General features: G+C 39.5%; 4 protein-coding genes and 1 long non-coding RNA gene across 16 annotated transcripts in view; 3 read left to right on the top strand and 2 right to left on the bottom strand.

Annotated features, from left to right (window-relative positions):
• The window catches only part of LOC112171127 (phosphatidylinositol 3,4,5-trisphosphate 3-phosphatase and protein-tyrosine-phosphatase PTEN1), a 3161-nt gene extending 2719 nt beyond the window's left edge, over positions 1 to 442 (top strand). The window contains exon 8 of one of the 2 annotated variants that reach the window (XM_040509790.1): positions 1 to 442. This exon is cut by the window's left edge and continues 13 nt beyond it. In XM_040509790.1, the coding sequence (XP_040365724.1) occupies positions 1 to 143 (143 nt within the window). In that variant the 3' untranslated portion in view covers positions 144 to 442. The other variant, XM_024308356.2, reaches the window with a different exon arrangement.
• Positions 443 to 943: 501 nt separating this feature from the next.
• Positions 944 to 5931, bottom strand: LOC112172639. 11 transcript variants are annotated; one of them, XM_024310044.2, is made up of 6 exons: positions 5659 to 5931; positions 5404 to 5566; positions 4631 to 4689; positions 4346 to 4465; positions 4116 to 4159; positions 944 to 1822 (listed from the first exon to the last, which is right to left on the bottom strand). In XM_024310044.2, exon 6 carries the CDS (start codon positions 1811 to 1813, stop codon positions 1094 to 1096), a length of 720 nt encoding a protein of 239 aa, XP_024165812.1. In that variant the 5' UTR covers positions 1814 to 1822; positions 4116 to 4159; positions 4346 to 4465; positions 4631 to 4689; positions 5404 to 5566; positions 5659 to 5931; the 3' UTR covers positions 944 to 1093. The 11 variants fall into 11 exon arrangements, with proteins under 11 accessions (XP_024165812.1, XP_040364769.1, XP_040364767.1 ...); XM_040508835.1 differs by lacking the exon at positions 4116 to 4159 and adding an exon at positions 2352 to 2559 and having other exon boundaries at positions 4346 to 4475; positions 5659 to 5930; XM_040508833.1 differs by lacking the exon at positions 4116 to 4159 and adding an exon at positions 2352 to 2617 and having other exon boundaries at positions 5659 to 5930.
• Positions 5932 to 29593: 23662 nt separating this feature from the next.
• On the top strand, positions 29594 to 30335 carry LOC112169805 (auxin-induced protein 15A). The gene has a single exon (XM_024306865.2). It carries the CDS (start codon positions 29708 to 29710, stop codon positions 29990 to 29992), a length of 285 nt encoding a protein of 94 aa, XP_024162633.1. The 5' UTR covers positions 29594 to 29707; the 3' UTR covers positions 29993 to 30335.
• Positions 30336 to 42964: 12629 nt separating this feature from the next.
• LOC112169808 lies at positions 42965 to 43635 on the top strand. Its single transcript, XR_002924890.2, has 3 exons — positions 42965 to 43051; positions 43138 to 43209; positions 43560 to 43635. It is a non-coding gene; the product is annotated as an uncharacterized LOC112169808 (long non-coding RNA).
• Positions 43636 to 49907: 6272 nt separating this feature from the next.
• On the bottom strand, positions 49908 to 51003 carry LOC112169804 (auxin-induced protein X15). The gene has a single exon (XM_024306864.2). The coding sequence runs from the start codon at positions 50555 to 50557 to the stop codon at positions 50273 to 50275; it is 285 nt and encodes a 94-aa protein (XP_024162632.1). The 5' UTR covers positions 50558 to 51003; the 3' UTR covers positions 49908 to 50272.
• Between the last annotated feature and the right edge of the window lie 21086 nt (positions 51004 to 72089).

The following is a 72089-nucleotide window of genomic DNA, read 5'->3' as shown; positions in this document are numbered from 1 at the left end:
ATTTGGATAAAATTGGGAAGAAAGGAAGATCAATATGTGGCCCTAACTTCTGCTTGGAGTTGCTATTCGGTCCTGCCAATGCGAAACACTCACCCTCAACTCCACATGAGAATCATGATCATGACAATCATGATGTGTTATGAAGGCTTAGAATGGATGTGTTCAAGGAGATTAGTCTAATGGTGGTTTTATGACTCGTTAAAAATTTCACCTCTGTAATTTTCTCAAGAATTGATCCACGTCGCTTGACAAAAGGCTGAAAACCCTGCAGTGTTACAGCTTAACCGTATATATATAATGCATACCAACTCATTTTCCCTGCTTTCGTGCCATTTTATTTTTCCTTGGCAGAAAGTAGTAGGAATAACAAGAAGTTTTGTATCATAGTACTTGTCATAGTACTCGGAAAGTAATTTGAAGATGTAGTTCATTTTTGGTTTTCTTCCCTTTTTATGCCAAGTGGTGAAATCTGCATTTCAATTACTTGTGTTCCTACAATGTTCCCATTACATTTATCCAGTGCTTAGAGCTTAGAATGTAAGGACTTGCTGCACAGTCAATAAGATCAAAACCTCGAACATTAAATTCTTCAATTACTTTTATTAATATGAAGAAATCATCCAATATCATAACAAAGTCGAGTATAGATTTTGCACGCAGCTAGATCAATTACAATTATCTAGAGTTTTGTCGTATTTTCTAGAATGCAAATGGCAAACTCTACCCCGCATGAATGACATTGGAATCCCTGGATTCTAACTCTTTTCAAATAATCATGGGTAAATCTAGAAAGTTTCTTTATCACTAGTTGATTTGCAGAGTAGTTTGGTCTGCATACCTACAACATCATCGAGTTATATTATTATTGGCAGGTGTATAACAGCAGCCAGGTCTGTAATTTTAATTTCATTTGCATTAAAGGTCGTTATATAGAGGAACTGGGTGAAAGGTGTGTCTCAGTCTTCATCTTCCTACCTAAAGATACACAGTGACACGAATTAAAAGTACCACCATGATAAATATACATGTCATTAGAAACATCAAAAGGCATGTGAAATCTCAGTCTTCGTCTTCCTACCCAAGGATACACGTACTAAGTGACACGAATTAAAAGTACCACCATAATGAATATACACGTCATTAGAAACATCAAAAGCCATGTGAAACATGAAGTCTTGGAGGTCTTTGAGTATATATCGGATGCCCGTGCAGTGGCATGACCAGTGCTAGCCAAGCTCCTTTCTACAGCCTCCTCTGTAGAGTCAAGTAGTTTTTCAGTGTTTTGCACGGAGTGGCTCATCATGAGACTAGTCTCTTTGAGTTGCCTTGCCAACCCAACCATTTCATCAGTCAAATCCTCCTGAAGTCTTCTATGCTTTTCAATGTGCGCTTGAGCTGCAGCGTCAAGTTTGACAGGTGACAGAGAATCTGCACTAGGAGTCTCACGAGTTCCATCTTGGATGTTTGAGTTGGGCACAAATCTTCTTCTCAGACCTGGAGAGTGGGGACTCTGATTGTCTCCTGTTTCAGAAGACTTTGCTTTAACCGAAATTCTTGCAAGGGACTCCTGTGGTTCTTGTAAATCAGGCAATGGAGCAGCTAATTTCGAAGCAATGGCTTCGATCTTCTCTGAATAGTCACTTAAGACAGCCTTTGAAACTCTAGGTAAGCCTTCCGGTGTTCTCTCTTCAGCTAGCTGTTCTACCTGTTCTCGTAAAGTAGCAACATAATGCGAAAGTTTTGCCTGGTTTTGTTGCTGAGGAGCAGCTGCAAGCAGCCTCCTCAAGTTCACCTCTGTTTTACTGATTTTCATCCCAAAACCCTGTCAAGTATGAAACAGCAACTTAGGCAGTATAGTAGGCTTCCAAATTACAATGCAAATGGAATCCGGCGAATGATGTAGGAGCATGGAAACATAGAACTTAGGTATAGAGAAGAAAGAATAATAGAAGAACTTGGAAGAGAACAAAGAGATATAGGAGGTTTATAGTCTTATCAATCAAGTCTATCTGTCCACTAAAACAGATTGGATAATTCCGAATACTTCTAGGCTGCCTAAGAATTCTAGGGTAAGTAAATAATGCTTCAGTTTAAATTCCTAAAACAACAGTGAAACATAAAACATTCATAGAAATAATGCTTATAGTTCCAGAATCTATCCAATTCAGAAGCAGGTCTTAAAACACAAAAACTTCAGAATTGATTTATCCAAGTCTGACAGTATGCTGACATGCAAGGCAGACAACTGTGACATGAAAACTTAGCTCTGGGAAAAATCAAATCAAAATGTAAAGAACATAACCAATTAAGAAACTAGCTTGACCAGTACGAATCTTGCAAGTGTTTAATACCTTGCAGGAAGATTTGTGTTTTTGATATAATCCAATTTGATGACAGTTTCTTTTAACCGTGCAGCAGACATGTAGACGATTCACGACAACATTTGTTATTTCTTACAGTCTATGATTTTGAAAACAGCTGTTTTTCATTCCTTTAACTAGTGCTTAAACCCGCGAGATGCTGCAGGGATTTTTTTTTTTTTTTTTTTCTCATGAAAGCCTGTAAAAGAGCAGACAGAGGACAGAGAAGGCTATAGATCCGATATACTCCAAAAAAACTGCAAACTCAAAAGTCAAAATAAGACGGGTTACAAATAAATCACATACACATAGCATATATGTGTTTCAAATCAGCAAAAGAGAGTATAACATTCAGTTTGGAGCATAAAGTTTATGCACTCCACTGGTACAATGAGATTTCTTAAAAGATATTATTTCACACACCTTATTCTACCAATTTCTATGGTATGATGTTATCAAAAACATGACTTCATCAAATTGGCAATGTCATTGAGCACAATAAACTACAAACACCCATTATGTAATTCCTTATTGGGTTGAAAATGAAATATGTTTCTTGGTTCTACTTTCAAAAACAATACCAGACATAAACCATTTTGAATAATTATAAACTGACTTTGGAACAATGAAGTAAACTTTTGACACCCATATTCCTGTTCTGAACACCCCACATAGAACAGAAATGTAGAGTTTAGCTCTGAGTTAGACATAGATAAGTGCCAAAGTGATTTCAGAAGATAAAAAGAATTGAAGAGGATATATTAGAAAGTACTGAAGCTGAACCTAAATTATGAAATGATAGTATGTGCTGCTGGTTGTATTCAATATATGATACATTTGCAGGTCAAATGGCTCATAGACATACCATGGAAATGAAAACAAATATGCATTAGGCATTTCTTCAATTTCAGTCACAAATTTAACCTAAAGATCACCAAGGTTTTGCACCAATTACCAGAAGACACCATATGAAGGGCTATCTTTGGTAATAACAGCTGGAAACAGATTCTTTCCATACACCCAAAAATTTAAACAATCTTGATTACTTCCGTATTCATTATTTTACCCAAAAGCAATCAACCATTTAATTTTTTTTTTTTGTTCTGAAATTGAGTCAGGTTTTTAAGTAATATATGTCAGATATTATATATCATTTTAATGATACTCCAGCAGACTAAGCTATGTTGAAGCTACTGTATTTCCAGGAATGCCTTCATACTATGGACAAAGGATAATACATCAGTCCATATACAATAGGCATTGTATAAAATCACTATTTCCCACCTAGAAACTTGATCAGAGGTATCTGCAGCTATAGGCTTGTATAAAATCATTTGTATATTGAACATGTATTTTTGCCACACAGATAAATAGTCAACATAATCAGAAAGTTTAATCAAAATGTTAAAACTCTTTCTCAGACTTGCATGTACAAACCAAAACATTTATCCTAAAGATTTGTTTAACAGATGAGAGAGAAGATTTTTTTTTTTTTTTTTTCATAATTAGAAGCTGTAGGAATCACAACAAACCTAATTCCTGGATATCCACTTTATCAAGAACAAAGTTATAAATCCCACATCAATTAATATAACCTTCGACTCAACCTTTGGACATTATTATCTCCATCAATCCAGCATGTGAGAGTTCAAACAGAAGATTAAGAGACTATCAAAGTATCAATCATCAGTACAAACATAAATCTTGAGTTTTCATGTCATTGAAGTCAAATTTTGAAGACTAAAGCTGTACTACCTGAGGCTGTTGCGAATATTTTCACTCATCCAATACCCCAAGCCCCACAGGAAAGAAACAAAATAAAAAGACTCTTGAAGCTTAAAACTGTAAATCCAACTATATTTTTATATTTAATCAGGAAAGAGGTAATTGTATTACCTAAAAATTAACAGTGTGTGTGAAGGCAGCACAAATATATAGAATTTACAGAATGAACAAACAGGGACATTCAAGTTTGAATTACTGACCTGAATTTAGATAAATTGAAAATCCTGACAACTGATGAGAAGATTACAATTTGTATTCCTTTTGAATAAGAAGCAGCTCAGACTGTTGGAATATTGTTTAGCCTGCCTTCATATTCTTCACTGGAATATACTCCAAGCAGAACATCATGCAAATAAACATATTAATATATAGGAAACTAACCCAGAAACAAAAAACATGATGAAAACCCCCCAAAAAAATAAAAACAAATGCCACAAAATTGCATGCAATCCGACAATAAACATAAATGTATAATTTAAACTAACCATATTGCACAAATAATCTCATTTGAACTAAGGAGCAGCAACAATATTTATTCAAATACCTGAAATTGAACGGACACAAAAACAATTAATTAACCAACCCCGAAGGCAAGCCATAAGCCAATTACAGAAAACGCTAGCCAATGACAGAAAACGCATAGCAAGTGGAAGAGTTCTTGGTCAGTTCTATCTTGAATCTGAGCTCTGATGAACTTTCAACAGACGATGAACAGATTAGTGTTTAAAGTAGTTGCTCTGCAATGCTGGTGAAGGATTACACAACGATAGTGGAGGGAAGTGGTGGAGGTTAGGTGATATATACACCGCAGCTAATCTCTACACCTAGAAAGAGTTTGTTACGTGTAAGGAAACTGTTTTTTCCTCTCCTTAGGGGGCAACTAACCAAAAGTCAGGAGCAAACAGAACTAACTCTTAGATAAATGATAATTCCTTATCATTTCCTTCAATTCTCCCACAATTCAATCACTCGATCAAACAATTACGAAAACTAAAGCACCAAAATTTCGAAATTTGAGAAAGTAAAACAGAGCCCTAAATTACGATGCTTTAGCTACTGAGTAATTAAGTAAGCATTTCTAACAATTCTTCCCGCAATTTCCATGAAACAAATAAAAATTAAACACGATCCAAATTTCATAATCGGTAAAAATGCAAGCTTGACTCGAATTTTGCAATCCCAAATCAAATGAGAGTTATTGGGTTTATAATTGGGAGGGATTGAATTAAAATTCATGTTGTGCCCTAAATCTAAATACCCGAGACGGATGGATGAAGCCCTGAAGCTCGTGGAATCGTGTTCGTCTCCTTCTGTTTTCTGCAAAGCCCAATCCAGTTGCAGAGTGTCTGTGACTAATGAGAAGCCAAAATGGTGCCACAAAGTTGCAAGCTTGGGAAATCGATTCTAGAGTATCCGAAGACCTGAAAGAAATTGTGAATTAAACCACAAAAACCAACCCTTTAATCATCGATTAGGAAAAACTGGTAAAAAACACGAATCCAAAAACAATTACCCATGTACATCTTCGTCCTCCTCTTCCCGGCCGCCCCTTGTGATTCAGACATCTATAGTTATGCAAGACCCTTCATACTAACAGAACCAATTCCTACCCCATTTCATGGTTAATTTCTACCTAGTAGAATCCAACCTATCATCTCTAAACTACCATAACTGAAACTTAACCCAAACTTTCCAGTAAGAAAATACCAATATTCTGAAAGAAAAGAAAAAAGTCATATGAACTGAAAACCAGCTCGAAGAATCAAAATTTCATAAAAAAAAAAAATCAATGATTTAACAAAGATAAAGCATTCAATTAGAGCACCAATTGTTTTTTTTTTTTTTTTTCATAGGTTAAATTATGTCAATTACTATGTAAAAATAGACATGTGTCGATTTCCCGATTTCCTTTTTTGAGTAATGAAAATGAGTTTTTTAGTCTATCTGTAATACGTGGGATGTGAATGTGACTTTGAGATCGGCGTGAAATAAAACAGTCACATATTTGAGTATACAATTTTAGAATATTAAACCCAGCTGAATCATACATTTTGAATAACGAAATTGTGAATTGATATACTTCTCGATTTTTTTTTTTTTTTTCTGAGTAACGAAAATGACTTTTTGGTCTAGTTGCAATATGTGGAATGTGACTTTGAGACAGTTACTATACAAAACACCCGCTTATTTCAGTATACAACTTTAAAATATGAAACCCAATAGAATCATACATTTTGTTTCCTTCTTTCACATGGTTTCTTTCCATTGACACCATCGTCCTCAATGACATTGACAATTGTTTTGCATTGGAATAGACCATAAAATTCGAGAATCAATCTTCGTGCCGTTTGAACTTAGAGACCAAGGCCTCAAAGGAAAAGGTTTCGGCAAGAGATGAAAGGGGGTGACATCGGCACATTTGAGCACATTTGGGACCTAATGCTAGCGCAAGTGAATGCATCTCATTCAATTTCAACTTCGAGCCTTCTACAGAGATGTCAGGACCCACCCTGGAATTACCCCCTAACTCCAAGATGGACATGCGGGGCTCTTTTTCTACAGAACTTCCCCTAAAAGTGGACAACCCAAAACCTGTTGAAAAACACTTCTAGATATAACTAAATTTCAATTCCTGAAGCCACCCTGCTTCCCAGCAACAATCCGCAAATTTCCAAGTATAAACACCGTAATACATAAACATAACCACTTATATAAATTACAAGTCAAATCTTTCTACTTCCTCCAAATTATACAACTCCATCACACTCATAATTATACAAATGTTTAAATCAATCCTCCCAAGGTCATCAGAGCAATCTATCGGAAACAATTAACACGTGATACATAAGGTAGGTTAATAGATAACCTACTGAGGATAGATGGTAATATTGGTGCTAGGCCTCAACTCCTAAGCCCGACAGCAACGCTGCGATCTGGGCAATTGAAACCAAAGGGCCCAGGGGAAAATACATAAAAACGTTAGCATGAGTGGACAAAATAAATAAGCACAGCGGAAAAAGAGTTTATATTTTCCCACATTTATTTCATTAAAAGCCGATGCATGCAATGTGAGTAAAGATAATTATCTCAAAACAAATAAGCATCTTGTAAAACCAAGCCAGCCCCGCTGGTAAAAGTGAAAACTGGACTAGCCCCGCTAGTCAAAGACAAATAAACAGTATGGGGAAACCGTTTTCACCATACGTATAAAAGGGAGCCTCCCAGGCTCGGGTCGGAGTGTCCCACACTCTTGAGCATCCCATGCTCTGCTCTACTCACCCACAAACACATAGTAAGTGAGGAGGAATACTAATAGGCTAGCTAGCAATATAATATAGCGACCCATGTATGGTGGGTTAAAACCACGAAAATCCAAATCAGAAGGGCTTCCCCAATATTTTACAAGAAGTAAAATAATATTCCAATGACGTGGCTCCGCACGCCAAGACATTCTCGGATTCGTAAACCAAAATGCGAGGTTAAAAATAAATTCCAGAAATTACCTCAACAAAGAAGATATCACAAAATTCGCCACTTCTAATCGTGCATAACAAATTCAATTTGAAATTTCAAATCGATGGTGAAGAATACTCCAATCCAAATATTATATTCGATAACTTAAAAACAATAATTTAATTCGCTAATCCATTTCCCAAATCGAAATCAAGATGAACCAATATCAATTGTTCCGAAAGTGAATCATAATGATAATGTGATCATTAAATAAAATAAATACTTATTTCGGAAAAACAATTGGATGCATCATTATTTAGAAAACAAAAGTCCACTCACAGTTTACGGCTAAGCCTGCCGTCGATCCGAACCCTCCTCGAGGGAATCCTCCTCACGTCCTGTACAATATAACGTTCGTAAACCCATAATTACCGGATGGAAAAATAAATTACGACAAATAAAAACCAAACCCCAACATTGTCTTTATATGCCCAAAACCTCCAAATCTTCTCCACTAACGTCATTCCGTTAATTTAAGGGCTCTAGGGCAGAATCAAGGAAATCCAATAAATGGATTCCTCGTAATTAAATTAACAAACTCCACCCTTGGAACAATATATCGAAATCCATACTCACACTTCTCCAATTCTACCCAAAGACGTAAATATAGAAACTACAATGCACGAGTGAATATCTAGCTAAACAACAGAAGTTAAACACCTGCCCTACACCATCCCACGCGCCACCCACAATGGCGGCGAGTGGCGGGCCCACGCCAGTAACAACCCCCACAACCGGCTGCCAAATTTCATGTACAACAACAACTCGACACACTGATCATTTTTCTCAACTACAACACAACCCAATTTTACCTTGAAACAGTCGAAACCGGCCGGTGAAGAAAAAACCCAGAAAACTCAAGAACCCTAGAAATTGCAATCGTTAATATGGTCTCCACACTGCAAATTGGAATGAAAGACCTTAGGGGAAATGATCTTTGGCAAAAACCGAACCTTTGATGCCAATTTGGTGACCGGAGGTGGCCGGAATTGCCGGAAATCGACAAAACTCCAAACTGTAGCTATGAAGAACTTTGCTTCGATCCAAGGTTTCTCGCCCAAATAGTCCTAATCAAAGGCCACTAGGGTATAGAGAGGAGGGAGGCGCTCCTGTGGTGGCCAGCTGCACGCCGGTTGTGGCCGGACGGAGAGGAATCGAGGGGGAGGCGAAGTGACCGAAAAGGAAAGAGAGAGTTCAGGGGAGAAGAGAGAGAAGAGGGTGGGTTTCCGGTTTTGGAAACCTACCACAGTAAATCCCTCATTTATACCCAATTGTTACCATGAACAGTAACTTTCGTATTCTACTCATAACTTTCACATACGAACCCCAATTTTTACGTACTATATATACACGCGCTCAGTTTAAAGTCCTCTACAATTTTTATGAATGAATTTTCTCATGAATTGACCCGAACAAAAAGTCAACCCTTTAGGGCCACTAAAGTATCGGTAAAAGTAGAAATTGATAATAGTCGACCTTTAACGTCTAAATGGTGAGCAAATCGATAAATCTAGGTTCAGGACGTAACAAGAGAGATGTGTAGTCTAGATACACATACTAGCAAATTAACTAGGTTTTGCCATTGATTAAGTTTCGAGGACTCGCGCCTTGAAAAGTTGCAAGTTCTCTTACCCAATGTCTAATTTCATCATCCAGAATTAAGTCAGCATTTTTGAATGGAGCAACTACGACAAGAAAAAAAGATAAACAAAGATATGCAAATGCAGTTTTCGCCATTCAACAAGCGGTGGATGATGCAAACTTTTCAAAAATCATGGAAGCTACTACATAAAGGAAGCTTGAGATTTACTAGAGGAATTTTATATAACTTTAAAGGTGCGTTCCATCAAACTACAAACTACGAGGAGAGATCTAGAAAATTAAAAAATGAAAGATACTGAGATCGTTAAAGATTACTATTCCAAACTAAAGAAAATAGTAAATCAATTAAGAACCTATGATGAAAAAACTAGTGAGACTACAGTGGTAGGAAAAAAAAAAACTCAATACGTGTTCAAGTAAATCCAGAATATGTGTCTGGCCCAAACCCTAAGTTACTTAACCTAGTGGTAATAGGGTTAAATTAGAAGGATCTAGATATTCCTATTCAATGTATGATTACCTTTCCTTGTATGATTCGAATTCTATGCATTGTAATCCTCTATATAAAGAGGCCCCTATTATCAATGAAAATATACAGCGATTTTCTCTCAATTCCCGTTTCTCTAAAACACGTTATCAGCACGAGCCCTAACCACAAAAATCAAAAACCAAAAACCTGAAATTCTTCGTCGCTACCACAAGCACCTTGCCCATGCTAGCCACCTCACCACCGTTGAGACTCACCGCCACTGCTTTCCTGCAGCCTTGCCGCACATCCGCTGCCCCTGTAGCACCGCTGCATGCCCATTGCATCCTTCTCCCCCTAGTTTCTCCTCTCGTTCCTGTGCATATCAGTCAGTTTGTAAGCCCCGAAACGTCTAGTTCGGAACTTCAAATCAAAATTCTTCCTTCATAAAAGTTGTTCGTCTCTGTCTCTTCTATCTAACCTCCAAATTTCAGCCCTATTGGGGTCGTTTTGAGATCTATACACCAATCGCAGTGGGAGCTGTCCAGAAACAAATCTGCTCCGAATTTCAACAAGTTTGATTCGCCTAGGACTGAAGCTCGTCTGCAATCCTACAATGAGGATCGAATACGCTCTACAATCCTAAGAGGTATGGTTTACTAAAAGTTCCAGCTTTTGAAGGTTTTTATTCTTTTTCGCTTCTTTTTCTCAGGGACTTGCAACCTCCCTTGTTCTACCCCCCTTTCTTCATCATAGGGGAGACCAAAAGCCGAACTGTGGGGGTTCGTGCTCACTCCAAGCTTGGAGCTTGTAGAGTCCTCCAAACTTAGAGTTTGTTGAGATGTTATGATCGACCACAAATACATCATTGTTTCGATCTAATCCAACCCCTCTTGGAATCGGATTTCTTGGAAGCGACTACGCTCAGAAATTTCTATTGTTTTCATGGTAGCTTTTTACACTCCGAAACTAACCCTAATTTCTTGTTCTCTTTCAGGATGAGTAACCTGAACAAATTGGAGTTTGCTCTATTGGGAACAACAAGCTCTGGATATCACAGGTGGGCAGCATCTCAAGACCGATGGAATCCTGGATACGATTCTCGATCCTAGCCAGGACGTGCTAACTGTTGAGCAAGCTCAAGCTTTGGAAGCAAATAGAGCAACCTTAGAGGCAAATAAGGCGAAAGCCATCATCCTAATGACTCATCATATGGATGATTTGCTCTAGTACGAGTGTATGAATGAAGAAGACCACAGAAGGCTGTGGGTCTCACTCGAAGAAAGATTTGGCAACGTCCGTGACTCCCTGCTTCCTGACCTAGAAGTGAGATGGCATAGCCTCCACTTCTGTGATTTCAAGTCAGTTATTGACTACAACTCGGAAGCACTTCGCATTAAATCCTTAATGGAATTCTGTGGTAAAGAGATCACAGATGCGATGTTGATTGAGAAGACTCTCTCTACCCTCCCCGTCTCTGCATTGATGGTTGCTAAGAACTATCGAATCGATGTTACTGCAGGACGGATCACAAGGTTTCATGAGCTCATTGGAGCTATGAATGTCGCTGAAAAGCATTACAACATCCTTGTGAAGAACTATAATTCGAAATTCGTGAAAATAAGCATATTCCGGAATCCAATTATAGTCCCGCCCCTAAGAGAGGGCGCTAAGAGCGAAACCCTAATCTTAGGGATACTTTTGGACATTTTGGTCCATATAATCACTCTACTTGGGAAGGTAACCGCCTAAATAGGAGAACACGGAACCGAATAGGTAAACGTGGAAAGAGAGAGGGAGGCAACGCCTCTGGCCATGTTGGTGGCGCCACCAACACTAAGAACCATCCTAATGACGCTTTCAAAGCGCCTCAATCAATGGAGTCTGAGAAAAGAGATGTATGTTCTCGATGTGGAGTATCCGGTCATTGGGCACACATTTGTAGAGCTCGTGAAGAAATTGTCACCGCCTACAAAGCATATTGTGAAGCAAGAGAAGCTCACTATGTGGAACAAGAAGATCAAGAAGATGATTTAGAGTGAAAGGTTAAAGACTACAAATCTAGCTGGGATCAATAGATCGCCAATTATGTTCAAGTCTTTATTTTTCCAAGAGATGTAATAAGCAATTGCCATATACTTTGTAGTAAATGCCATTGGTTTAGTTTTTCTTCACATAGGCTCATCCAAAATGAGTGTGATGTCTAGGAAGGTTTTGAGATAAGTGGTACTTAAGCGAGCTTTGCTCCACCGACATCTCTCTACTCACCTGGTCATATTTATTTTGGAGTTACCGAAAGAAGTCAAACGACTACCTTTGTTTTGCATTAGCTAGCATTTGGATTAGATTCTCCTAATGGTTAAGAGACAATGATGTATTCCGTTGGCTTATGAATAAAATTTTGAGTTCTTTTCATTATGACTCAATTTTGATTATGAGCATATTACTTTGTGACTACGATGGCTGGGTCATCAGTATTAATTCAAGGACATGGAATAGCCCAAGTTCCCCTTGCCAAAAGGCACCTTGATTACTGTCACAGAAACTCTCTACGCTCTTAGGGAAAATCATACCCTATGAATAGCCAACGGATTCCATGTGAAAAGGCATTAGAGAACGGAAATGAGTTCACTTGCAATGCCTCTAACGATTGCGAACAAAGGCGCATCTTAGAGAAGTTTATGTGTCTCTCTAGTGGACTCTGTCACTATCCGAGCTATTAAATCCAATAAAAGTTATGAGAGAAGATCTCTTGGATTTAGACACATATTAGCTTTGTCACGACAGGATAGGTCATCCTAGTCCTGATATGATGATCCGTCTACTAAAGACTTCACACGGACATCTATTTTCTTGAGCGAACCGTAGCATGAATCAAAAGTTGATTCCTGGACTAAGTGTGACTGCCGTCGCTGCCATCTACCACCAGCCTAGAGCTGGCATAGTCCTTATCCATGACGCCATGGATAGCGTACATCATGGTGATGACGCCCCAGGTGATGTAGCAATCACCAACTTTGCTTCAAATAGCGTTTTAGATGCTTAAGCCCAACCAAAATCCTCATTGGTTACTTCTAAAGTCTCTCGCTCGTTTTACAAAGCCCGTTCCTTAAGGAAACTAGGATTGAGACCGTCCTATGCAAATGATATGAAAATACTCATTTTGTTCTTACATAAAACCCATGTGGATTTTATGGATTGATTAAACCAACTTGCGGACATTTAAATATCTCATGATATTGGTTGATACGCAAACACGCTGGTCACGTGTTGTGCCATTGTCCACTTGTAATGCTGCTTATGCTACAATCCTAGCACATATCATATGACAACGGGCTCAATCCCCGAATCATCCTATTCAGTCAATTGAATTTGACTATGCTATTGAGTTTACATCGAAGACTTTCGATGGTTATTGCATTGGACTGATGTTGGACATCATATTCCCATGAGCACACTCAAATTGTCTTGTGGAAATGACTACGATGGTAGTCCGGACATTGGTAATGTGCACCAACCTCCTTATATCTGCTTGGGGTGATGCAATATCGCATGCAGCTATGCTAATTCGTCTACGACCCACCGACACTCAATCTACCTCTGCGTTACAGCTACTAACTGGGTACAAGAATCGTACTTACGCATATTTGAGTGTGTCATTTATGTGCCAATTGCGCTGCCATAACGCTCTATGATGGGTCCTCACAGACGAATGGGCAACTACATTGGATTTGAGACTCCAACAATCATCCGCCACTTCATGCCCTTGCTAGGCGATCTCATTACCGCTAGATTTGCGGGTTGTCACTTTGATGAGACAGTCTTCCCGTCGTTAGGGGGAGATAATAACATGAATGTTCAGCAGGAACAACAGGAATTGTCGTGGCTTGTCCCCACTATGTCTCATCTCGATCCCTACTAAAGTGACGAGATCACACATCTGCTGCAAATATTGCTGCAAGGAAGTACGTCCCTACGAGAGGACGTAGTGCCACTCTACACGGAGGTAGGCATGGCGCCAACGCCAAAGAGAATGACACTCTGGCGTTACAGGCCATGGCCCCAATTAGGATGCGTGGGAGGCTCGTGGGTTCGAAGGATGCTTTGGCACAACCTAATCCTTAAATCATCGACACTCAAAATCCGTCTCATGAAAATCTTCCGGGTTATGGTTATCGTTGGGGGACGCCTCAACGTAAGAACCTATTCCTGAGAATATAGAGCTCTTTGAAAATTACACTAGTGTACATGAGACGTGGAATAGAAACTCCATCATAATTGATGACGTAGTTTCGCATTTCGTTGTGCATGAGTCTGTTTGAGTCCGATGAGATCGAACCATGCTCCGTTGATGAATGAATACCAACGTAGAGAAATTTGGTCTAAATGGAAAGATGCGATCCAGGTTAAGTTGGATTCTCTAACGAAGAGGAAGGTTTTTGAGCCAGTGATGCCAACACCTCCTAACATAAAACCTGTTGACTAATGGGTCTTCGTTAGAAAGCGTGGTGAGAAAAAGAGATGGCAATCTCGCCTTATGGCGCAAGGCTTCTCAAAAAACGCCCTGGAATCGACTACGATGAGACATATTCTCTCGTAATGGATGCCACTGCACTCCACTATTTGGTAGTTTCCAAATAACTGATCATGCAGCTTACGAATGTGGTCACTACGTATCTCTATGGGGATTTAGATACGGAATATACATGAAGGTTCATGGTGAACTTCATTTGCCCAAGTCAAGTGGCTCTAGACCACGGAGCACGTTTACAAAGAGGTTGAAACGCTCACTAAAGTGACTACTTGATTGGGAAGGGATATGCCCACGTGTTTCTATAACAAGTTTTGGATACTATCGCGGTTCATGTTGGACATGATCTTCCTTGGAAGCCCTTAAAGAGTTAAGGGAAACCATTCAACACTTGAAATCTGAGGTTGAGATGAAGGATTTTGGGTGAACACGATTATGTCTCGGTTTAGAACTTGAGCATCGTGTTGATAGATGCTTAGGCATTTTGACAAGGTCAAGCCTTCAAGTACCATCATGATCGTCCATAGTCTTGATCCTGAAAAGGATTTTCTTCGTCCAAAGGATGATGACGAAGATGTGCTAGAGGCAGGAGTGCCTTACTTGAGTACAATAGGCGCATTATTGTACTTAGCTCAATGCACAAGACCGGACATCTCATATGTTGTGAACTTGTTAGCTAGGTATAACTGTGCGCCAATGCGACGCCATTGGATTGGTGGAAAAAGATATCTTTCAATACTTAAGATGTACGATTGATATGGGCTTGTTCTATCCCTATAGAGAGACGATGGATTCGGACCCATCACACACCAGGATCGCCGCCAACACTGGCCTGCGTCCTATCCCCATCCCAAAACGACATGTGTTTTGGAAGGTTTTGCTGATGTTGGGTATCTCTCTGACCCATACAAAGGTCATTCCTAAACTGGTTAAGTGTTCACCGTGGGAAAAGACCGTGATATCTTGGAGGTCTACAGAACATACCTTAGTCGCTATAACTTCGAACAATGCAGAGATTATTGCTTTTCACGAAGTGGTTCGTGAATGTACATGGATTGGATCCATAATTACGCATGTTCGAACAATTGTGGTTTGAAGTCTACCACATATGTGTCACGCCCCTGATTTTACACACATGAAAATCGATATATATAACCTCATAATTATATATGCGTGAACGTCCAGTCATCAATACAAAATACCTAAAATCTTTTTCCCTTAAACTTACGCACCTATTGATGTCCTGAACCCTCAAAGTTAATATACACTTGCATCCAAAGAGTTATATATTACACAAGCTTACGAATTAAATTGCCAACAACAAAATAAAACGTAAATGCTGCTCAGAGTTAACTATACAATGGAAGTCCTTATCAAAGGTAAAGTCACAAAGATGGTTTCCTACCGTAAAGCTGCTAACTCGCTGCCTCAACCTCGATTATCCTAACCTGCAGGATTAACCCCTACACCGTTGGAATGGTGCACCGGGTTGCCACACAACAAACCCGGTAAGCTTTTGCAAGCCCATATGAGTAACTCAAAACACACATGCACAACTCACGCCAAAAACGAGGAAAACCTTTCAACTCGTGAATAAAGAAAACATACCATGCTTCCAAAATCAATACTCTTTTCCCAAAAGAAACAACGAAAGTCACACCGTGACAAAATCATATAAATCGTTAACCTAACAATTCAAATATGATAAATCGATCCAACCTGGATAAAACAATAATTAGGTCCAACCTGGACAAAACAGCAAATAGGTCCAACCTGGACAAAGCATCAACACAAATAAATCATACCTATTGTTAACCTAACAAGTAGAATATGATAAATCGATCCAACCTGGATAAAACAACAAATCGGTCCAACCTGGACAAAACAACAAATCGGTCCAACCTGGACAAAACATCAACACAAATAAATCATACCTATTGTTAACCTAACAAGTAGAATATGATAAATCGATCCAACCTGGATAAAACAACAAATCGGTCCAACCTGGACAAAACAAAAAATCGGTCCAACCTGGACAAAACATGTACCCAGGAGTCTTAAGTAACCTACTTAGATCCCTAAAGTACGATGGCAGACAGACTAGAGCTCTAACTGAATCGTAACCTGTCACCCGGCCAAGGTTCAATCTTACGATATAATATTGCCATGAGGATGCAACCTGCAACCCCGGATCCTTAGGCCAACCTGACCCTCAGATCAAAACGTCAAATCAAATCAAAAGGAGAAATCACAACCTGTGACTCTCAAATCCTCAGACCACCGGTCGTCAGATCAAAACGTTAAATCAATTCAAAAGGAGAAATCACAACCTGTGACTCTCAAATCCTCAGACCACCGGTCGTCAGATCAAAACGTTAAATCAATTCAAAAGGAGAAATCACAACCTGCGACTCTCAAATCCTCAAACACTTTTCAAAACAATAGAAATACCATTTCCCACCAATTGTTTTCCAAAAGCCACAACCCAAAACAATAAAAAGCATCGCTTCATGCATATTGTTTCACAAATCCACAACTAATACATGAATACGTATGTATATATATACATCCCATAATATATATATATATATACACACATAGTCATCTACTCAGAAATGTCACTAATACCATCTATAGTTTGCAGTTAACTAAATAACTCTCAAAACAATAAGGGTTTCCCGTTCGTGAAATGAACTTCGTGAGATTACTCACCTCAGAATCCCGCTGCGTCTTCAATACAGAACCGAACTAACACTATCACCAACAACTCGTCCAATTCACCTTTTAGAAGCACCTATTCACCAATGATCTCAAATCAGTAACAATTCACAAACGATTTAAGTCCGAAACCCTTGTTTTGAACTAAAATCCCCAAAGTGGCGCCAATCGAGGCGAAACCACATCCGAGACCTCCCAAAGTCTCCGGAATACGTCCACGATCGATGTGACCAAACCACAAGTCGATCGGACGCTCAAATCCTCACGGATAGCATAAATTGGTCGGTATGAAACTGCAAAAATCATAACAATTCCAAACGAACTCCAAAACTTGCATATTATATATCGAAACGCTCGTATCAACGAGTAGAACATATATAATAACAGAAACAGTTCCTTAAGTGGCCGGAACACCGCCAGAACGCCACCACAGACGGTGGTGCACCGCCGCCGGCCAAAAACACATTATTTCACAAAACTCCCAACATCAAAAAGCTTCATCTAAGCATGCTTGTGAACTTTCATAACTGGATCGAAGTCAGAAAACAAGCATAAGGGATCGAAAACTACCTCACAAGCCGTGAACAGTAATCCCAACTGAGTTGATCGAAGTTTCACGTGAATCGATCCAAACAACCACCAAGGATCGATCGATGAGGCTGTTCTGAGTTCAACCAAGAAGACTTGAAGCCTTGCTGACGTCGGAACAAGGAATTCCGACCGGGTCCGAAAACACCAACCTGCACCGCCTTGCAGCGCCACCGTGGAGGAGAATCGGCGCTAGAGGACACCAGAGGGACGACCAGACGGAGGAGACGATCCTATCTGGAAAGTTTCGTCGCCGGAGACCGCCGCAGTTCGCCGGAAAAGTCGGGTCGGATCGACCGGGTCCGGGTCGGGTCAGTCTGAAATCTTCGATTCTGAAGGTGCGAACGAGAGAGAAGAGAGAGAAAGGAATAGTTTCCGGAAATGGAAATTATGAAAATAGTAAGTTTCTCCTTCGGGAAACTTCTATTTATACCAAAATGGAAATTACTTCCAATGGCCATAACTTTCTCATACGAACTCCGATTCTCGCGTTCCACATGTCCACGAACTCGCATCGACGCGCTCTACAACTTTCGTGAAGGAAGTTTTTAGAGAATCCCTACGAATAAAAAGTCAACCTTTGACAACCCCCTAAAACCATATTCTTCAATTAATTATTCGCCCGAAACACTTCCGCTCCATCCACGAGCCACGAAACCGTCCAATAGTTATAAAATTAATTCCGGAAAATCCTCGGAAAATAATTACGAATTTCTGGGGCATCACAATATGAGCCTACGAGCATATAAGATAATGCTACTTGAAGCAAGGCTACATCAAAAGCGACAACACCAAGGACAATCAGCAACAATAGACTCTCCTCAAGATCAAAGTGAACTAGGTTCGATCTGAGGACAGTATGGCAGACTTGCTCACTAAGTCATTGCCTAAATTCCACTTTCGAGAAACATGTCAGTAGCATCATTTGCGGAAGTTATCCGAACTCCAATGACCATAGTCGTCAAGGGGAGATGCATACATCAGGGGGAGGTGTCTACATGTATGGTCTCAAAACGTGAAGGGTGTGTTGTGCTCTTTTCCCCATTCGACCGAGGTTATTTTTGTCCCACAGGGTTTTTGTTATTAGGCAAGGTTTTTAATGAGGCAACGAGAGGAACACCATGTTTGGGCGACACAAGGGGGAGTGTTCAAGTAAATCCAGAATATGTGTCTGGCCCAAACCCTAGGTTACTTGACCTAGTGGTAATAAGGTTAAATTAGAAGGATCTAGATATTCCTATTTAATGTATGATTACCTTTCCTTATATGATTCGGATTCTATGCATTGTAATCCTCTATATAAAGAGGCCCCTATTATCAATGAAAATATACAGCGATTTTCTCTCAATTCCCGTTTCTCTAAAACAATACGTTAATTCTATTTTTTTTCTTTTTAAAAAGAGGATCAAAGGATATCACTCCTACCCCAATGGTGACTCGAACCCATGACTTCGTCATTAGGTATAGGGTGCTCTAACCACTGAGCTAACACCACTTCGTCAATACGTTAATTCTATTATCAAAAAAGTTGATATGTCTTTGGAATGTTCGACCACAGTAAATATTGGGCGATCATTTATTTCAGTGAGGCTAATGAGTATTTTTTTTTTCTTTCTAGAGTTTTTTTTTTTTTTTTTTTGAAATAAAGGGTTGGTGCGGTTGCCCTCAAGCCTTGATTATTGAATCGAATACAAGGGGGGACATTGAGACTAAACCCCTGATTACAATAGGCACCTAGAGTACATCGTGAAATAATATCATGTGTCTCTACTAAGCAATTGTATTCAAATATGCACCAACTAGCAAAGAACGCTCTCCAGACGGTTCTATTTTCTTCCCAACAGTGACACAACGGAAAGATAACTCGATCTGCAACTCGAATATAGCATAGCATAATATCCATTCTCACAGCTTTCCCATCATGTTGCCACTGGAAAAAACATCCAGTGACACCAAGTTTCACCCTGCCACTAGGAGGTAGCGACAATTTGACAAAGCAAGGAACTCGCCGCCTACCCAGAGCAGATAAGGCACTTTGAGTGCACACGCAGACACAAAGCCCGACTAACCCTACACAACTAACGTAGAGACTTATTACTTGCAAGAAGCGCAAACTAATCAAACAACATTAATAAATAACAACTTTAAAGTAAAAAATAGCAAGGAAAACACAGCCCACATGTAGGGCCCAGTCCAATTCTTGTACAGCCTCCACCGGCCACCCACAATCCTTGTCGCGCCACCACTTGCAATGGGGTGCCACCGTTAGCATGCCACCAAGCCGGTTGGCCCATGACAGTTTCTCCACTGTCGGCATTCCACCAATCTGATCGCTCCGCTGCCAGCACACCATAACCCGTGCCTCACTGATCTAGGAATCCATAACCAGATCGGATCTACTATACCAAGCAACAACCCAGATTAGATCCAGAAGTCCACCGACGACCTGCGACATCCCACTCAGCCTCCATCCCCGCTGATGAGAACCGAACCACCACCTACCCGCAACTGCCATTCCTCCACCACCTCTGCCAGTCCAGATCAAACCCAACTGTTAGGTCCATAATTACCTAGTAATTATTCCCCTAATCTTGCACTTTTGCTTAACCTTTGTGTTTATTTATATATATTTATTATGTTTTCCTTATCATGCTAGAAAATGATGGAGATGCTTGAAATTGCACTAAAAAGTCAACTTTAGCACATTTTCCTACTTCGGCTAGGAGAAACCGAGCTAGGCAAGGAAGGAGGAGTGGCTGACTGATCACATAAACTCTGAATGAGTTGAAACTTCTCAGATCCATTATAGACATCCTAAGGATCATTTTTTATGAAGAGTGTAGGAGTTAGTTCGGAGTAGAAGGCCTTCAAAAGATCGGTCCAATTTTTTGCACTAGAAGATGAAAACTGTAAAATCAGACCTGTACGGATTCCGGCATCATTTTCGGCCAAACCACGGGGAACTAAGCTCTGAAATTTTACCAGGATGATCTACACTCATGGAGGAACATTTTGTATGAAGCAGTCGAGGGCCAATTCCAAACTATCGATATAGATTAAATTGAAGAAAGATAGGAGAAGAAAGTGCGCAAACGGACAAAGAAATGGGTCAACGGTGGTCAACGACGGATTCCAGACATTTTCGGCTGAGTTGGCCTACCGAGAACATGTCTGGGGGACAGGAAAGAGCTGATTAGGGTTAGAGACTTTAGGTGGGAAGACTTTAGGTCTAGGTTATTTTTAAATTCAAAAGTTGAAAGATGACAAGTGGTCCAATTCTTACACCTTACACCTTTGTCTCCTATTTATTACCTTGTTCCCCTACACATTGACCCTTCTACCGTTAATTTTCCTTCTTCACCAAAATATCTATGGGCTTTCTAGGTCATTTCTATGTGAAGTCAAAAACTAGATCCACATTTTGTGCTTACACATTTGTCAACCACATCTAGCCCTTTATTCCTTTTGATCTCCCCCCTTGATTTGGATTGCCTTGGCCTTTAAATAGCTCATTCTCTCTCCCCAAAACCATGCACCCCCTTGGCTCTCTCATTTTGGAGCATCAAAATCTATCTTTTCTTTAGTTTTAGGTTAGTTTTTCATACCTTGTACATAGTTCTTTGAGTTTGTGTGAGAAATAGGTGTGTAGGCACTTGGGTTTCACCAAAACCGAAGTTACTACACACTCTAAATCAATCACAACACTTGCTTTCACACATCCAAGCCTTTGTTCTTCTTTGTTCTTGAGTTTTGTGGATGTGTATGGTGTTTTGGGTTGTAAAACTGAAAATCCCATACCTTGAAGCAATTCTCTCATCATTTGACATCTTTGAGAGCTAGGTGGGAAGTTGGGTAGTTTTTCTCTTTTTTCTTCCTTCTCTCTTTAATATGATGTTCATGGCTTGTATTTGTAATAACATGTGTTGTGAGTAGTTGGATTTGAGGCTAGGGCTAGCTCTAGCCAAACTTATGTGCAAATAATGTGAATTCCCATGTGTTTTGATGTTTATGCATGTTTTGAATCTTTTGGCTACCATACTTTCATGTACCCTAAGTGTAATTATAGATTTATCACCTAGAAGCATACTTTAGGAAATTAATGAATCGGAAACATGAACTTGATAAACTCTTGATTCCGTGAGCATGTGTAGCTAAATAGGTGGTGGCTTAGCTTATTCCTACGGGAAGAACTAAGTTGCTTGAATTTCTTACCTTGAAATTAAAGCATGATGTTGTGAGTTTAGGTTCCGGAAGAATTTAGGCTCACTGCACCATAGGTCATTTAGGATCCGGAAGATTTGAATGGTAAAAAGGTTGTGTAATTTAGCTTTGCTTCGGAAGAGATTGTTAAATTGCATGATTAGTTGGTTTCTTAGTAGCTTCATCAAAGCACTAAGGGGAAATTTATCAAAGCATGTTGTTACATTAATATGGGGTTACATATTGTGCATGAGTAAGGTTAGGTGCGATGCCTAAGTCTCTATTCTTCTCATTGATTTAGTCTCTACCTTTTTGTTTGTTTATTTTATTTTATGCAACTTAATTTACTTCATAAAACTTAAAATCAACCAAACCGCTCACTACCACAATTGTTAATACCATCCTCATGATCTTTAGCTTCCAAAGGGCTAAAGTTGTGAACTTGTAAAAATGTAGACTTTACATGTGTTTTCTAGGTTTATTTTCACGTGATCTAGCTAGGGTAGAGTTACTCAATCCCTTGGGTACGATACTCATACTTTTTCCCTTTACTAAAACTTGACCTCCTATACTTGGGAGTAGGAGACATCATACACCAAATTTGCACTTATTTTATACTCAATGATGCTCCCAACACCAACCGAATGAGACTCCCACATATGGAGACAACCTGCCCGACGATAACGCCCAGAGGGCGCACCGCCGGACGGAGAAGAGACGATTTTTCTGAAAACTTAGAGCGCGTACAGTGCGTTCCCTTTGGTATAGATCAATTCCTTTGGGTTTTATATTCCTTTCTAGAGTTAATTCTATCATAAAAAAAAATTGATATATCTTTGGAATGTTCGATGACGGTAACTTTTGGGTCATTTATTTCAGTGAGGCTAATGAGTATTTTTTTACCACTCTGCTCTCACACTCTCACAAGTTTTTTCACCATAGGTTCTTCATTGATTCACTATTTTCTTTAGTTTGGAATAGTAATCTTTGACGATCTTAGTATCTTTCATTTTCAAATTTTCTAGATCTCTCCTCATAGTTCTAGTTTGACGGAACGTGCCTTTGCAGTTATATAAAACTTCTTTAGTAAATTCCAAGCTTCCTTTAATGTAGTAGCTCCATGATTCTTGATAAGTTTGCATCGTCCACCGCTTGTTGAATGGAAAAAAGTGCATTTGGAGCTCTTTGTTTATCTTTCTTTTCTTGCCTCAACTGCTTCACCGTCGGATTTTCCAGAGTGGAGAACCCTTTGGCTACTATGTCTCATACATATTGAGACATGAAGAAGGTCCTCATCTTGATACTCCAAAAATCATAATTTTATCTCTTAAAGATGAGACAAGGAATATATGTTTGGTTGGAGGTAGACAGGGTGAAGGCCACAAATGGAACGTACCAAATTGATGACCGCAACAAACTCTGATACCACTGTTATAATTTGGTGCGGAAGAGACTAGCTAGTTATGATGGGCTAGAACAAAGTTTCAAACTTGAGTATAGGCCAAAGAGGTAGTAGAATACTTTTTTTTTATTTTTTGGGAAGAGTTTGGAACCCGATAATTTGGTGTGGAAGAGACTAGCTATGATGGGCTGGAACAAACTTCAAAACTTGAGTATAGGCCTAAGTGGTAGTAGAATACTAATTATTATTATTATTATTTTTTTTGTAAAGAGTTTGAAACCCAAAACCCTGCGCTAGGAGTGAACCTTCTAGAACACTAAATTTGAAAAAGAAAAAGAAGAGACGGACGCTGAATTTAAAAAAGAACAGATGAAAAGCTTTGAACCTCTAGCTTAGTTCACTAACTTGCTTCTAATTGCTTATTTGATTCCTTGATTTACATTGTACTAGGGAGCTTACATATTTATATATGTCTCAAGTCTCAACCGACCTTGGTGGACTACTAACACCAAAAACAGTTGTTTGTAGATAATTCTAGACACCATACTCTTGCTAACTCTAGATGTTACTACACTTTTGCATGATCATTCTACATCATGCATGTTCCGGAATACCCTAGCAACTCTAGAATTTTGCATGATGACTCTACATGTTCTAGATCAATCTACAACTTCTAGACTAATATAGGTAATTGGAGAATAGTTTAGAACTCTCCAGTTAATTTGCATTATTTTTAACCGCATCTGATTGTTTGATAGATCTTTTATTGTAAACTGTGGCATAATCCAACAAAATGTGGCGTAATTCAAGATCCACAATACGTGTAAGGCACGGATAAAATAGCACAGAATAAAAGTTACTTTTGTTGGAAATTTGATGCCATTTGGTAAGAGCTAAACAAACACAATAGCATAAATCAGATGATGAAAGATAAGACAAGAAAGTAGATGAGCAAATAAAGAATTCGTTGTCTTTGAGTTTAACATTGCATTCAGAACTTCTGGTCAATGGAGTCATATTCATTCTGCATCACCATTGGTGAGCTTCATAAATTTCAAACTTTCAGCTCAACTCAAAGTAGCTTCCAAACTGTAGAAGATTCCCCTCATCAGGACTCAGGAGCTTCAAGAATTGTGGATAATCAACCAGTGCCTCTTCTGCTTCTTGATTGGCGAGCTTGTGCATAAATTTCAAACTTTCAGCTCAACTCAAAGTAGCTTCGAAACTGTAGAAGATTCCCCTCATCAGGACTCAGGAGCTTCAAGAATTGTGGATAATCAACCAGTGCCTCTTCTTCTTCTTGATTGGCGAGCTTGTGCATATATGACACGGCTTTGCATACGACTTTGAACCCATGTTCACTTCCTTGGTGTTCACTCATTCACTGAAGTACGAAGTGAGATTTAGAAGGTATGTTCACTGCATGGGATTGTGATGCCACCCATTGGATGATCATATCCAAACTCTTCTTCAGCTTGACTCAACAAATCAAGGAAAAGAGGCTCGTTCAAGTATGATACAGGAATCACAAATCTCCTTTTCTGGCTCTTCCCAACATAGACGGCAAAGTAGCCTTTTGGGATATCTAAGCTCTTTGAAGCAGATAGAGATCTAGTAAGACTTCTCTTGGCATTAGCAATACCAGGCAAAAGGAACCCCATGGCTTATATATTTTCTTAAGTGGAAGAACAAGAAAGAAGATTGAAAGGACTCCGGAAACAGGAAAGGTTTGATTCTTCTATTGGGAAGGAATAGACCGACTAGATTTGCAGGTGATGAACTTGATCGGTCATGTGTACGTGGTATAAATAGATGATGAAGCTGTATATGGTGGATGGAAATGAGTGGTGAAGAGGAATGTACTGAGCCTTAGGTCCTATTGAGCTACGGCCATTACCTTGTGAACGATCACATGCATTTGTCTTCAAATTAACATCATTCCCTACCTCCATATCAGAACACAGACAACAATGGAACCGGCTGATGTGAAAGTTCAACCTAATAATATCATATATGTTGGCAACAATACAGATGTCCGAGTCTGACGCGTATTTTGTAATGAAAATGGATCAATGACTCAATCAACAAGTGACTTTTCTATTCACATCTCTAAGCATAATGTCCACCAATACATATAGAGACTCAATTACTTCTTGGTTGAGAATCTGAAATCATTTAGACATAACCATGTGATCCTTTAAAAAACTCAAATGCCTATGTCTACAGCCAAACCCCACAGAACTTCCTCCTTACGTACAACTCTTTTGATATTCCAGATCGAAATTTTACTAAGCAGCGTTCCACCTATATATATATATATATATATATATATATATATATATACTAATAAACATACATATTATCCCAAATAGAAATCGAGTTGTCATCAGAATCTTCATTAAATATTTTCTTCAAGTCATTTTGGAATTTCAACCTCCGAGAGTTATTGAAGATGGCACAGATTCTCCAGGGCGAGGAAGCTTTTTGCAAACAAAGAAGATTCAAGTCTTTAACCCACATTGGTGTTCTGAAAGGCTTCTTGTCAGTTTATGTTGGAGAGAATAGTGAAAAGAAGAACCGAGCAGAGGAAGGCTTCCTTTCTAGAGTTCCTAGGGCAGATAACATTGTTATCCTACAATTAGGTTTTCGCTGAATGCTACTTATACAGTAAGGCAGAGGAAGAATTGTTTTTCCTTTTCCATTTGTGTTCAGTTTCGAAATTCATCCTCAACTGTGAAGAACTGAGCTGTTTTTGTTATTCGATTCTACAGCAGGATTGTCCATATTACTGTATCACCACTCACCAGGGATAGAAGCCACAATGTATAAAGTAGTCCTTCATTTCTTGTGAGTGAATGCTGCCATTTGGGGTTAATCAATAAAAGAAGCTATATTAAGATAAAAATCTAGTAAACAGCGGATTATGAATTAAAATATATAATGTGTTCCCATTTTGACCTGGAGAGTACAAAAGAAACGTGATCTCTTGATAAACGAAAGAGAAATGTAGAATTGCAATTCAAAACCAGAAAGGTGCTTCAAAGAGTGACTTGGATATTCCAAAAAGCATTTTGCAGTATATGTTGGGGATCGGATGGCCAAAACAAGGGATTTGAGATTCCGGACTTATATATACTTTAACCTCTTCATTCCAAGATTTTGATATCAGTGGGATGAGGACAATGGAAGTTCTCAATTATTTATCAACCAATTAAAACTTGGTAACAGCTTTCTAGTTATATGTCGATTTATTAACCATTGGAGCCTGAAACTGCTCAGCGTTAAGTCAATGATACAAAATTGTTGGAAGTATGTATTTCAGAAAGAATTTATCTGTGTTCATTTGATTGCTTGTACCAATCATCAAATGGCACCAAAATGGACACAAACATAAATGACCATATAAACAGGGCATCTGTATCTGATTAGCTGATAATATTTTACTGTAAGACATCATATACATAACAAAACGTGGTCTAATTCACCATCCCCCTATTTGTATGACTGGGTATGAGAACGCTCCATACTAGCATTCTTATCCATTGTTAAAGAGAAAACTGTACCATGAATTATAAATGGACGTGTCATATCTGCAGGAAAAAATTCAGAGGAAACTTTCCACTGAACTCTAGAACATTCTACTAAAATTGGTGGAAGTGAAGAAAATGGAAACATAAACTATGCAGGAGCATAATTTATTTGTTTTTTTGTTTTGTTTTTGTTTTTGTTTTTGTTTTTCAAATGATAGTCTGATGTATGCTTAAGTTGGTGAGATCTTTGTGAGTTCAAGATCTTTATATATAATTTGGAAAAATGTAATAAAGATAGTAATGGCTTAAATTTTTATGAGCCTATTTATATGGCAAAACGATATGAAAAGAGTTGTCTAGGAGATTGGCAAGATCCATAAGCATTTGATATTCGGAGTATCACATGGGATGTGTCTTCAAACATGTCTAACCATTCTAACGACAGCCAACAACCCGAAAACCCACTTCTGATAATAGATTTGTGGAGAGAAAACAAAGGACTCTTGCTGCTGTACTTCGAGTACAGGACAGAAAAGGCGCGAGGGAGAGAGTTGTTACTTAACTCACCTCACCTCTAAGAAATATGTCTACAATATCTTAAAACATCAAATTGTCTACAATATCTCAACACCTTTCAAATCAGTGCGGTTTTAAATTGTAACGTTCCACCAACTGGAATTTCTTAATTGATGCGGGAAGCGTGAACACGATAGTAAGGGGCTCCATCAAGCGTTGAAAGCCATATGAGATAAGCTAGAATCCACTAGCAATTACGGACACAGCCGTAAGAAACATAGAGAAACTTCTCTAATATTTGGTTTTTTTATTGATAACTTGAATGATATTACAATCGAAGAGGTGTCTTATATAGGGCACATAGAATAAACCTAATACAACTAGAAAACAAAAAGAACAATTTATTATAGACTAAAACTAGGAAACCTAATTAAATAAAAATCGGAAATATAATCCTAGATATTAAAGAATATTACGCAAACATATATTTGGAATCCTAACCAAGATTTCGCTCGAGAATCCCGATATATCCAAAAGAGTAATTTATGATCAATTCCATCATTAAGAAGCCTATTTGAATACCAATTTTCAATATTCAAATCATTCTTCTTAATGTGTAGACGCTTCTTTCTTTTCGAGATTCTTTGTTGAAATTGACTGAAATATTGTCCTACATCAGTCTCCTCCACTTGAAAAGAACTCGACCTCGAGTTCCTCTTGAATATAGCTTGATCATTAGTAGAAATAAAACATGATAAGCTATCAACTTCAATATTCTCGAAATTAAAAGGTATCACCATGAATCCAATACCGTAGACAAGTTTAGAATAAACATCTTGAAACTTGAACTCCCCCACTTGAAAAGGAATGGGCAATGACTTCTCATTGGGTTGATCTTGAACACAATTAGGCATGCATGACATGGATATCGATGTGATGAATGGATCAGCTTCCTTATCCTTAATGAGTTTCTCTTCAATCTTCAAAGTTACTTCTTCATGTTCCTTTTCACACACCTCAGGATGGTCATTCTTGATGTTCTTCCTTCTAGGCTTGATTTTAATTTTGTGCGACTCCCACCTAAATAAATATGTGTTGTCTTTGCAATAACCACCTTTGACGCTTTCATGCCATGGTCTTCCAAAAAGCACATTAGTGTCGTCCATGTCAATCACATGACAAGTAATCTCTTCTTTATAAAATTTTCCCATAGAGACAGGAACTTTACAAACCTCTGTTACTTGTGCATATTCATCCTCTCCAAATGGAATCCGGTACGGATCACTCAGCTTCACTGTCGGTAATTGAAAATAATCCACAACTTTGTTTGCTACAAAATTCTCTCGTAGACCACTGTCAATTATTACAGAGCATACCTTGTCTTTGATGACACATGTAGTTCGGAAGTCATCATAATCAAGCGTTGTGAATATCCAACGTTCCATGTTTCTTTTTTTTCCTCTTTTTTTTTTTTTTGGATTGATGAGCTTGTCCTAGGGCGAATCCCTTGGCATGTTCCTCTTTAACGAAACTTTCTTTGATAGATACTCTACGACCAGCGTCGTTGAGGTTGGTGGTAGTGAACTTCTCCCTTGGATCGTCGTCTGCTAAGGAGCGGGCGATACCCGCTCTGATACCAAATGACGCGGGAAGCGTGAACACGATAGTAAGGGGCTTCGTCAAGCGTCGAAAGCCATATGAGATAAGCTAGAATCCACTAGCAATTACGGACACAGCCGTAAGAAACATAGAGAAACTTCTCTAATATTTGGTTTTTTTATTGATAACTTGAATGAATATTACAATCGAAGAGGTGTCTTATATAGGGCGCATAGAATAAACCTAATACAACTAGAAAACAAAAAGAACAATTTATTATAGACTAAAACTAGGAAACCTAATTAAATAAAAATCGGAAATATAATCCTAGATATTAAAGAATATTACGCAAACATATATTTGGAATCCTAACCAAGATTTCGCTCGAGAATCCCGATATATCCAAAAGAGTAATTTATGATCAATTCCATCATTAAGAAGTCTATTTGAATACCAATTTTCAATATTCAAATCATTCTTCTTAATGTGTAGACGCTTCTTTCTTTTCGAGATTCTTTGTTGAAATTGACTGAAATCTTGTCCTACATCATTAATTCATTGATCAAACAAAAGAAAATACCTCTTCAGCTCTCTGTATCATATAGAGACTAGAAAACAAAGCCACATGGTAGGGTGGCTTGATGTTCCTAGATGAATTTCGTGCAATTAATGGGAAGGCAAAAGCATGTGATTTTTGGACTTCTCAATAGCAGAGGGGACTACTGTTCACCACTCATCTCATGTACCTAATGGCTTTCATCTATATATACACACATGATCAAGTTTTTCATCACCAACTCAAGTCTTCTTTCCCAAGTATCAAATTAAGCTTTCTTTCATTTCATAAGTCTTTCCGGTTCATTTTCTTGTTTCATTTCCACCTGAAAGATAAAAACCATGGGTTTTCGGTTACCAGCAATTGCTAGTGCCAAGAAAACTCTTACCAGATCTCTATCTGGTTCAAAGACATTAGATATCCCTAAAGGATACTTTGCAGTCTATGTTGGGGAGAGCCAGAAGAAACGATTCGTGGTTCCAATATCATACTTGAACCATCCTTCATTCCAAGATTTGTTGAGGCAAGCAGAAGAAGAATTTGGATTTGATCATCCCATGGGCGGTATCACCATCCCCTGCAGTGAGCACACCTTCCTTGATCTCACTTCAAGCTTAAGTGAATGAATTAATGAAGTGAATCTGAGATACAACTTCATATCGAAATTGATCACCCTCAATTCTGAACTCATTGATTTGACACATGAAGATGAGGCTATGAGGGGCCAGCCGGAAACAACTTATGCAATGTTGTTTGTGAAGGTCTCAATGTGCTGAGCAGATCAAGATGCAAATTTCTACAAGCAGAAAGCTGGCATGTCATGAGTCCTCTAAAGCTATTGCCAACATGAGGACTCTGATTTTTGAAATCAAATGAAGCAAGAAGGCCATTTTGTCTTTTCACTCGTGTAAACTTCTTCATTTGTTGTACAGAAATTTTTTGGAATATAATATACTTCAATTCCTCAAATCCTTGCAGTCTTATTATTTTCCTCTCCTGGCTCTGTTGTGTTGATTAACTACAATATGACAGCCTGCTGTCACTAGAAATCAAGTATATAATTATAATGGCTATATAAATTGTACAGCTTGATTATCCTTCACATTCATACCTAAGGAACTTTAAAACGTCAATTAAAGGCTAAAGAGTAGAAATATATTTAGTTACTACTTAGCATGTCTAAATAGAGACCAAGTCCAGAAAGACAGATGATGGCTTTGTCAGTTCGTTTAGTTTTATATTTGAACTTGGATCGACTAGTTTAGCAACTCAAATAGTGTTTCAGATATAGAAGATGATCTTATCCCAAGCCAGAATCCCAGCGGTTAGGTTTGATATCAATACTGTCTCAGTCATTTAGTAGATCCATTGGTAAAATATTAATTACTTTTCTCTGGTATGTGTCTGCAACCAAAATTGAATTGCTTACAGAGAATGGTGACCAAACAAAAAAGATAGCCTCTGTAGACTGAAGATCAAAGACAAAATACCCTAGTATCATGACAAAACAACAATCTTGAGTTGTAATAGAGCAGTTAAGCAATTCTGTTTTGTTCTTGCCTGAACCAAACAAGCTAATAACATCCGTGCAATCTGAGGAAAAATGTATTGAGCACAATTTATCAAAGCTAATGTCCGAAATCCATCTCCAGGACTTAACTATACTTTTCCTGTAACAAATGGTTTCCCTAATAAAACAGTTCATCTTTTTACATTTTTATTTTATTTTATATTTGAAATAGCTTTTATTCATAAACTGAGTTCAGGTAATAGCAGCTCCAAGAAAAACTGCCCCCTAGCCTACTCCATCAGATACAAAGAACTTTATCAAGAATATCGATGTAGCCAAGGAGGACCAACCTCTTGACAATACATTGAGTTTTCCATTGCTAGAGCACGCCGAGCCAAACCATGCGCCTCTTGGTTACCCCTCTTCCTAACATGCTTCCATGACACAAGCTCAAAATCATTCAGCAACAGCCTTGATCACCTCTTCCAAAACAGCACCTTTCATCTTATTTTTATTTTGTTTTTAATTTTTTTGCTCTTGAAAATTTGATGTATTTGGTGATTAAATATGGGAGATTAATAATTTAAAATTATAAAAATATCATGAAAATTAACATAATAAAGTGGAAGATCAATTAAAATATATTTATGTATTCCTATATTTCCTGTGGAGGACTAACAAAAAAGTTTACAGGGTGTTAAAAGACAGAAGTTGACTGTCTTTCCATTCAAAAATTGGATTCAAAACTTTTGTTTCCAATGAGTTCAGAGGGGTCATGCTACTATCCTTTGTCTGCTTCCAAAACTGAGAAATTTTCTGCTCAGCTCTCAAGCAGCTCCGGACGTACTACAGAAGATTTTGATCAACACAAGCAGCTTCAAGATATATTTGATCATCAATCATTACCTTGTCATCATCTTGATTAGCAACTTTGTGAATGAGGAAGCTTTTGCACATGAACTGGGATCCTATTAGTGTTCCCTCATTCACTTAAGCGGGAAGTGAGTTCTAGGAAGGTGTGTTCACTGCATGGGATTGTGATGCCACCCATTGGATGATTATATCCAAATTCTTCTTCAGATTGACTCAACAAGTCCAGAAAAAGAGGCTCGTTCAAATATGAGACTGGAATCACAAATCGCTTCATCCGGCTTAACCCAACATATACTGCAAAGTAGCCTTTTGGGATATCAAAGCACTTTGAAGCAGATAGAGATCTAGTAAGACTTCTCTTGGCATTAGAAATTCCAGGCAACCGGAAACCCATGGCTTATATATATTTTTAAAGTGGAAGAACAAGAAAGAAAATTGAATCTGTGCAAACAGGAAGAGTTTGATTCTTTTCTTGGGAAGGAATAGATCTCCTTGAGTTGCTGCTGTTGAACTTGATCAGTCATGTGGGTGCTATAAATAGATGATGAAGGTGTATGCTGAAAATCATAAGGTACATGAAAAGAAGTGGTGAAGAGGGAAATGAGCATTGGGTCCTATTGGTCTAGGGACATTACCTTGTGAAAACTCACATGGCTTTGTCTTCCTGGTCTATCTATCCTTGTCTTCAAACAATATACCCTTTAGATTACAGACAACGTACAAAGGAACCAAAGTTCAACCTAAAAAAATCAAGAATACACAAGTTAACCTTAGTCCATTCAACAAAATATAGACATGTGTCTAAAGCATGCCTTGTAATGAGAGGGAATCAGTGACTCGAAGAAAACTCCAATCCACATCTAAAACTTATTCCTTTCCAGCCAGGGTGTCATAAACATAATGTTCACCAACAAATATATGACTCGATAACTTCAGTCCCTGAGAGTCAGATATCATTTAGACAGAACCATGTGATCCTTCAAAATTCAGAAGCTTGTGTCTCTTCCCAATCATGACACAATTTCCGCCATACAATTCTTTCTTCATTCCAGATCGATATCAATATTTCGTTAGCACTCTCTCATCTATAAATATGAACAACCATACATATTATCTCATACAGAAATCAAGTCCTCATCAGTATCTACATCCACTAACTCTTTTTGTCCGACTCCTTTTGGAATCTCAACCTCTTTGAAGTGATCATTATCCGATTGCCTGCCATTATGCATGCTAAGCAGATTCTCCGGCGAGGAAGTTTGTTGGCTTGTAAAGCAGATTTAATACATGCTGGTGTTCCAAAAGGCTTCTTACCGGTGTATGTGGGAGAATGTAGTGAAAAGAAGAGATACATGGTTCCAGTTTCTGTCTTGAGTCAGCCTTCATTTCAAGAGTTGCTGAGTAAGGCAGAGGAAGAATATGGATTCAAACATCCAATGGGTGGACTCACAATTCCTTGCCGAGATCTCACTTCTCGCTTGAAGGGGCTGTAACTCATGGTTGTACATTAGATATAACTTGCTTAGAGAAAATTTTTGTACACACTAAATAAGGAGGAATTTGCAGAGAGAAATCTTTGACACCGTACATTTTACAGACAGTAATGGAAATCCTTTCTATCTAGACTTTGATATAATTTTCAGTCCATTCCCTTCTAACTATCTTTTGCTGCTACTTCTCTGAGAATCGTTTTCGTTTTATATTCATTCAAAGACGTCATCATAAGTCATAACTAAGGACATCACATATATATACATGCATCTATTTCGTTTTCAAATATGATTAATTTCTAACTGACTTTTCCGCCTTAACTCTTCAATTTGGTCAGGAAGCATGAGGTCTAGTGTACACTTGGTACTTAATTGGTGATATCTAAGTACTTCTGTAATATAAACAAAAAATCAAAAGCTGTTTAAGTATAATGTATTTGAGAGAGATTGATGAGAGAGATGTGTTCTTATTATTGAGAATAGGAGCCCTATATATAGGGATTACAAAGTGCTAGTTCTAATGTTACAAGGAATACCAATCCGTGTAGGATTGGGAAATCTAGAACCTTCTCTCCTATTGCTACTCCTAGTTTGATAAGGCACACTAAATCGATATTCCTTCAACACTCCCCCTTGTGCCGCTTCAAACTTGGTGGTGACGCTTCATCCGTTGCCTCGTTAAAAACCTTGCCAGGTAACAAAAACCCTGTGGGATAAAAATAACCCTGGTCGAAGGACAAAAAGAGCACAACACGTCCTTCACTCTTCGAGATCGAACATGTAGACATCATAACTCCCCCTGATGTCGATATCTCCCCCTGATTGCTATAATCGTGGGAGTTCGGATAACTTTCTCAATCCGATGCTCTTCACATGTTTCTCGAAGGTGGATTTAGGTAACGACTTAGTGAATAAGTCTGCTACATTATCCTCTGATCGGATTTGATTCACTTCAATCTTTAGAAGTGATTGTTGTTGCTGATTATAAAAGAACTTAGGCGATATATGCTTGGTGTTGTCGCCCTTGATGAAACCTAACTTCATTTGTTCAATACAAGCTGCATTATCCTCATAAATGCATGTAGGTTCATTTGTAGTAGACTTCAAACCACAACTTCCTTGAATGTGTCGAATTACGGACCTTAGCCATACACATTCACGTACAGCTTCATGTAGAGCAATAATCTCTGCATGATTTGAGGAAGTAGCAACAAGGGTCTGTTTTGTAAACCTCCAAGATATCGCAGTGCTTCCCATGGTAAAGACATAACCAGTTTGGGAGCGACCTTTGTGAGGGTCAGAGAGGTACCCTGCATCAGCAAAACCCATCAAGACATCATTGTCGTTTTGATGGAGGGAGATAGGAGAACGCCGGCCACCATGAGCGGTGGCGGCGCCGGCGGCGGCAACATGGCCAGCGGCCATTCCATGGACGGGGGCGTTTTGCCTTTTGGGGTCCAATCCCAATTTTCCGTCATTCCTTTTCTCTCTGTAGGGATAGAATAGGCCCATATCAATCGTACCTCTTAGGTATCGAAAGATTGTCTTTATACCAATCCAATGGCGGCGTGTTGGCGCAGAGCTATGTCGAGCTAACAAGTTCACTGCGAATGAGATATCCGGTCTTGTGCATTGAGCTAAGTACAATAATGCGCCTATTGCACTCAAATAGGGCACCTCGGCCTCTAATGCTTCTTCGTCCTCATCCCTTGGACGAAACGGATCTTTTCCGGGCTCAAGACTACGGCCGATCATGGGAGTACTCGTAGGCTTTGCTTTATCTTCATTAAAGCGCCTTAGGATTTTCTGAGTATATGCAGACTGATGGATCAAGATTCCATCACTACGGTGCTCGAGTTCTAAACCGAGACAAAACCGTGTTTTCCCAAGATCTTTCATCTCAAATTCGGATTTCAAGTATTTAGCAGTTTCCTTCAACTCATCTAGAGTTCCAATTAGGTTCATGTCATCGACATAAACTGCTACGATTGCAAATCCGGAACTTGTTCTTTTAATGAACACGCATGGGCATATTTCATTGTTAATATATCCCTTCCCAATCAAGTAGTCACTTAGACGGTTATACCACATCCGTCCGGATTGTTTTAATCCATATAGTGAGCGTTTTAATCTTATTGAAAACGCGCTCCGTGGTTTAGAGCCACTTGATTTGGGTAATTGAAGTCCATCTTGAACCTTCATATATATCTCTGAATCTAGATCCCCATAGAGATATGCTGTAACCACATCCATAAGCTGCATGTCAAGTTTTTCAGAAACTACCAAACTGACGAGGTAGCGGAACGTTATAACGTCCATTACGGGAGAATATGTCTCCTCGTAATCAATTCCAGGGCGTTGTGAGAAACCTTGCGCCACAAGGCGGGCTTTGTATCTAACAACCTCGTTTTTCTCATTACGCTTTCTAACAAAGACCCATTTATGGCCAACAGGCTTTACACTTGGGGGTGTCTGCGTTACAGGCCCAAATACCTGTCTCTTTGTTAGTGAATCCAATTCAACCTGGATTGCATCTTTCCATTTAGGCCAATCCGCTCTTTGTTGACATTCTTCAACAGAGCGAGGTTCGATATCATCATATTCTATAATTCCTTTTGCAATATGATATGCAAATGCATCATCAATCGCCATAGAATTTCTATCCATCATCTCATGTACACTAGTGTAATTTATGGAGATCTCTCTATTCTCTGGAGTTGGTTCTGATATTGGAGCGTCCCCCAATGATGTCTCTTGGACATAACCATAATCTGGAATATTCTCATGAGATGGATTATTTACATCGATGATTAATGGATTATTTTGTGCCGAACTCGCTTTCTTTCTTGGGCGAGAATCCATCGAACCTATGGGCCTCCCGCGCTTCTTGGCGGGAGCCGTGGGCCTAGCCACAACGTCACCATCATTGAGAGATGGGACGTTGGCGCCATGCTCATGCATTCTTGAGTTGGCGTCATGTCCTCTACTTTTAGGGACATCAATCCTTGCAGGCACGTTTGCAGCAGGTATGTGTGATCTCGTCACTTTAGCGATATCAGAAAACGCATCAGGCATCGAATCTGCTACGTTCTGAAGATCGAGAATTCTCCGCACTTCAATTTCTGACTGTGCGGTTCGGGGATCAAGATGAGACAGAGTGGGGACAGACCACGACAATTCCTGTCGTTCCTGTTGAACATTGATGTTCTTATCTCCCCCTAACGACGGGAAGACTGTCTCATCGAAGTGACAATCCGCAAATCTAGCGGTAAAGAGATCGCCTGTCAAGGGTTCTATGTAGCGGATAATCGTTGGAGAATCATATCCAACATAAAGGCCTAATCGTCTTTGAGGACCCATTTTGGTGCGCTGTGGCGGCGCAATAGGCACATAGACTGCACACCCAAATATGCGTAAGTGTGAGACATCAGGCTCATACCCAGTAACCATCTGGGACGCAGAGAAGGGTTGAGTGGCAGTGGGCCTCAGACGAATAAGCACAGCTGCATGCAATATTGCATAGCCCCAAGCAGAAATAGGGAGATTGGTGCGCATCACCAATGCTCGAGCAACCATTTGTAGTCGTTTAATGGTGGCTTCTGCGAGACCATTTTGGGTATGAACATGAGGAACAGGATGTTCAACATCAATCCCAATGGACATGCAATAATCATCAAAAGTCTTTGATGTAAACTCCCCAGCATTGTCTAATCTTATAGACTTAATGGGATGATCAGGGTGGTGAGCCCGTAACTTAATTATTTGTGCTAGGAGTTTAGCAAATGCAGCGTTCCTTGTGGACAATAGCATGACATGTGACCAGCGTGTCGATGCATCAACCAACACCATAAAATATCTAAATGGTCCGCATGGTGGTTGAATGGGTCCACAAATATCACCTTGGATTCTTTGCAAGAATGGTATATTTTCTTTGGTGTCCTTTGCATAGGATGGTCTCGATCCTAACTTTGCTAAAGAGCAGGCTTTGCAGAACGAATGATGGGCTTTGGAAACAACCAATGAGGATTTTGGTTGAGCCATGAAGTCACAATGGACCTTAGAAGTAAAAATGGGAGTCAAGGGAGCAGGGGTGGCGTCAAAGCCACCCTTGGGCCGCAGGGGGATGGCGGCGCCGACCTGGGATGGCCGGACTTGAGGGGGAAAGGCGCCGTGAGGCGCAAGTGCTCCTCCTTGATCCAAATTTCGAGTTTTACTTCCTTTCGTTCTGAAAAAGGGATGCCCGTGTGAAGTCTTTAATATACGGATCATCATGTCACGACCTGGGTGTCCCAAACGGTCGTGCCAAAGCCTATACGTGTCGGAATCCCATAAATCATCTCTCATGACATGGTTGGATTCAATGACTCGAATAGTGGTTGCATACAACCCACTAGAGCGACACATAAGTTTCTCTAATACTCGTTTATTTCCGTAGTCATTAGAGGTGATGCAAAGGAACTCTTGTCCATTCTCACAATGCGTTTCCGCATGAAAACCATTGGCTCTTTTAAAATAATAAAGTTCGAAAAACATGTCTACGACATGAGATAAAATAAATCGATACTTTATTAATAATATCCAATGATGACACCAAAGTTTCGTGACCATAATCTAATCCAATATAAAAATCAAATCGTAGACAAATCGTAGTCACTCTATCCGTTCGGCAATTTCAATTTAGTTGTGACCAGGTAAGGTAAGGCGAGATTTTGGTGGAGCGTTGCTCACTTTTAAAACCGTTCTCTCAGATCAAACATTGCCTAGACATCACAAGTACTCTTGAGTACGCCTAGAGGGAAAGAGTTAATACAATAAGTCATTTTATTGATATAAGGCATAATTGCCATGACATAATTCTTGGAAAAATAAAAGACTATAAATAAAAATCTGCGGTATTTTGTCTTCATCGCCAGATTTAAAGTCTTTGTGAACTCGAAGTCTTGATCACCATGATGCGACTACCTTCGTAGGTACATTGCAAATTCAGGTCCATTGATCAGACGTTCCATATCAGAAATAGACACCATAAAGAGGATTCTCCCTTGATTGAGGCGCATTGGCGCAATATGCATAGTCCCTAGGACTGGTGGCGTTGGAAAGTGGTGCCCATGGCCAACGTTGGCTCCATGGTTTCCAACCCTATTTCCCTCAAAATCACGCCTCCTACGGTCGTGGGATTGTCGCCTTGAGCGATTACCTTCTTGAGCATTTCGATCGTATGGATCATGACGTCGATGGCGACTTTCTCTAGCCATAGGACGATGCTCTTGATAGCTATCTTGAAGCCTATCAAATCTTCTTTTCACAAGTTCATTGCCATGTCTTTCAGTAGTGACCATAGCTTCAATAAGCTGTTGAAAACTTGTGATCCGCCTTGCATTTACATGAGTCCGGAATAAGTCAGAGGACCTCATAGCATAGACGGGGAAGGTATTGAGGGTTTTCTCAATCAATTGGTCTTCTGTGATTGTTTTTCCACAGAGACGCATCATTGCTCTGATGCTGAGAGCTTCCGAATAAAATTTCATGACAGTGTCAAATTCAGAAAAGCGAAGATATTTCCATTCTGCTTCTGTATTCGGAAGTATGGAGTCACGAACATTGCCATATCGTTCGCGAAGCGCATGCCAAAGCTTTATGGCGCTATCCTCATTTATGAACTCAAACTGTAGGTCACTATCCATGTGACGTTTCATGAAGGCAAGTGCCTTGGAATTATCTTTCTCAGTTTGAGGGTCTGGAGCTGTTTCTATAGGACAAAGCTCTTGGATTGTATGCAATAAATCACGGGCAATGAGGTGGATCTCGACATCAGTGACCCAAATTAAGTACCTTTTGCCTGCATAATCCAATGGAACAAAATCGAGTTTGTTTGTGTTTGACATCCTGAAAGATGAAACAAAAACAAGTTAGTTTCGGAGTCAATGCTTCCACGAAAACTAAATAAGATTTCCGAGCTATGCTACCAAGAAATCGATTTCCAAGAATAATTGGATTAGACCGAAACAATGATGTTTATATGGTCGTTAATCGATGCTTACGGACGCTCTTAGTCCGAAGTCTTACGAACGCTCTTAGTTCGTTAATTGCGTGAATCCCCACGATTCCGCTTTTCTCAAAAATCGAACCCACGTTATAAGAAAGGTGGGATGTAGAAGAAGGGAGGTTTTCAAGTCCCCGAGAAAAGAAGAAGAAATATAAATTCTGAAATTATAGGAACTTCAAAACTTACTCTTTTGAATACTTACTTGTATTTGGATCACGCGCGTGTCGATGCAGGCGTGATGGAGCGAAGCAATCCGAGTAGATTCTGTTCTGAACAGCTTGTACCTCGATTGGTGTACAGATCTCAATATGACTCCGATAAGGCTGAAATTCGGAGGTTAGATGGAAGAGACAGAGACGAACAACTTTGATGAAGAAAGTTTTTCGATCTGAGCTTCTTAACTAGACGTTTCGAGGCTTGCAAGAAGACGGATGTGCACAGGAACGGGAAAAAGATGCAGTGGGTGTGCGTTGGCTTGTTTGCGCAGCAGGGATGCTTCGGTGGCAGCAGGCTGGAACACAGGGCTGCAGGGAGGGGGCATCAGGGGCTGCTGTGCAAGGTTGCAAGCGCACGGGCGCTCGGGCTGCAGCGAAGGCTCGGCTAGCTCGGGCTAGGGGCTGATTTGTGAATGAGTTTTGGTTTTCTGTTTTGTGGTTAGAGTCGTGCTGATAACGTGTTTAAGTATAATGTATTTGAGAGAGATTGATGAGAGAGATGTGTTCTTATTATTGAGAATAGGAGCCCTATATATAGGGATTACAAAGTGCTAGTTCTAATGTTACAAGGAATACCAATCCGTGTAGGATTGGGAAATCTAGAACCTTCTCTCCTATTGCTACTCCTAGTTTGATAAGGCACACTAAATCGATATTCCTTCAACAAAAGCTAAAAAATTACTTGGTACTTGATGATATTCTAGTCCTTCTGTCCTAAACATTGTTTGATGAACACGTCCTGTAAATTTGGATTTTTTTCACTTAATGGTTGTTAACTAGTAGTTGGAAGAATTATCCGATGAAATATTTCAAAGAAGATTAGTCCAGTTATGCAGAGAAACTCACACTATCATCCAACTAGCTATGCATACCTATTAAAGCATACTATGTATGTCGCTAAACATACATATCTAATATATCTTCCTCTTTATGGCTTGGTAACCTAAGAAGCACCGATATGGGTATGAGTATCCGGATACGATACGATCGGATACGTAGATACGGCAAATCTTAAATGTAATAGGATATGGGTACGTGAAGGATACGTCAATTAAAATAAAAATAAAATATATATATATATATATATATATATATATATATAAGCAAATTACTAGCACCGCGTTATCATTCCAGCTGGCAGTCACACACTCCACCACGAATAAGAGTCTTCGGGTTGGAAATCAAAACGTTCGAAGCAACAAACAAATATGAAGCACATGCCGTATAGAATATGTACCCGCTTCAACAAATGTGAGAACTAAGAGGAAACTCCAAGCAACTAGAAACTGAAGAACAAATATGAGAAGAAGAGCAGAAGATGCAGAACAAATGTACCCGAAGCAGTAACAAATTGAAGCTCCAAGCTCCAACCGAATCGGCTGTAGAACGAAGTGAATTTCTGCAGAAGGTCGTCTCGATCTGGGTTGAGCAAGAAGGCTTGCAATTTACGAAGAAGACCAGAAGAAAAGAGACGCAAAGCATGAGAAAGAGAAGAAGTCTTGAGCAGAGAAGGTTGTCTCGATCTGGGTTTAGCAAGAAGAAGAGCAGAAGAAAAGAAACTCAGAGCTTGAGAAAATCTGAGATTAGGTTCATCTCGATCTGGGTTGGTTTTTCTGTTTTTATTTTTTTTGTTTTTTCAGGGTAAAAAGTCAACATTACCCCTACGTAGCCGATTTATTTACATATTTACGTATCGGCTTAGGATACGGACGTATCCAAACCGTATCCAAATCCAGATACGCGTATCCGAGCGTATCGTACCCGGATCCCGGATCGGTACGGGATACGAGGCCAAATTCACGTATCCGTGCTTCATAGTTGGTAACCCATGAGTTCAACTATATATGAAGACTAGAATCTTTAACATCAGGTGGCTTGTCTCCAAACTAAGCAATAATACTGATGTTACTTCTGGGAACTATAGTTTCTATAAGTGTTTGCTAATTCATTACATTGTTGCTTCTCTCAAACACTTAACTACGAGGAACTGCATTGTTTGCATACTGCAACCTGAGATTTGAATCCAAATGAGAGTTTTCTCCAAACTGGGGGAATGCTCAGTTGTGCATCGAAAGCAATACATGTTCTCATTTCTCAAAGCTAGCCACCAGGTTCTTCTGGAGCTAACTAGGTACTAGACAAACCCATATGAACAATACAAAAACAGTCCCTTATATCACTAGCTAATATTGCCATGGAAGTGAAGATGCATAGAGCAATACTTCATTTCACGTAAAACAAGCTGCCAGTTGGTGATTAATTATACCAGAGAAGCTAAACTAAGATAACAAACTAATGAACAATAGGACTTAACTGCGTATAGCAAATTAATTAAGTAATGTGAACCCCAATTTCCACTAGGCCAATAACCTTAACATACAACACTTTTTACACAACGAAAAAAAAAATTTCGTTGTGTGATGTGGGAAAGTGAATCACACAACATGTTTACTAAACTTACGTTGTATAAGGTGGTTAAAATTCTGAATTTTTTTTTAGAAGGTCATTGCACAACGGTTACAAGAATAATCTGTTGTGTGAATAAAAAAAAAAATGCGGCGGATTTCTCTCCTAGATGGACTCAAATTTGGCTCCAAATTGTACCCTAGATGCCACTAAATTGTACAACAGTTTAGTTACTTGTGTTGTAGGAGTGTACTTGCAAATCATCATACAATGGTTTTTAATGTGCCGTTGTGCAAGTGAGTGGCAAAATTTGGAGAAGTCTCCAAAATGGCATTCATTCTCTCCCCAAAACGAGTAAATTTGGCTTCAATGGTTTGTTATGCTTACAAGTTCCTACAACACAATGAACTATTTCTGTTGTGTGATTGAGAAATGTCTAACCTCAGCGCCAAAACTGAAATTTTGATTGCACAGGCGGGAAATTTCCATCTTTGTTCCCTCAGCTTTGCTACACTTCAACAACATATATAACTCTATATGTTGTCTGAGTAATTAAAAAAAAAAAAAATTAATGCGTGGTGCCTTATACAACTTGAGGGCACCAGTACACACACTTTTGTTTTTCAAGTCTAAGAGCAAAACCTCGAGCCTCTCTTCACTTCGAGCAAAATCCCGAGCCTTCCATCTCTCACTCCCACTTTGGCCTCAGAGAGTTTTCAGCTAAAAAACTTCCACACTTCCCCTCTCTCTCATTTCACTTCCCTCTCTGCGATTCTCTGAGTTGCAACCCTAACCCTCTCTTTTCTTCGATTTCCGATTTTCAAACTTTAAGAGGTGTGTAATTCTCCTTTCTCCAGTATCTCGACTTGAGATTAGGGTTCTTCATATTGAAAAAAGAAGAAGAGGTTCTTCGATTTACTAGTTCAAGGTATTGGGAAGAAGAGAGGTTTTGAGGCCGATCTCAGCGACTATCGCAACAACCAGCGAAGGCCGCCGTTTGCGAACACGGAGGAGAGAGAGAAGCAGAGGCTGGTTATGACTAAAGAGAAGGAGGTGTGAGGAGGACGATGTTGTGATATAGGGGTGTGAGGTGAGGACGAGGGAGAATACTGGGTTATTGAGCGTTTCGGTAATTGTTTATTGTGGTATGGTTCAGATCTGTTCTTGATATGGCTTGGACTTGTAATTTGTTGATGATCTATGTTAAAGTGAATTTGATTATGTGTTTCAGATGACCTGTACTAAGCAAACTACTTGTAAGTCAACTTGAGGAAAGGCTTCAAGGAAGCAGCACGCCACCAAGGTTTGTAGCTGTGAATTTGCAATTCTGGGTTGTGTTTGTTATATGGGTTGCGATTCTTTTGTTTATGTTGATTGGTAATATGATTATTGTTTTGTAATAGGGAGTTGATTGATTGTTTCTTTTTAAGTAGTTTAAGTTTCCAGTGTCTTAGTTTCAATTGTGGGTTTCTTTGTTGGTGTAATTGCTTATTTGGCAATGAATTGTGTTTGTGCAGTGAAATCCATAACTACCACAAATAGAAGTTTGGTGAAAAAAGAGATATTTAGAAGTATATATATATACACCAACTAAAATTCAAGATTGTATCGATTTGTTTAATTTTTTAACATGTTCATGTTTTTTTTGGTCAGAGAGTCAGAGCCAAGTAGCTGCACATTGATATTATAATGCAGCAGCGAACAAACGGGATTAAATATGGAACTATGGAAGTAGGGAAAGACATGTAGGCCTTGGGTACGTGTACCCGTCCCAAGCCTCCCAGAAAGGTCCCCAAGTCACCTCATAAGGTAATTTTTTTCCCAGATCTTTTACCTTTTTACTTTCGTGTTATGAATATGTGCATAGATTTGTGGAGAAAACCCATTAGGATTCACTAGCAATGCAAATAAGTTAATTTGCTTGTGTATATGAAGATAAAAGTAGCTGAATCTAAGGATTAAGTTTGTTCCTTTTGCACATTTTTATGGTGGAAACCCATTAGGAGTCACAAGGAATGAAAATAAGTTATTCTATTTGTTGAGCAAAGTAGCTGAATTAGCTGAATCTGAGGGCATAGTCATGCCTTTTTAGATGTAGTGTCTGAGGAAACACACAGAGGGCAAGTACTTTTGATTTGATTGCTCTTGAGTGGTTTTGTTTTCAGTTTGGGATTTTCATCAATTGGGCTTGTGCTTATTTTTTTTAATATACCATCAAGCAATTGGCAAGGGATTTGCAGTCCGGCATACTAAGTTTTCAGAGAATTACAGGCTTTACTTCCGCAGTCATTTTATCCAAGGGTGTGATTCCTGTTCTTTCTCTTCACTCTTCTCTTTTTGACAAGTTGCACTATATAATGGTGAATTATGAAATTCTATATTGCTATAGCATCTGGGAAGGTTGGGAAGTAATAAAATTTGGCAGATATGTTGGGATATTTCTAATTTTTTACTTTCACGTTTATTCAAGTATAATCTCCTAGCAATGTTGTTTCACAACATAGACATGATCAATTATCATGTGCAGTTTAGTGATATATCAAGAGATAATGCATTAAAAAAAAGATATAATCCATATTTTTCTTTGTTAGCAAAGAAATATGTGCTTCCTATAAAAGAAAATTGATTTGGAGCTTTTGTATGTGTACTGATCATTTATTTTCCTCCTGGTTTGCGGGTTGGAAGTAGTTCTTTTGTTGATAGTGTACCTTGCTTATGGATATGATGATGGCAGTGCTCTATCATACATTCTTCTTACAATGACCAGTTGGTTGATGGCACTTTCTTGGCTTTTTGCTCCCTATTTGTTCAACCCATCTGGGTTTGAGTGGCAGAAGTAAGTGTCTTAAGAGGATTCCTATCATTTTAAGGGTTTCAAAAGAATCCCATTTTGGGCAGTTTGGTAATCAAATTTGGGAGTTAACACTGAGTACTAATGGAATTGATATATTTGTCTTAAGCAGAAAGATTGGTGGGCATTTGGGTGGAGTTTGCTTAGTCTACGTTACGTGTAAGTGATCTTCATCTTAGTTGGTGTTTGCTTTTCAATTACTGATCTTGGTTTATTGAATATCTCCATGTATTTCTATATCTATAATTAAGCGTACATATATATAATTGTATATACCCGTTTATATATGAACAAATGCACATCAATGATTTGGCCTCGTGAGGTCCATAGTTTGCTGAAATTCTTATTCAAATGGACATGCAGAGATATGAGACAGACTTGTAATAATGGGGGAGGAGCATGAATGGGTCTATTTTGATTTGGGCAATGCATGATATTGCTATCCTTGAAATTTAAATTAAATGTGATTATTGATTTACAAGTAGTTGAGCATATCTGGGAGGCACAAGCAGTTGTAGCTTTTTTTTTTTGGGTTTTTTTTTGGTTTGTAATCTGTCGAATTGTCCTAATAATGAATGATTGGGATGCATTTGGAGTTCTGGGTGTATATGGTACATTTGATTACAAATATGCAATCTTTTAGTATGTCAAACATTGGTATGCAATGTATTCTCTCGATTTTTGATTCTGCAATGGTTGATAGCTGGCTAAATTCTATGCCTTTGTTTCATTTATAATACCTAAAATTACAACATGTTTGGTGTCTAAATATAAGGTAAAAAGTAGCATTGAAGAAAATAACAAGCTTAATTCACTTTCCATAGTTATTGTTTGATACTATAGATGATGAGGTAAGGAAACTGCAAATAGTTGTGGATATTAGTTTGTGCATTCTTTCATTGCTTGGATTATAATTGAAATGGTGAATAACTGAATCAATCTATTGTGTAGGTTGGAGCTGCATGCGTTTTCCATTTACATACCGAAGCAATGGGAGAGGAGAGGCAACAGTCAATATACCCAAGCAAACATAGATATGATGAGAAATGAATGGGCAAAGTATGTTGTGAAGGCGTATGTGTAGGAGCTAAAGGAAAGCATAAGAGGAAGTAGGTTGTTGCTGAAGGAAAGCATCATTTTTGTGCTTCTCTGCTGGTACAATATTCATGCACTGTGTGGCATGTTTTGTAACAAATAGTTTGTATTTGTATCAGCTTTTGATGTCCCAAGTAGATGGGCATGCATTTGAATGCTTTTCTTCTTTCAATGTTGGTTTGGATGATTGGGAAATCCTCCCTTTTAAAGTTTGAATGCTTTTCTTCAAATAGTATGAGTTGGATTACTCATTTCATAGATTCTAGTGTCTTTTCTTTACAATTAGTCACTGTTCATTAGGTAAAATGGAGCATTATTATCAATGCACACAATCCAGAAAAGACGATTATCACACAACAAAATTTCTAATGTTAATAATGTTGTCTGAAGTAACAATTTGGATGTTCACACAATGAATCCTTATATAACATGCAACGGTTCTAACAAACATACGTTGTCTGATTTACAATCACACAACTGTAATAACAAGAATACGTTATCTAAAACTAACACACAACAATAAAATTCCAAAAGTGAAGTGTGAGGATAACTCATACAACAGATAAAATAAAATGCTGTTGTCTGATTGCCTTTCATACAACTGCTCGGAAACAACTTTCGTTGTGTGAATGATGCCAATGACATGTGCAGCGTGACTGCGCGGCAACTGTGGCTGCCATCTGCCGAGAGAAGGCACAACGGTTTTAACCAAATAAGTGTTGACTGTTTGTGATTCACACAACGAGTTTCCACCGTTGTGTGATTAAAAATCACACAACGCTCCGATACACAACGGAAATCGTCCAAATCACACAACGAATTTGGTCCGTTGTCTGTTTGCTTTTTTGGCCTAGTGTTCCCTGGAAAGAAGTTTACATGGGGTTCTTTTTTTGGACAGAAAAAGGTTTACATGGGGTCAAAGGACAGAATTTGACTGTTTACATTCAACATTGGATTTTTAGTCCAATGGTTTCAGAGGGTTCATGATCAATGTTTTAAAACGCTAAGGCGTAACTCGAGGCGTTTTCGGGATAGCCTCAACAAGGCGTAAGTCCCGAGGCATAAGGGGTAAGCCTTGCGTCATAATAAAATAAGTATGTATTAAAGAAAAATTTAGTAAAACACATGTATATAGAAAAAATAACAACTAATTATGTATATAGAAAAAATAAGTGTTTGTACTGTAGTGTGCCACTAATTGTATCTACATATATAAAGTATTTAGGAAAGGTGGAAGACCAATAGATAAGGATAAACCAGAGTAATCTTTCAAAAAACCATAATAATCTTCCAAATTACATGTGATTGTTGATAGAAGCTTTAATCAAATCAGTATTACTTGATTATATATCAAGAGGCCTGTACTATATAACCAAAGCTGCTTCTCAACGTCCTCAATCAATTAAGCACAAACCAACTCGATCATAACCTATCTCTCTCTCCCTCCCTCCCGATATTACAGCACCATCCCTCTGCGACAAAACCAAAGCAATATAGCGCCCAACTCTCTCTCTCTCTCTGAGCCCTCCTTCTTCAGTTCTACCCCTTTATCTCAATCTCTATCATGATTTGGAGTAAAAATCATCTCAAAGACAATGCAGAAGTTCAGAACTCATCTATTTTTTTTTTTTTGGGCGTACGCCTCCACCACGCTTTTCACGCCTAGAAGTACGCCTTCTGCGCCTCTACGCCTTGTGATGAAATCTGAGGCGAAATATACCAAGAAAAAAGCCTTTTGCACCTCAGGGGCGCCCTAAAGCGCGCTTTTTAATACATTGTTCATGATAGCATCATTTTTCTGTTCAGCTCTCATGCAGCTTGAGGATTACAGATACAGATGGGTTCCCTCAATCATGGCCTCTTCCTCGTTTGTGACTCAGCGAGTTCCAATCACGCTTTTGAGTATGAAGTTGGATCTCATATTCACCTCATTATTGGTGACTCATACACTTAAGCGAGAAGTGAGATCAAGGAATGTGTGTTCACTGCAGGGGATTGTGATACCACTGTTTGAGCCCAAAAGTATTTTTGGCAGGATCCTTTGGTGGGTTTGAGCCAGCGGGCCGGTACCTGCGGCCCAAAAATAAGCCTACTCGGATTTGGGGTATAGCTTCGCCCATTCCGTAACCCATAAGGAAAATGAAACCTTATTGGGGTCGAGTAGCAGAGATTGAATAGGAAATTTCAATTAATAATCCTTCTAAGGCAAGGAGCAGTCGAAACCCTAGGTGTATAAATACAGGGTTAAGCGGCAAAGTTAAGGATCTCTCTCTCTCGAATCAATCAATCCCAGCGATTACAAAGCCTCCCCGGAGCAAACCTTCAACCCTGTTGAAACCCGGCGACCGTACTCTCAGTCCTAGTCTCTTAGAGCCGACTGTTAGTGCTACTGCCACACAGACACTACTAGCGAAGCAAGGGTAACGCCCTCGCAACCCAGCGAAGCCAAAGATACGCTTTGGCAAACCCCGTGCTTTCTTAAGACCTCCCAGTGATTGCTCTGCTCAACCTACAACGTTGAATATCGATTGTGGTGACCGAAGAGATCACACCTAAAGTCCTTATCCGTAAGGCAAAAGTCCTTTCCCGAAAGGCTAGAGAAGAACCCTGTGACGAGGTTGGTGCTCTCCTCGTCCACAGCGCTTGAAGAAGAAGTCAGGTCAAGGGACTACCCCGACGACTGCACCCCGCGGTGCTGGCACGCCTGCGCAATCACTCGCTCAAAAGAGACAGTTTGCACGCCAACTGGTTTTGGAGCCAAACAACCACCCATGGGATGATCGTATCCAAATTCTTCTCCAGCTTGACTCAACAAATCCAGGAACAAAGGCTCGTTCAAGTACGCAATTGGAATCACAAATCGCTTCTTCTGGTTCACCCCAACATAAACTGAAAAGTAGCTTTTCGGAACATCTAAGCTCTTCCCAGCAGAAAGAGTCTTCATAAGATTTCTCTTGAAGTAACAATTTCAGGCAACCGGAAACCCATGGCTATTATGGTCTTAAGTGGAAGAACAAGAGAAAAAATTCAAAGCAATTGGGAAATAAGGAAAAAGCTTTGATTATTTGCTTGGAAAGGAAAAGACTTGAATTGCTGATAATGAACTTGATTATTTGCATATATATAGATAATAAAAGGGTCTGATGGAAGTCTTAAGGTACATGAAAATGGAGGTGAAGACGCACTACATGGGGCAGCAATAAGGGATACTAACTTTTGAGATATCACATGGGTTTGTTTTCCCCTACTTACCTAACTATATGCTTGTGCGGGAAGATTGTTCCCTACCTGCATTGGATAAACGGAAAACAAAGGTAGCTACCGACTGATGTGAAATTCCAACCTAATAACAAATTTTATTTAGCAAAGCCGGCAATTAACCAACATCTTGATCATAATTTCTTCTTCCTTTGCTTATGTCTACAACCTATTGATGTATGTATGTCGGAGGCCTGTCCACATCTTTTAAGCTTTCAAGCTTTGGAGCTGCAACGTCATAAGCATAATGTTCTCCATCGAATAGAGACTCAATAACTCATAGTCCTTGAGAATCAGATATTGTAAAACACAACCATGTGATTCTTCAGTATTCAGATGCTTATGTCGCTTGCCAATCCCCACACAATTTCATCCATACAATTTTTTCTGCATTCCAGATATATTCTAAACCCTCTAGTCCATATATACACTCACACATGTTATCCAAAGGAAAATCAAGTCCACATAATCTTAATCTACTAACTCTTTGTTGAAAGGGGATCTGGAAAACCATTTAATTTCCACATGAAATTAAATAAGTGGTAAAGGATATTAAGCTGACATTGGATTTTACGGACAAGACTAACAATTGGTTCTTGCTGGAAAAGATCACCTTCTGTATCTGAGACACTATTTGGGCTGCTAAACAATCTGTCATTTAATTCTATCAAAAAAGAATACAAATAAACTGGCAATGATCAGATTCTATCTTTCTGTCATTCGTGTAATCTTCTATTCTAATGCCAACATGTGTCATTACGTTGCTAAGCAATGCAACACAGTGATAAGAACAATTATAATGACAATAGAAAACAAGAAGGATTGAGGAATATTTAAAAATATTATATATTCCCAGATTTTCTTGGAGAACAAATAACAAAGAGGTACATTGGTTCCAAAGATAGAATTCGACTATCTCTCTCTCTGAGTTTAAATTTGGAGTCCTGATTCTTGAGCCAATGCTTTCAGAGTTTTACTGTGTTTTGATTTCTGCGCTAATCTGTGTTCCGTCTTGATCTTCTCAGTGCACAGCCTCACAAGAAGCTTCAGGATTACAGATTCCCCCATAGCCTCTACTCATCCCTCGAGTTGGTGAATTCTGCAATGAGGATGATTTGGATATGAATTTGAATCAGAGCTAGATTCACTTCATAGCACTCACTCACACAGTCAAGCGACAAGTGAGATCAAGGAAGGTACGTTCACTGCAGGGGATTGTGATACCACCCATGGGATGATCGTATCCAAATTCTTCTTCAGCTTGACTCAACAAATCCTGGAACATAGGCTCATTCAAGTATGATATTGGAATCACAAACCGTTTCTTCTGGCTCTCCCCAACATAAACTGCAAAATAGCCTTTTGGCATATCTAAGGTCTTTGAAGCAGATAAAGATCTAGTAAGACTTCTCTTGGTGTTACCAATTCCAGGTAACCGAAAACTCATGGTGTTTAATTTTTTTAACTGATCAAATTAAACAAGAAAAGCAATTGAAAGGACTTTCCAAAAGAAAAAAGAGCTCTAATACTAGGGAAGGAGAAGACTTGAGTTGGTCATACTGAACTTGATCATTGCATATATATAGATCAATGAATATCCGGAAAACCATACTGTAAATGAAATGAGTGGTGAAGAGCCAGCTATAAGGGCCACTCTCTTCTGAGACAAGGATTCACATGCCTCTGTCTCCCCATTGCTCGAAGCTCATTTAGGAACACAAAGCCATCCTACCATGTGGCTTTGTTTTTTCATATATATACATTCCCAATTCTAAAGCTAATTCTTTCAGAAATCTAGAAAATCCACTTGATGGAGAATCCCTAAACAAGAAAACTATACTGATTTGAAGAGTGTGCTAACGTACATGTCTTGTGTTCAGCGGAAGTCAGTCTCAATATAATGGTTGGTATCTATAGATATTGGCAAACAGCTCCATGTGATCCTTTATCCTTCAAAGTTTAAATGCTTCTGTCTCTTCGCACACCCTTTCTAACTTGTATATTATCCCATAAACAGATCAACTCACGATTTTTACTAAATCTTATCTTTACTGTTTCGTGTAGGTGTATGTTCCGAATGGCGTCTTAGCCGGTCTTTCTAGATAGAGCACTATAGAAGAGAGTACATGGTTCCAATTACGAACCAGCTTTTAACTATTCACGAGTGGCTAACTAAGCTAGGCTGCGGAAGAATTTTGGATATAACTCTAGACTGGCAATTCCTTGCAGAGAAGAATAACAGAAATGGAATTGAGTGACCCATTGATAAAGTCAAATATAGATTGTTGAAACTGCACGTGTATTTATATATTCTAGAACGACAAAACATTTAGAACCATAAGACACGGCACAGATCTTAACAGATTAACAATTGATCGTTTTTCTTGTTTTCGATTACATGATGAAGAGATTAACAGTTGGAAACCCTAAACGTACGTACAATACACGAATCATCATAATGCTGAAGCAGAAGAGAAAAGAGACGTACGGCGACAGCTTGATTCAGCCGAGTGGTGGGAGTGGACGAGGAATAAAAGTAATGCAGCGACAGCTCGAGCAACGTATGGAGTAAGGGCTCGTCCGTTTAACCTCGACAAAGACCTAATTCCTCCACTTGCCCGCACTCCCGCGTTTGGCAAGAGTTTGTTTTTTTTTTTTTTTTTTTTTTTTAGGAGAATGAATATTTATATATTCACACAGCTTCACCGAGCCACCGCCACGAAATTACATCCTCTCAAAGTAAATAAAAATGGTATGTTATTACAATTCTCAGCCTAATCGGGAAGAGAATCACTAGCAACTAACAACCATTACATAACTATTAGTGCAGTTATTCAAAGTGACTACTAAGAAAATTAGAAAAACTGAAACTTGGACCTAGTTGATGTTTACATGACCCAACCAATAAAATTAGTACATTCGCCTAAGACCGTAATTGGTGTACATCAATACTAGTCACTGGATTGAACCTGCCACACATATCATCAAAAAGTTCAAGGTATGTCCCAAACAAAGAAGCAAGAAAAAGGAATTAAGGTAGTAGGCACAGAGCCTAAAACCCAAACCCATTCTCCGATCCTTACCCTCTAATTTGGACCAGACAAGAGAAAACAAGCCCACTCTGTGCTAGGCCCAAGGACTCAGCCTAGAGCAACCCATCTCCCTGGCTTGCAACCTAAATCGGATCACCACCACCATCCAACCTTCAGCCACTGAACGTACCACCAAACCGCCTTCAGCAAAGATCGCTGCATTTACCAACCTCTTTCTCAACACGAGCCTCCACTACCTGAAGCCGCAATGATGTCGCCTACCACAGACTCTCCACTGCGACCCAAAACTCGACTTGGATCCCCACCCGAAGAACTCGGGCTCAATTCCAAAACACGAATGTCACCGCCAATAAAATCTCACTACTACAATAAGTTAATCAGACGACAAACATTTTGTGTTGTGTGATGACCAGCCTCACTGTGGTCTAAACGAGTGTTGTGTGATTGAAAAATCACACAACGGTGATTTCACCGTTGTGCAATATTCATTTCCTCAACAGATAATTATTTCTGTTGTGTGAATTCTACGCAGGCATGTGCCTGGCATAGCATGCGTGGGGATGCCTCGGCATTGACATGGCCATTCAGACAACAGAAAATGAAATTTAGCTGTTGTCTGAGATTCATAACACACAACAGTTGTGATTTCTTTGTTGTCTGAGATTCATAACACACAACAGCTATATTGTTTATTTGTTGTCTAAGATTCATAACACACAACATATATAATTTGTTCTTTGTTGTCTGAGATAAGTAATAGACAACTACAATGAAATTATCTGTTGTCTGTTAATTGATTCAGACAACAGAGATAATTTTATTTCTGTTGTGTGTTATGAATCTCACACAACAGAATTTTGTTATTTTCTGTTGTTGGTTGTTAGTTCACACAACAGCTATATTGTTTTAACTGTGGTGTGAATATTGTAATCGAATTGGCTAACATCTAGTAACTGTTGTATGAGAAGCCTTAATTTTGAATCCTTTTACAATCAGACAACATATTATTCTGCATTGTGTTGTATGACTAAACCTTGGACAACTGAGATTGCCTCATCAAATGAACAATATATATTACCGAATGAACAGTACATATAAAGCCACATTGATCCATATAATTAGTGTAACTATATGAGTTGCGTTTGTCAAGTACAACCAAACATCCAAACTAGATAATTAAACTATCAAACAAACAAAGAAAGCATTCCTAGTCTACCTCGACCCATGCATGCATGAATCAAAGCTGATAATTGTTGTATGTCATATCTATCAGCACAAGTAGAAATTCATCATGTTGAAGTAGCTATACATGAATCAAAAGCTGATACAATATCCTTTGACATCAACAAAACCTTCATGTGCCATTTTATCAAGCATCTTGTGCACTATATTCTGACTTGCATGACCTCCAAGGTTATTGTGAAGCTTCGCAAGTAGCACATACTGCAGCAGAAGAGCATGATACATACAGTACCTACAATAGAAAACTAAACTCATCTAAATGAAAATGTACAAAACAGAAATTCAATAAGAAAAACTCTAATAGCTAGATTTAAGTTTGATAATCTCTAACAAGGGGGGAAACAGAGCTTTCAGATGAGTGTTGTACTTTCTACATGCCTAAATTCTTGAAAAGAAAGAAATAAGCATCACAAATAATTTGAATAGTGAAGGGAAAGCAAGAACACAGAAGAATGCATAAAGAGCCAAATAATTGACGATGTTCATACACTACACCAAAACCCTAAACCCTATCCCTAAACCCTAAACATATTTGAAGGTACCTAACTACAACAGAGAAATCTGGGCTCATCACTCAACTGATAGTTAGCATTGAGCTTTCATCTAACCTGTCAACTAGAAACAAGCAGCTTCTATCAACATACTTTAAATCACCACTCGAATCACATATAAATAAACTGAAGCTTTTAGTTGCAAGGTGTACAATCTTTTGAATTTGATCACATATAAATTACTGTGTTAACAGTCTATGAACACCTCCACACGTACTTTCTCAGCAGCATGGTCAACTTAGAAAATTCACCAAAAATTCATTGCAAATCCAAATGACAAGGAATCAGTTTTCAAACAAGCATTGGGATGTCTAGTTCAATATACAGAAAAACCAGAACTTAAATGATTCAAGTAGAAGTTCAAATCTCAACAGAAAATCAGAGGAACATTTAAAATTCTGGAACTTTCTCAATTACAGACCAAACTTGGAAAATTCACAGAACATTCACTTTATGTCAAAATAAGATGAAACTTTCCAGATCTTTTTCTAACTAACAGAAGTAAAACATATCAAAAATTCAGGTCATTTGGAGTTCAATAAGTCAGGGAAAAGAAATACCAAAAAAGGTTGTACTGCAGGACAGTTTCTACAGATTTCTTTCAAAATACCAGAGTTCTTGGTATCATAATCCTTAAACTGATGGAAGGAAAATGATTATAATTTCACAATGAGACCTATAGTTAACAATACCAGAGTTCTTGGCGTCCTCTTGCCTCATCCACTTCTTTTGGGCATTGAGAATCCGAATCAAAGCCCTGGAATTACGCGACGGCAGGTCCTTACAAAGCCAAGCCAGCTTAAACCTCCGCCACTGCTCCGGGAGCTCATCCAGCTCATGAACCTCTAGATTGGGCGATGCTATGATCATCACCAAGTAGACCACTCCTATATATATGTAATGCCCTGCCTCACCTGAGTAAAACCAAAGAGAAAAGGTAACTTCATCAGACTACATGCATAGCGGAGTCAGGTTTTTCGATTTGGACAAAGACTTTTCCCTAGCATCAATCACTCACAAGCATGCCTGCAAGAGTGATCAACTAAAAGCTTGGCTCTGGGTTCATTGGGGTGACTGATACCCTTTAATTGGCAAGGATCACACTCCAAATCAAACTAAAAGTACATGATAATTGAAGGAAAGACTCTAAATTTATATGTTTAGAGGAGAAACTTAAAGCGTCAGACAACTAATTCAGATTTTTTTTAATTTTTTTATTGGTTATATTATTAACAAAACTTTCAAAGACAGTCCTAGTAGAAGTTTGGCAGAATCTCATAACTGTGAAATCTCAGCTCTCCCAAATGAGATCGGCAGAACTTAGTCCCTCCCACAAGTGGGCTCTAAATCTCCAGATCCATATATTAGAAGTGCAAAATTTAGAATACTACTATACATGGTTTCTAATCTCAACAGCATATCAAAGCAAAACAAAAATTTCATGATTGCAATCGGGCAACAATGTGTAGCCATATATGTATAACTATTACAATTAATTATACATGCATGCATAATCCATACAATCAATTATACATCAATTATATCTACCAATGGTTTGTATGGAGATTACAACCATTGGTAGATACATGCATAAATGCACACAGTTGTTTATGTACAACAAAAGTGAAAAGAAGAAATAAACAAGGAAGTGAAGCTTATAACGAAGATGGCAATAAGACTAAGGAAACTAATCGATACACCATAGCAAGTTTAAAGATAGCAAGAAGGATATACTATGCATAATATCTTTAATTCAGTACAATCAAGGCTGAAAACCTGAATCTCCACCAAAGTGAACTTGCAATGAATCTGATTGCTTAAGTCAAAGAAGAAGAGTGTCAATCCTTATATGAAAAGAAGGAAAACTGAACTAAACTACAGCATTGAACTAAGACACATGGTATGCAATCAAATACAAATCCAAAAAGATATCATGTTGAAAAAAATGATAAACTAGTCCATGACTCCTCAATACATCAACATGCCACATAGAAAGAAGAGTTTATTTTATGTTAGATATGCCTGCTCAACAAAGTACATTTAATAGGTAGTATACCTTTTGAAGTATAAATTTTCATTTTTTAATAAGGAACTCTATGAGCTGCTTTCAATCATTATGCAGTGACACAACACAAATACACAAATTCGTAGATTCAATGAAAGTAAGGTCTCCAAAGTTATTATCAGGATACAAGAATCACATGAAGGCATGGCAGCATTAACAGACCTCAAGCCCCTCATCCTGCTCCCAAGTAAGGCCAGGACCATTGTACATGTTCTTGATAAGCAGTGTGGATGATTTATCTGGGTAGAAAGGACTCTGCTGCAATGTCGACCAAACCGACAAGCTCCGGCCAGTTTTCAAATGGAAAGGACAATGATCTTCATCCTGACATGCACATAAGCTCAAAGATTAAAGACTATAACCCTCACTGATGAATAAAATTATAGCATCAAATCACAAAATATAAGATAAATTGGGAGAGATATAACAATTACTAAGATAAAATTGGATAGTATTAACAGACAGAGGAGGAAAGAAGCAAACATGTTCAGTTCCAAAATGCAGTACTTGTTCAGTCTCAATCAGCTGCACAAAATAAAATGCAGAAAAAAGATCCACCTTGTAGCCGTCAAGTGCACTTTGGAAAAGTTGCGATATTTCCACAAAAATATCATGTAGTGATGCCACATGATCAAATACTTTGTCAAATGTAAAGTGATACTTTTGCCCTGCATCAACTGTCTTGTGCTCTTCAAATCTTGTGCTTGTTTCTCAAGCAGATAAATCAACCATCTGAAAGAAAATAAAAAATAGTGTATATGAGATAGATACATATAAGCAACAATTCCACAGTTCAATGAGCATTGACTGTACCTCATGACCAGAACCTCGCTCCTGCTTTAATACATCTCTTTCATGCCTTAATTGATCTCGGTACCACGTTCTTCATCTCCACCTCTTAAGAAATAAACAATGTTTAAAAAATTACAAATATGTTGCTTCTGATAAGAAGATGAAACAATTGAAAACCAAACAAACATTCAAAGGAAATTAGTTCATCATTGACAATGATTTCCTTTGCTTATAAATCCCTGATTCATTACCAAAATTAAAACTTATTCTACAACATCTAAAAATTAAAACTTTATAAGTTTATGTACATTTGCTTTCTGAATTGGCTGCCCTCTTACATCCTCCCTCATCAAAGCATCAACACATGCCAAAAAAAAAAACAATTATCAGCAAAGCATAAGAACATACTCTTCTCAACAGCCAATCTTGTTCTTTAGAATCTCAGGAGTGATAACAACTAGCAATAGCTGTCGATACAAACCACAATTTGTCGTCAATCCATCAGTAACCAACATGGAAACAAAAGCTCTCAATCTCCTAATGGACCAAAAATTGAAGGGTAAAGGAAAAAAAACATAAAAGGGAATGTACATGACCCCTAAAACCCAACCGCCTCCTGCTAAGCCAAAACAAAAAAACACCCAATTTCTGATTTTGATTTCAATATTGGAATTTGGAAACCCTATTCACCACTGAAACGACATCGTACCTGGAAGATATTGCACTTGGGCATGTGGGAAGCTGAAAGTAGAACCCTCTGGTGTGAGCTTATAGTTGAGATTAACTTGATACAGAAACTGCAGTACCAGCAAAAAATGAAACAACCAATTCTACAAGTAAGTTCCTCATGAAATGAACCAAAATAGTTGATTACAACAGACAGATTGAGTAATCATCCTCCCTAGGAAAAAATAGACAAATAACAGAAAAATCACAAATGATTGGTTCCTCCACTGAAACTCCATAAACTAGACTTCTCACTTTGATTATTTTGTGGGTTCAGAATCTACTTAACTTGCACTAAATACAAGTCACAGTGCATCATTAGGGACCCCAAAATATCGCGCCCATGAACAAAAACAGTCGTTTTTGCTGCAGAAAACTTGCACAAATTTGAACTCCAACTCCAGTTTGGTGTCTTACGCAATAGAAAAGGAAAAAAGAAAGGGAAAAAAAAAAGATTTTGCTTCCTTTTCACTTTTTAACTGGGTTATCAATCCTGTCATATCTAATCACCTACAACCAACCTGATTCTTAAGCCACACCATATATAATCAATCACTTTCACTTTTTACTATTCAGAAGTCAAGAATCAGTTGATATTTGTTGTTTCCCATCATTTTTTTTTCAAACCGTAATAGCAGCAACACTAAGGAACCTGATTCATATTTGGTGATTCCAATGGTGTGATAGATTTAATTGAACATCATTCATTATCAAATTTTCAAATCAACAGTTGGCAAAAGTCCCAGAATCAAAGCAGCAAGGAATGAATAAACAAACATGAACCCAATATCAAAAGCCGATCAACTAACGAAACCCAGAATGAGATGGAAGAAAAATAGAGAAAGGTACCTGTGTGGTGGGATGGTTCTTGTCTTGGGAGAAATAGCAGATGCCGCAAATCGATCTGTGTAGTCAATTGAGCTCGCTAGCATCATATACCAGATCAAGTTCTAGAGTTTGTCTCACAAGATAAGCTGCTTTATCCGTCTCTTGCCAAAACTACAGGAAAACTCAATTAGAATTTCAATGTTGAGCCCTGTTCAATGAAATTGGAAAGGAAATTCAATGATATTGGAATGAACCTGGAAGGGCCAAGGGTGAGGGTGATCGATGGAGTCACCGCACTTGAAATCAACCTTAACTGAAGAAGCGTCCACGACCTAAAACCTCTTCTGCATCTAGGACGACGAGGAGATAGAGATAGAGCCAAGTGGATCTGGGACACTCTATCTCCTCCATCACTGAAGAGGATTTGGATTTCGGGGGATAAGGAATAGAAGCAAGGAGATCGAGAGACTAAGAGAGGTTTCAGGAGAGAGAGAGAGAGGGGTTTTGTGGGGAAAGAGAGAGATAGAGAAGGGAGGAATTCGCGACTGAGAGAGCTCGATAGGTTTCGTTTTGTTTTATTTTTTTCATTTCTTTCAGACACGATGTGGCAAGGACTGGGTGAGGGCACAATTAAACTTCAATAAATTCTGAAGTCGCTCACACAACAGAAACTTCATCAACTGTCGTATGAGTGCACTACATAAAATCAAAATGCCAAAACATGGAGGGAAACATGGCGCCTACAATATTTTGGCTCAAAGTTCACACAACAGAAAAATTTAAATCTGTTGTCTGATGACCACAGCTTACACTAGGCCTATCTAGGGGAAGACATTCAAGCAAGCTTACTCAAACTTTGGTGCTTAGTTTTTCAATCACACAACGGAAATAACGAAATCCGTTGTACCTAGTAGCCCAAATTTTAGTGTTTCAAGAGCCAACCAAGACTCCAAAATGGAGGGAAATCTGCCGCTAAATTTTTTAACACTCAGACGACGGACAATACTTTATTCCGTTGTGCAATGTAGTTTTGATAAAAAAGTCATCACTTTGTTGATATTCACACAATAGAATATCTATAATACCGTTGTACAATCGAGCTTACTTAAACACACAACAGATGATTTCTGTTCTGTTGTGTGATTAGTGTTGTGTGATTAACTTTTTGTAGTAGTGTCTTGGTTTTCTTATCCTCGATTGTACAAGACAATCGCTGAAAATGTACGCCCGTTAGGCAAGAGTCATGAGAAGATGAGAGAGGGAAGAATTGAGCTTCCAATTTGAGAGGAGTGCTTCTATTCATACCTAAAAAATTAGCAATTGAAACTCCTTTTTTTTTTTTTTTTTTAAGTGATAATTGACTTTATCAACTCATATGAAATTATAAATAAGGATGTAAAGAAGGACGAAAAAGATTTATGTTTTTATCTCGGCAAATTTCTTATTTCTCAACTTGGTCTCCATCTCTACCAATGTTAAACCCTAATTCATATATAAATTATGGAAAGAAAATGAAAGTCTAGTAGTTGAGAATTGAACCATTTTCTTTTTCTCTGTAATTAACCAAACCATTGTCTTGGAGCCTTTGTATGAGGGGCGTGGGTTAATAATGTTTATGTTCTTCTATTCTTTTTAGGGCCCTTGACATAAAGCATCAAAATGAGCCAAAATTATCTCACTTACCCCAGCAACAGATTTTTATTACCACTAACCCAATTTGAAGCAAAACGACTATTCTACCCTCAACCTAATTACTAAACTACAGCCATTGCCTCTCTCTCTCTCTCTCTCTCTCCCCAACAATGCCGGCATGTCCAGGACCACGCCTCGATCCGCCATGGCCTCCACGTCGTTTGCGTCGGCGGGGTAGATGAAGGCGAGGGGAGCGAGGGAGTTCATTCCGCCATCGCCGTAGTCGACCGAGTTGAAATGGGAATTCGATTTCACTAGGAAATCGTGGCTTTCGAAACGCTTTGGGAATTAATGAAGGGATGGAATTGGATTGGGATTGAGAGAGAAGGGGGATTAGGGGTTTGCATAGACCTAGAGATTGAAGTTGGGAGCTATAACATCACCATCATATTGTTGGTAGCTTTGCCAGAATAGTTCTGAGTTCTTTGCTGATAGTATGTGGTGAGTTGAATAGTTTTGAGTTCTTTGCTAGAATCTTGTTTATCTTGCATTCTTTTTATTAATGAATGTGTGTGAGTTTGTTATGGTTGGTAGCTTCGGTTTTCTGATTTTTAAAGAAGCATGTTTGATTTGGGAGAGCAAGGGTTTCAGGTGTGAAAAAGCTGTAGATGTGATAAGAAAATGCCAAGCAATGATTTGGTTAGGAATTATAAACTTTGTATTAGTTGGGGTTAGAAAAGTTGTGAATCCTTGTTAGTTTGAATTATTGAAAAGTTGTTAGTTGGGGTTAGAAAAATGGAATATTCAAATTTTTGCTTGTTCTCATGAAATTTTATTATCTTGTTAGTTTTAATTTCTCGCCTTTCTTTATGATTATTAGAGTCAAAATCTTCTTTATGACCAACAAAAATGTTTTACTGTGTCCTAACAAAATATTTATTGGAAGGCAATAAACGTTTATTAGCGGGCAATAAAACATTTCTCTAGGGCTGGGAATGTGTGACTGAGAAACCGATGCCGAAACTGACCGAACCGGTACTGATAACGATCGGCTCGGTTTCATTTCTGTTTTTCGTAGTACCGAACTAAAACCGTCCCTATTATATTGGGCTCGGGTTGGGATCAGATTGGGCTTTTTTAATATCGGTAAGTTATCGACCTAGTCCGTTAAGCTGCTCCAAATCGATGCAGCTACTACTTGAGTCATTTGACTAGGTCATTTGACATTTCAACATGAAAACCGCGACCTCCTTCACTCTCAACTCAGTCATATCACTCATATGAGTCAAATCTCCTTCGCAGCACCACGAATCAAAGAAGTAAGAAGTTGATTAATTCAAATCGAAGAAGTAAGAAGTTGATTCCATATTTCCATTCCTTCGCTCTGGTCTGCTGCAGTCTGCACTCTGCAGTTTGGGACTTTGGGTCATCAATGGGAAAGTTAGGAGTAAGTCTGAGTGTCTATCAATGATTTCAATCAATGGGTTTTGATTCGGTTGATCAAATTGTCATGCAGTTCATTTCATTTTTTACTTCAATTCTTTGGTTGTTTCGCATTATGCTTGCTGATTTTGATTGAATATGAATATATGATTATCAGTTCATTTCATTTTTTAATTTAGTTCTTTGGCATGGTGATTATGATTGAAAAATTGAGATTATGAATAAATGATTACTGAACAATTGAACTAAAAATAACATTATGATTATTAATTCATAACATTATGATTAACTGATTATTGATGTTGAATTTTGTGTTTTTAAATTGCAGTTTAGAAAAAGCAAGAAGACGGGTGAAGTAGGCAAAGAAGGAGCAGACCAAGCAGTGGTACCTCTCCCTCAGTCCAGTTTGGTTGTTTCGAGCACTGGGGCTTCTCATTGAATCTGCAGTAGCTGCAGCTTTGTCTGAAAAGGTAAATGACAATCCTCGAGCTGATAGGAAACATAGTTGGGTTTGGGAGCACTTTGAGGAATACACTTATAAGAAAGTGATTAAAAGTTAAGGGTAAGGAAGATATTATACAAGAGTTTAGGAGGGCTAAGTGCATATATTGTCCTAAGGGTCCTGTAGGAGACTATGCTTGTGATTCTTACAAAAATGGGACTCAGGGTATGATTAGGAACATAAACCACTCATGCAAGTATTTTCTAGGAAGGAGGGTTATTGATAAGAATCAAAAAGTACTTGCTGGTGATAAAACTAAGGGTAATTCACTGACGGCTGTAGCATATAATCCTGATGAAGTGATGCAAGCTTGTGTTGAAATGGTTGTAGTTGATGAGCTTCCTTTTAGCTTTGTTGAAAAGCAAGGGTTTAGGAAGTTTTTTCATGTTATGCAGCCTTTGTTTGGGGTCCCTTGTAGGAAAACTTTGGTGAAAGACTTTCTGAAGTTGTATGATAAGACAAAGAAGAAATTGAAATCTGATTTGGCACATCATAGAATCTGCCTAACTACTAACACTTGGACAAGTGTTCATAATTTCAATTACATGGTGCTAACGGCACACTTTATAGATGATGAGTGGGTTAAACATAAGAGGATTATCAATTTCTGCACTATCCATAACCATAGTGGAAATTGAATAGGGATGTTGATTGAGTCTTGTTTGATTCAGTGGGGGATAAAGAAGGTTTTAACCATCATAGTAGATAATGCAGCTGCTAATAAGTGTGCTATTGAGTTTGTTAGGTCCAAACTTAACAAAAGGGAAAACCCAGAATCAATCTTAGATGGAAAGTTCATATATGTTAGGTGTACTGCTCATATCTACAACTTGATTGTTGGAAGTAGGCTGAAGAGGTTGAGTAGGGCAGTGCTAGCCATCAAAAATGTAGTTAAGTTTGTTAGTTCTTCGGCATCAAGGCTGGATAGTTTTAAGGCATGTGTATTAATGGAACAAATTTCGTGCAAAGGCTTGGTGGTTATGGATGTTCCCACGAGGTGGAATTCAACATTCTTAATGTTGGAAGCTGCCTTGAAGTTCAAAAAAGCCTTTGGAAGGATGCTAGAGGATGATGACACTGGTTTTGCTACATATTTCAAGGAGCCTGAGGAAGAGTATGATGAGGAAATGAATGTAGTTCCAGTCAAAGGCAATAGAAACAGAGTTGGGCCACCAATAGATGAAGAATGGGATAAGGCAGAGGTGTTTGTGCATTTTTTGAGGGTTTTTTTATGAAATTTCTTTGAGGGTCAGTGCTAGCACTCATCCAACAATCCATACTACTTTTCATAATGTGTTGTCCATGGAAACTGAGATCAACAAGCTATTTATTGTACTTGAATTGCAGACAGGGAGTGATACCGAGAAAATATTGACTGATATGGTAGGACACATGAGTACCAAATTTCTCAAGTATTATGGTAGCTTCAAGGATATAAATCCATTGGTTGGGCTTGTGCTTGATCCCAGATTCAAGCTACTTAACATCACTCATCTGTTAAAAAAGAAGGGTATGATAATGACATTGTGGAAGCAAAAGGCAAGGAGTTAAAGGATGTGTTGATGTCATTGTATGAAGCTTATGCACCAAAGGATGCCCCTGTGAAGAGAAGGGATGTTTTAACTTCAAGTTCACTAAGCACCGTAACAAGCACAGGCAGCAGAGGAAGAGCATCAATCTTGAGTGATTGGAGAAAAGTTGTTTCAGAACTTGATGAGCAAGTGGTTGCACATGAAGTGGACAAGTATTTGTTGGACCCTCTTGAGTATACAAATGATGGAGAATCAGATTATTGGCTGTTCAAGTGTCCACAGTTGCATCTGAGGCTGTTTTTAGCATTAGAGGCAGGGTAATCGACAACTTTAGGAGTTCATTAACTCCTAAATCTGTGGAAGCTTTGATATGTTTGCAAAGTTGGTTGGGGGGGGGGGTGATATTAGCTACATAGAGGATGCTCCATGCATCAAAGACACAGAATTCTATGAGAAATGTGAGAAAGGTAAAGTATTCTCATTTCTGTTCAGTTTGTTTTTATCATTACATTTATATGTTTTACAAGTTCTGATATTTAGCAAATCATTGTGTTTGGTGTGTAGATCATATAAGCTCAACATCTTCAAGCGTAAACTCATGTCCTCCTCCAAAAGCAAAGGGAAAGGATGCAACTCATGCAAGTGAGGAAGTTGTGGAAGTTGAAGATGAATATGAAAATTTTGGTTCTGATGACTCAGAAACGAGTTGAAGTGTTGAACTGTGCTCATTGTTGGTTGTTGTTCATTTCACTATTTTTATCATTCCCTGAACTGTGCTTAATCTTATTTTCACTACTGCTTTTTCAGATTATGACTTTGTGGCTTTATGCAATACTTCTATCTATGCGTTTATATTTGGGTTGTAAACTTGTAATAGTCCTGCATGTTTTCAGTTTATGACTTCATGGCTTTGTGCCTTTGTGTGCTTTATGATGAGTTTAGCAGCCTTTCTTTAGCAGTTTATGTTTGTGAGTTTAGCAGCCATAACTCCATTAGTTTATATATCACTGTATCAGTATATGAGTTTAAAGTACTACAAGAGTTTATGTTTGTGAATAGTGAGTTTAGCAGCAGTTATTTTCAGTTTATGAGTTGCATTGCTTTGGATCAGTTGTGCTTGTACTACTTATGCAGGAAAAATCAGCTATAAGGCTTGCAGCCTTGCATGTTGCATTGTTTTGAAACTTCACAGATTTTTAAAATCGGTTTCGGCTTCGGTATGACTTAGATCCCGAGCCGATCCCAGCCCTACATTTCTCAATATTTATTGCCCCCCAATAACAGTTTTGAATTGATGTAATCTTCTCATTTTTTTTCCCTTAATTAATCAAAGTTTTATTTGTCTAATTTAGGGAAATTAGTTCTGATTCTGGCTACTTAAAGGTTTATTGGGGGGCAATAAAAGTTTATTAGAGGTCAATAATCCTCCGGCGACCTATGAGATCTCTGACGAGGTTTCATAAACTTTTATTGCCCTCCAAGAAATGTTTATTGGAGGGCAGTAAATGTTTATTGGAGGGCAATAAATATTTATTTTGGGGGGGAATAAATCTTTCCGATGACCTATGAGATCTTCGACGACCTCTTTGGGGACCTCCAGGGAGGTTTTTAGAGAAGTCTGGCGGCTGAAGATCAGTGACCGAATTCTGGTGACCTGTGACGGGAGTTTGGTGGCCGGTGACTGGACTCGGGCTAAGTCTCCTATAGCTTCTCTCTCTCTCTATATATATATGTGTGTGTGTAACAAAGGGGTAAGGGCAAAATAATCTAAAAAAATAAAAACTTAATTTGATATTAGGGAATACCTTATTAGAGTCTTTATGGGTAAGTGAGAAAAAAATAAGATAAATGGGTGGTGTGTTTGGGGGGGGGGGGGGGGGGGGTCCCTAGAATTAGGGTAAATGGTCAAAACCCCATATTAAGCAACATTAAACCCTAAGTTTTTTGCATCAAGGATTTTGTGTCAAAAAATTTGTCGTATAAAGAATTATCATCTTCGACTGTCATTTTAATGTTTTGCATAAAAAATTTGATGGTATCATCAATGAGTAAAATCGATATTTTTGTTTAAGTTGTCAACAACAATGATAGTGATGATTTCTAGTGTTGTGGGTTTATGATTTTGGATTTTTTTTTTTTTTGGGCAGCATATTGTTGTTTGTAATGTTTGAGAGGGATTGTCTTATTGCTGGGATGCCTCATTTTTATCCTCCGCGCCTCATCTTTATTCCTTCATCTTCATCTTCTTTGGGAAATAGATGTGGAGGATAAAGTGGAAGAAGAATTCGGCTTGTTATTGAGTTTTATCAAAGAACTTTGACTTTGTTTAGATTTTATGGTTTAAAGGCATTTTGGGAAATTATGGAGGTGTGTACTTAACATATTGCATATTTGTAAAAGTAAGTTAGAGGTTTAGTAAGAGGATATCAAGGTTCAAATGCCAATTTTAGAGGTATGAAAAGAAGCACCTACCCATTTTTTTTTTCAATCTTCTGTTATCTTGTTCTTCCATTTGTATTTTGTGAACAATAGTGATGTTGCCTTTCCATGCCTTCTTGATCCAACAGCAGCTCCATGCCTCCACTATATCCAGAGCATCTGATGATAATTGCATTTTTTTGAGGTGTAGAGATATGTGAGTCCCTCACTTGACTGGAGGCAAAAAAGAAAGGAAAAAAGATGGTATGAAATTATGAATGAAGAGCATAGATAATAGTGGTGCTTTTGTCATAGAGATTAGCCTCGTATACTTTCCCTTTATACCAGATTTTTGACATTTACTTATAAGAACTCTTTTACATTCAGCAGCCAAGTTAGGCACTTGAATAGGATCAGCTAGCTTGTATGACATATATATAGAAATAAGTGATCTAATTCAAGGTGCATACTGGATTAGCTAGCTTGCCATTATATTTGATTAATTATTATTATTATTATTATTATTATTTTGAATAAAGGGCTAATGTGTCTATCCTTAAGCCTTGATTAATGAAATTGTTGAATACAAGGGGGTGCATAGAGCCTGTACTTACTTAAGCATTTGCCAAGCATAATTAGCTATAATGAGTCACGCTCATGCTACCGCCAGTGGTACCAACAATCACCAATGGTGTGACCTATGGAAACACAGCTAAGCAGGCTGTCACCTGAGCCCCGACTCACCCCCAGATCACTGTTGACGCGCCGCCACATGCTGCGCCAAAATCGCCTCTTTGAAACATCAGAAGCTGGTAACTGAAGCATATTAGTCCCACATCGAAAACAAGGAAGAGGTCAGCCTCTTCCCCACCTATAAAATTTTCACTCCTCTCTCCTCATTAATTACGCATTTACTACTTACCTACTATTATTCTGTCAACATAAATATATTGACTAACTTAGGCATCAGAGAAGAGAAGACCGCCCAACGCGGTCTCCCTCTGACGCCCTTTATATTTTACTTGACTGGTAGCGGAAACTCTGAGAACATCACAAGTAGCGGTCCACCCACCAGACTAGCGTTAACCGAGATTTGGGCTACCTCTTAATCTTAGACATTAACATTGGCGCTGTCTGTGGGAATCCTTGAGAAAAAGGCCATCCCACCACAATCACCATGACCAACGGTAGCGGGGGAAACGCTGAAAAGCAAGCGGACCAATCCGCCAACCCCCACCCCACCAACCCCTCGACTAATGTTAACCCAGCGGGTAACGTTAACCGCGCATTATTCAACACTCCGGTCAACCCTAGCGTGGAACCCCAAGATACTCCCCAGGTCCCACTAACTCAAACTACAGCAGAGGCCTAACCAGGCAGCAGCCGTCCACCAGGCTAGGACCTCGCCGGTATGTATGAACTGGCATTGGCGGACCTCCACAAGGCAAACAAGGAGCGCAGGGATAAGGCCGAGGCCCAAAAGCAAGTGGCCACGCTGATGTCAAGATTTGATGAACTAAAGAGGGCGCTGGAGGCAAACGCTAACCCAGCATAGACCGAGCAATCGCAGAGTACCAGGCATAGTCGACCCAACGCAGGCGGATTGGTATCCGCACCAATTGTACGGATGCAGGTACCGCTGAACCCATCAGAGCTACTGGGAATGGGTCCACCTCCCCCACCCCGACTAATGATAGAACAAGAGACGGAGTCACAACTGCACACTAACGGCTCCGCAGCCAGGGTTAGAACTGAAGGTAATCCACCTGCCCCCAGGCTGGAGCTGGCGCAACGGAACCTCCTAGTGGGGCTTGCTGGCGACGCAACTGCCCTGATCCTGGAAAAGATGCAGCAATTAGAACAAAGGCTAATCGGGGCAGAGGTAGGCGCCCCAGCGCAAATGCCAAATCCGCTCTTTGAGTCCAGGCCAAGGCCATTCACCGCCAGGATCCTGCAGGTCGTCTGACCAGCACATGCAAAGACGCCAAAGACGCCACAATACAGCGGAATGACTGACCCCTTCGTCCATATGGATACTTTCAAAAAAGTTACTAACAACAAGGGATTTGATGACGCCACCCTTAGCCACTTATTCAGTGAAACGCTTAATAGTGAGGCAATGAGTTGGTTCTTTGAGTGCCCACCAGGATCCATCTACTCATTCCACGCACTATCAAACTCTTTCCTATCACGATTCATCCTGTTGACCGCCGGACATCACAACACAAGTCAGTTGTTCAACGTCAAGCAAGGTGTAGAGGAAACATTGAAGGCATTTGTCACCAGGTGGCGAACGGCGGCACCTCAGTGCCGCGATCTTGATAAAACAATGGCACTGGCAGCCTTTAAGCGAGGACTCCTAAAGGGACCATTTCTTTATCATCTCAATTACAATCATCCAAAAGCCGCATATGACCACGTCATGAGCGAGGCCGTCATCCACACGCAGGCGGAGTTCATCACATACGGAGAAACCCCACCACCACCGCCAACGCCAGCAAAGTCCACTCAACCCTCCTCCAGCCAGCAGGAGACCGCTAACAAAACCTCTGCTGCGCCACCAACTTATAAGAAGAGAGAGTGGCAACAAGGCAACTTCCAGAACAAATGGCAAAAGGACCAGCATTACCACAAGGGCAACCACTCATCCCACGGGGATAACCGTAACAAACAGAAGGAGTCTTCCCAGCAGTATGCAGTGTTTACAGTCCTCACAGCCTCGTATGAAGATATATACGACCAGTGCAAAGACCAGATCCCACCGCCACCCCTAAGAAAGTACCCAAGGGTGGGAAAACCAAGAAACACCGGCAAGTAGTGCAAATACCACGAGGACAACGATCACAACACCAACAACTGCAACGCTCTCAAAAAGGCAATTGAGACTTTGTATCGTGATGGTAAGTTCGAACAGTTCAAGGTGCGTCAGCCGCCACCTATGGTCGCTAACATCGAGCCCATGCCCCGCATCAACACCATCAACGGCGGTGCCCCGATCACCAACATGTCTCATAAGGGCAAGAAAGCGCTATGCATGCGCTAACCACCCCAAAGAAATTTGCAACATCTGCTATGAGAGATCGGCTAAACTCCCAAAGTCTGGTTGGGAACCCATTACCTTCTCGGAGGAAAAGGAGCGCGGAGTACATCTACCCCACGACGATCCATTCTTGATTGACGCCATGCTCGATAAATGGTTCATGGGAAGGGTCCTCGATGACAGTGAGTCCACTGTCAATGTCATCTTCAATGGTTGCTATAACCAACTCCAGCGGAATAGGAAATTACTCCAAGATCACGAGGCCTTTCTCAGTTTCTCCGGTGACGTCACACAACCACTACGTTTTGACTATATGAGCCTAGTCATCGGCGCTAGCCCATGCACAACGGAGATACATTCAGAGTTCATCGTTGTCGACTGCTTCAGTTCATATAATGCCATCTTTGGTCGACCGGCGCTCAACAAACGAATGTGTATCATAGTCGGATATATGCTTCTCATGAAGTTCCCTACTCCTAACGGAACAGGCTGTGTGAAGGGAAGTCAACAGGTGGCACGAGAGTGTTACTCAACAACTGTGGCACGGTCAACGCGCCTCCATGAGATCCTAACGGTGGGAAACCATGTGCTGTTGAGGGATGCAATTGAAGATCCCAAGGACGACGAGGAGGAATATGCAAAAAAGGAATCTGTCAACCCAGAAACATCCCTACAAGTCATCAACCTCTCGGAGGAACACCCTGAGCGAACCATCCGCATCGGCGCTCAGCTAGCCCCAGAGACAGCTGCGGAATTCACACAATTTCTGCTGGATAATGTCGCCGTCTTTGCATGGTCTTACGCTGATATGCAGGGTATCTCACCCGAGATCATCATGCACAAGTTGAGCATCAAACCATCTTTCTATCCGGTCAAGCAGAGGCGGAGGGCCTTAGAAAAAGAAAGATATCGTGCAATTAGGGAGGAGGTCACCAAGCTCCAGGGCATCTGGTTCATCCTCCAGGTCAATTATCCCCAGTGGATTTCCAACTTGGTCATGGTTAAGAAACCTAACGGAAAGTGGCGGATGTGTGTAGACTTCAAGGGTCTCAACAAGGCATGCCCCAAAGATAGTTTCCCGCTACCCCGCATTAATCAACTGGTTGACGCTACAGCAGGACATAAGTTGCTCAGCATGATGGACGCCTTCTCAGGATACAACCAAATCAAGATGCACCCCAGCGACCAAGAGTGCACTACCTTCACAACCGACAAGGGCATATACTGCTACAACATGCCCTTCGGATTGAAGAACGCTGGGGCAACATACCAGCGGTTGATGAACACCATGTTCGCAGAACACCTAGGAAAAATAATAGAGGTCTATGTGGACGATATGGTAGTCAAGAGCATCAAGGCTAGCAGACACGTGGTAAACCTCCGCATTATATTCGCCATTCTCTTGGCCTATGGTATGCGCCTCAATCCAGAAAAGTGTTTCTTCAGCGTCACCACCAGCAAGTTCTTGGGATACATCGTCAGTGAACGAGGCATAGAGGCTAACCCTGACAAGGTGCAAGCCATCCTCAAGATCAAGTCTCCGGAGTGGAAGGTGCACGTTTAGAGCCTCCAGGGCAAGCTAACCGCCCTTTCTCGGTTCATCTCCAAACTCACCGACAAATGTCTCCCATTCTTCAAGGTTATGAAGAGGACCCACAAGAAAGAAATTGACTGGACCCCAGACTGTGAGGAGGCATTCCAGAGCTTTAAAGAGTACCTAGCGGTAGTCCCACTTCTCTCCATTCCTATGCAGGGGGAGATACTCTACATCTACCTAGCGGTATCCCGATCAGCAGTAAGCTCACCATTGTAAGGCGAGAAGGACAGGACGAGCTCCCAGTATTCTACGCCGGCAGAGGCATGATCGAAGCGGAGACAAGATATACCCCTTGGAACATCTCGCTCTCGCACTAATTGTCGCTGCTAGACGCCTCCGCCAGTACTTTCAAGCCCACACAATTCATGTCTTGATGAATCAACCGTTGAAACAGGTAATGCAGAACCCTGAGCACTCCAGGCGCCTCAGCAAGTGGACCATCGAGCTCAGCGAGTTCGATATCGACCACAAGCCACGAACCGCTATGACGGGCCGGGCTGTGGCCGACTTCATTGCTGAGCTCACCGAGCAACAGGATGGGCCCATCCCAGAGCCAGCAGTGGGCGACACGGCCATGACAACCGCTGAGGAACTAGCACCCAAGAAAAAGACAGACTGGAACCTACATGTGGATGGCTCCGCCTATGCCAAGGCATGTGACGCCGGCTTAATTTTGACAGGACCAGGGGGACTAAACGTAGAATAAGCGTTGAAGTTCAATTTCACGACCTCAAATAACATGGCGGAGTATGAAGCGCTCATTGCGGGCTTACTCCTCGCCATTGACTCGGGTGCTGATAGCGTCAACATATTCAGCGATTCCTAGCTGGTCGTCAACCAAGTCAACGACAGTTTCCAAGCCAAAGACAAACAATTAGCGGCATACTTGGGAAACGTCAAGACACTCCTCAGAAAATTCAAGTCCCACACCATCACATAGATCCCCGGAGAAAAAAACGCCAAGGCTGATTCACTAGCAAGATTAGCAACAGCTCAACCGCACCAGAGTCTAGCGGACACAAGGGTAGAATGCCTTGACAAACCAAGCATCACCAAAACCCTAGCAGAATTCTTCAACATTGAGGTGAACCCCAGTTGGATGGATGAAATAATTGAATACAAGCGTAATGGAACATTGCCAACCGACAGGGTAGAGGCAAGGCAACTTAAGCGGAGGGCAACCAGCTATAACATCCAAAATGACAAGCTTTACCACCAAGGGTTCACCCATCCCAACCTCCGGTGTCTGACCCTAGAAGAGGGAAAGGTCGTGCTGGTAATGATACATGCCGGAGAATATGGAAACCACTCAGGCGCTAGGTCCTTAGCCAATCGCACCATGCGGCAAGGCTACTTTTGGCCCACGCTCTGCGACGACGCAAGAAGGGTATCCAGGTCTTGCCACAAGTGTCAATAGTACGCTGACCTCCCCCATGCCCCGGCGGAGCCCCTTTCGATAATCATCGGACCATGGATTCACTTCACTTGGGGCTTGGACCTACTTGGCAAGTTCCCAACCGCTAGAGGACAGTTCAAGTACATCATTGTCGCCATAGAC

The sequence above is a fragment of the Rosa chinensis genome, chromosome 6 (assembly GCF_002994745.2).
Source record: "Rosa chinensis cultivar Old Blush chromosome 6, RchiOBHm-V2, whole genome shotgun sequence".
Taxonomy (NCBI): Eukaryota; Viridiplantae; Streptophyta; class Magnoliopsida; order Rosales; family Rosaceae; genus Rosa; species Rosa chinensis.
This window is presented reverse-complemented; position numbering and strand designations above follow the sequence as displayed.

What these genes read in the sequence shown, in the direction of transcription:
- LOC112169804 (XM_024306864.2), bottom strand. Translation starts at nt 50,557, where the DNA reads ATGAGTTTTCGGTTACCTGGAATTGGTAACACCAAGAGAAGTCTTACT.
- LOC112172639 (XM_024310044.2), bottom strand. Translation starts at nt 1,813, where the DNA reads ATGAAAATCAGTAAAACAGAGGTGAACTTGAGGAGGCTGCTTGCAGCT.
- LOC112169805 (XM_024306865.2), top strand. Translation starts at nt 29,708, where the DNA reads ATGGGTTTTCGGTTACCAGCAATTGCTAGTGCCAAGAAAACTCTTACC.